Raw genomic sequence first — 72,089 nt, forward strand, 5'->3', positions numbered from 1 at the left:
TATGCTACCTCACCAATCCTCTGAATGATTTTGTACAGTCCGACATACCTCGGACTCAATTTCCCTTTCTTACCAAATCGCATTACACCCTTCATGGGGGAAACTTTCAAAAATACCCAATCATCTTCCTTGAATTCCAAATCTCTACGACGAACATCCGAATAGGATTACTGACGACTCTGAGCAGTCTTCAACCGCTCCTTAATGATTTTAAATTTTTCCATAGCCTGATGCACGAGGTCTGGCCCTATCAACTTTGCTTCCCCAATTTCGAACCACCCAATGGGAGATCTACATCTCCTACCATATAAAGCCTCGAACGGTGCCATTTGAATGCTAGCATGATAACTATTGTTATATGCAAATTCTAGGAGTGGTAAATGATCATCCCAGCTACCTTTGAAGTCTATAACACAAGCACACAACATATCCTCAAGTGTCTGAATAGTCCGCTCTGCCTGCCCGTCAGTCTGCGGGTGAAAGGTTATACTAAGATTCACTTGAGTACCCAAACCTTGCTGAAATTTCTTCCAAAAATTAGCAATGAATTGTGCCCCCCGATCAGAAATGATGGAAACTGGGATGCCATGCAACCTGACTATTTCTTTGATATACAACTGAGCATACTGCTCCACTGTGTCAGTAGACTTAACCGGCAAAAAGTGTGCTGATTTCGTGAGTTGATCCACAATCACCCAATTGAGTCAAACTTGCGCGGAGTGCGCGGTAATCCTACCACAAAGTCCATATTAATCATTTTTCATTTCCACATTGGAATTTCTATGTTCTGTGTCAACCCACCGAGCCTTTGGTGTTCGGCCTTCACTTGCTGACAGTTCGGACGTCTTGCTACAAAGTCCGCCATATTCCTCTTCATATCATTCCACCAATAGACTTCCTTACGATCATGATACATTTTTGTAGAACCTGGGTGCACAGAATACCTAGAAGTGTGAGCTTCAGTCAAAATTCTTTCACAGAGACCATCCACATTTGGAACACTGAGTCGCCCTTGGTACCTTAGTGCACCATCATCCATGCCAAGAGAAAAGGCCATGGTCTTATGTTTATGAATCCCCTCTTTCAACTGCACCAACAATGGATCATTGTATTGCTTCTCCTTGACTTCCACAACAAGCGATGATTCAGCCCTATTTTGCACAATTACTCCTCCTTCACTAGAGTTTGCAAGACGAACTCCCAAAATAGCCAATCGGTGAACTTTCTTGGCTAATGGCCTCTGATATGCCTCCAAGTGAGCCAAATTACCCATAGATTTCCGGCTAAGAGCATCCGCCACAACATTAGCCTTCCCCGGATGGTATAAAATATCAGTGTCATAATCCTTGAGTAATTCAAGCCATCTTCTCTGCCTCAGATTCAATTCCTTTTATTTGAAAATATATTGAAGGCTCTTATGGTCCGTGAATATATCCACATGGACCCCATATAAATAATGACGCTAAATTTTCAATGCAAATATCACCGTTGCAAGTTCTAAATCATGTGTTGGATAGTTCTTTTCATGATTCTTTAGTTGCCTAGAAGCAAAGCTATCACCTTCCTATGTTGCATTAATACACATCCAAGCCCGATTTTTGAAGCATCAAAATATACCACAAATCCATCTATACCCTCTGGTAGAGTCCACACCGGCGCCGTAGTCAATCTTGCTTTCAATTCCTGGAAACTCTTTTCATAAGCATCTGACCATTGGAACTTAATTGCCTTCTGCGTCAATTTAGTCAATGGAGAGGCAAGTCTCTCCATAAACTTTTTGTAATATCCAGCTAAGCCTAAGAAACTGTGAATATCTGATGGAGTTGTAGGCCTCGGCCAATTCTTCACCGCTAAAATTTTCTAAGGATCAACCTTAATTCTCTCACTAGAAACTACATGACCCAAGAATATGACCGATTCAAGCCAAAATTCACACTTTGAAAACTTTACATATAACTGGTGCTGATGCAGGATTTGCAAAACTACCCTGAGATGATCGGCATGGTCTTCTCGACTTCGTGAATATACAAAAATATCGTCAATAAACATTACCACAAAAGAGTCGAGGAACGGCTTAAAAACTCGATTCATAAGATCCATGAAGGCTGCTGGGGCATTTGTTAGCCCAAAAGACATCACCAAAAATTCAAAGTGCCCATACCGGGTTCTAAAAGCTATTTTTGGAACATCCCGCTCCCTGATCTTCAATTGGTGATACCCGGATCTTAAATCAATCTTGGAGAAATACCTGGCACTTTGCAATTGATCAAACAAATCATCTATCCTTGGCAGTGGGTACTTATTCTTGATTGTGACCTTATTAAGTTGCCGATAGTCAATACACATTCTCAGTGACCCATTTTTCTTTCTTACAAAAAGGACCGGTGCGCCCCAAGGCGACACACTTGGCCGAATAAAACCCTTTTCTAACAAATATCTCAATTGTTCCTTTAGCTCCTTCAATTCTGCCGGTGCCATTCTGTAGGGTGGAATAGATATAGGATGTGTGTCTGGCATCACATCAATCCCAAAATCAATCTCCATGTCTGGTGGGATCCCAGGGAGTTCATCCGGAAAGACTCCTGGAAATTCATTCACAATAGGCACGGACTCAAGTGTAGGTGCCTCAGCATCGGTGTCCGTAACCCGGACCAAATGGTAAATACATCACTTGTGTATCATCTTTGTGGCCTTAAGGTAAGAAATAAACCTACCCTTTGGCACTACATCATCACCCTTCCACTCAATAACTGGCTCATTTGGAAATTTGAACCTAACAGTCCTGATTCGGCAATCAATCTTGGCAAAACAAGAATAAAGCCAATCCATCCCCATTATCACATCAAAATCGACCATTCTGAATTCAATAAGATCGGCCACGGTGTCTCGACCACGCAATGTGACAACACAATCCCTATAAACCCGCACGGCCAAAATAGACTCACCAACCGGAGTAGATACAGAGAACGGCTCATAAAGTTGTTATGGTTCTATCCCAAATTCCATAGCAACATAAGGAGTGACATATGACAAAGTGGAACCGGGATCAATAAGAGCATATACATCATGAGATTGGACAGTCAATATACCTGTGACAACATCTGGAGAAGCCTCTGATTCCCGACGTCTCTGCATAGCATAAAATCTACTGGGTCCTCCCAAATTTTGTGCACCACCTCTAGCTGCACCACGCCTTGCGGGTGCTAGGGTGCCTCGAGCTGGAGGTGTTGTAGATGTAGTAGCTGCAAAATTAGCTGGTTGTGCCACGCCTCTGCCCATATTTCGGCGGGACGAGCGGCAATCTCTCTGAATGTGACCCCGCAAACCACACCCATAGCATACTGGTAGGTCCATGAAACAGGACCCAAAGTGCATCCTCCCACACTTAGGGCATGGAAGCCTCCGCTGCTGAAACCTTCTGTCGGGCCGACCCTGCTGGTGCAGTCCCATGTTGCCCTGACTGGGTCCAGATGATTATGCACCCATCGAAGACTAGGAGAATGATTGGGATGGTCCTGATGACGCTCCCCTGAATGCCGACCTACCACCACCACCACCGGAAGAACTACCAAAGTTGCCCGCGGACCGGGCCTTGCTGCTACTCTGACGCTCCATTTTGTTCTTCAATTTGTGGTTCACTGTGGCTTGAGCAAATGCCACTATCTTACCATAGTTCATATCGGAATTCAAGGCATACTTGTGAATAGCATACTTGGACAGGCGCGCAAACTCCATATGGTACTCCCACACATTCATACTACCCTGCTTCAGGCTTTCAAACTCAGCGGCACGAGCTGCCTTAGTTTCGGCAGGCAAGAAATGATCCATAAAGGCATCTGTGAACTCACCCCACCTTGCCGGAGGGCTTCCCTCCTCACGGGATTCCTCCCATAACTCAAATTAAGAATAGGACACCCCTTTCAGGCGGTAAGAGGCTAACTCTACTCCCTCTGTCTCTGTAGCATGCATAACCCGGAGAGTTTTATGCATCTCATCAATGAAGTCCTGTGGGTCCTCCTCGGGATCAGTACCCGTAAACACTGGAGGATCTAACTGAAGAAACATGTTCACCCTGGAACTAGCGGATTCTCCTGGATAACTGGAAGAAGTAGGCCCAACACTCGATCTCTAGGCCTGAGAAGCCACTAACTGTGTCAACATTTGTATGGCTCCCCTAATATCAATATCAGACACACCAGAATCGGAAATTGGAGCTGGAGGTGGAACTGGAATATCAGTTGGAGAAACCGTTGCACCTTCTGTAGGGGACAGGTGCGGCCTGATCAGTTATAGTAGAGCCAGGCAGTGTAGTAGCTGGAGGAATATTCTCACTCATCGGATGCTCACCCGCATCGTCAATTATAGGATTAATTGTCACTCCTGGGGTGACATTGGCTCTTTGGCTAGTTCTTGCCTTCTTTTTAGGTGCCATGTACTGAAAATTAGAGCAATGCAGGAGTTAAAGGAGGAACAGTCTTACAACTAGCTTTATCGCACGATAGAGAACATGAAAGAAGGGTATTATTCCTAAATGCCCATGTAGCATCCTAACTATAGATGTGGTTGACAACACACCGATAATAAGGACTCTACTAGACACGGCTCTGAGACATCCTAGGACACTTTAAAACCTTAGGCTCTGTACCAATAATGTCACGCCCCAAAACCGAGGAGCGCGACTGGCGCTCAACCTAGTGAACCCGACCGAGCAAGCCTATTAGATTTATTCTACCCAAACTCATTCATGAATAAAGAGAATATATGTTTTCCTTAATTAAACAATAAAGTGGTCATGTTTGCAATTACCAATTTCTTACCATAAGTTTCACCATTTTTAAAGTCTCAAATGGACAAGTAATACAACCACAACATAGCATAGTTTGTCTTTTCCAGCACCAATACACAACCCACACTATGTCTACGGAGCCTCTATAGATAAAGAAGAGTACAATGATAATGCTGGAAACAAGGCCCTCGCTATACCTCAACCATAATACATAAAGAACAAAAGATACATGACCCCGGGATGAAGTGGGGCTCACCAAGTCAGTTGGGAAGAAGGTGTACTGCTATCACTGATCAATGTCTCCTACTGTGGAACCACTTGCATCCATTTAAAGATGCAGTGCCCCACTAGTGAGTATGAAAGGGACGTTAGTACCGTCGAATAGTACTAGTATGAAAACTGAACACCAATTTAAGAATTTAGGAATACAAGATAATTATGATGAACTAGTGCGGCAATAGAATAATATAGATAATCGTCTCAACCATAGCAAGCTTATTAAAAGCTATCAATAACATTTATAGGATTTAAGATGAGATCCTATATAACCATCTTCACACAAAGCGGCCCCGCCGCCTCACCCGATGTATGCAGGCGGAGGTGTACGTATAATACCACAACTCTAATCAAGCGTCCCTTCCACCTCACCTCAATGTATACGGGTGGATGTATAACCACAGTACCAAGAACCTACACAAAGCGACTATGCCGCCTCACCCCAATGTATGCGGGTGGAAATGCATCAACGATACCAATATCAACACAAAGCGGCTATGCCGCCTTACCCCAATATATGCGGGTGGTGGTGCCATAACAATACCAAAACCATACACAAAGCGTTCGTACCGCCTCACCCCAATGTAAGCGGGTGGAGGTGCCGTCCCACAATATCATAATCCCTACACAAAGAGGTCATGCAGCCTCACCCCAATATATATGCGGGTGGAGGTGTATCACAATCACAATCTCTATGCCATAATCCCCACACAAAGTGGCCATGCCGCCTCACCCCAATGTATGCGGGTGGAGGTGTATCATAATCACAATCTTTACACAACTTGGCATAAGACCTTTCACACAAATCAGGAGTAGAAATTATAACATGAGGATACGTAATCCATAGTTTGGGACACATCCTCAATTTATAATGCAATATGATAAGAGCATTTGAAATACGAATTGAACATATATCTTCATCACAAAACTTATCGGAATACTCCATTTATAATCAACATCTCAGAACGTACAAGGATATTAGGACTTCCAATTCTTAAAGAAGAGTTTAGCCAACATACCTCAATTGAGCTTCCTTAAACTCTAAAACATTCCGGAATTCTTAGCAACTTCAATCTATTTTAGAAATATAACAAATTGAACCACAATTAGGAAGATGATCATGTTTCTAGCTCATTTGAGTATTTTATCAAACACAAGTTGTGCATAAGGTTTCAAGGTCCCTTTTTATGGAGGATTCCATCATCCCACAACCCAATATTTACCATGCTTAGTTCAACAATCTTCCTACACCCCTTGATATCACATGCATGTAAAATAATCAACTCTCATGCCCAAACATTATCTTGCTAATTACCCATGTTCAGATGATTTCGAAATTAGGGTTTAGGGTGTAGAATCTTACCTCTAGGATGAAGACCTAGTGAGCTTGCCTTCTTAATCTTCCAAAACTTGAGCAAGAATTGAAGAACAAATATTGGAGAACACCTTCTCACTCTAGGGCACCCTCTCTCACTCTAAAATGTCAGATAATAGCTCAAAAATGACCCAAAGAGTGTATTTAACGAAATCGGGTCGGGTTTTAAAAACCCAAAAATGGAGCTCCAGAACAAGGTATGCGATCGCATATGCGATTGCATAACCGATATGCGGACCGCATATCGGTCGCATAGTTGGTTATAAAATAGTCAAAAGAACTGTCTGTGTATGCGGTCACTATGCGGTCCGCATAACCGTTATGCGGTCGCATAGTCGACCGCATAATTGCTTCCAATTAGCCCAATTAACTGCCTCACTCCGCGGCCATTATGCGGTCCGCAGAGTAATTCTGTGGTCGCATAATGGACCGCAGAAATGCGCTTTTCCGCCAAAAAGTTTTCTTTACTTTCCGGTGCATTGTTCACCCCAAAAAGTCCGAGTCGCGGCTCGCAAGCTCACCGCAAAGAATTTCTACAATCCTCAAATACGTAAACCTAATCCGACACCATGAAACATTATTTTCTTTGCTAAATTTACCGGGCTTACCACTTAAGTACTTCGAAATTTTCCGATGTGTAACACAATGGATGGAGTAAGGGGAGCTAAAGGCAAAAGAATGTCTTGTTGATGTTTTCAGAATAAAGTAATAGACATAGATGTTAGCGAAAAACAAGAAGAGGGTCAATGAAGCATTAAGAGTAAGATATGATACATGGATGACAATGGTAAAAAAAATGATGACAGTATTACAGAGTCTATAATCAAGTGAAGGAAAAGACGAGAGGTGACAAGCCTTGAGACAACAAAAGAATATAGGCCATAAAGTCATGTCCTCATTTTGAAAAATAAGTTCGTGACTCTAACGTGATTACCAAAAGGAAAAGTTAGACCCCAGAGTAATAGAAATCAGTATGGATTGGTGAACAGGGTAAACTAAACATGAATTAGGGATTTAGTGATTTGATAATGGTCGACATCATGAGAATTTCAGATTTCGTTCCGGCGATAATAGAATGGACAACAGAAGAAGATTCATGAGAAATTCAGAGAATGGTCATTCAGGAAAACGCTTCCCTAAAAGCAAGCAATGTGAGCAAAGTTAAGCTTAAGGGACTATATGTGCCAGTTATACTATGTGTCACCCTCGCGAGTAAGGAAATTTGTTATCCTTGGTACAGAAGGATTACCGCGAGGCGAGTAAAGATCATCGATGATGTGAAAATACGCCAAAGATGAAGAGGTAAAACATCTATACGTAGATCATCGTAGTGCTAAATCTTAGTACTCCCCTAAAAGGGGGAATATGGGGTGATGTGGCATTAAGTCAGAATTAAGTGGTTCTAGTAACTATGGAATGGTAAAGGAAGAATGCGATTAAAAAAAATGTGAAAGGAATGAGATTGTACTTATCCTGCAGATATGCTACGATTCCAGAACATTATGCAAACACGATGTCAAGGAAATGAAGTAAGGGTTCCTACCTGAGATGTTATTGATAAATAAAGAGTCAGTGCAAGACGTAAGTTAAGACAAAGGGAATAACCCGAGAGGGATTGCACGGAATGCAGATATGAAAATGGACCAACGAGCAGTTAGTAGTTGATTCAGGAAGAGTCTAGTTATGGATAGATAAGAGGTTATAGACAAATCAACAGATCGTGCAAGATAAACATAGTGAACCCCAACATGGGAATTCAGTCTCGCAAATATGACATCGTGATCCTTGAGATATATTAAGATAGGAGTTGGGGTAGTTAAAGGTAAATAAAAGAGAATTCCACCGGGAAAACAGTCAAAACTTCAGTTCATGAGCAACCCTAGAAGCACAAGAGCGTGGAAATAAGTAACTACAGATAATTATAGGCAAGGAAGAACATCAAAAATTCCGTCAAGTATACGATGCAATAAGCTCGCAGCTTTACAAGAGTCGGAAGGTCCTCCCTAAGTACTAAAACAAAAGACTAGATGAGGGAATAAGGATGAAGGCTTCAGCCTAAGCACAATCACCTAAAGAGGAAATGGTCTTGTAACAACAGCCTTACCACAACATTGTATGCACTTCATAAGAAAGTGGAACCTACCATGGCTAATGAACGGGAAGTAAAATCAGATGTGATATTCAAGATCACATGAGTTGTATGGAATTCAATATGTGTTGGCACTAAGGTAAGCTAAGTATGCATGCAACAAGGGGGCAAAAAAACCAGAAAAAGTAATTTCTTACATTTAAAGAAAGCTGAGAAGGAATGGAAAGAATCATTCGATCAATGATCCAGAGTTAGTTACGTTATGAACACACTTAAGATTTCGGAGTATTATCCAAGCAGCATATATGTTGACAACCATACAACCATAAAAGACTCCGGTGTAAGTTAAAAGAAAGAATTGAGTCCAGGTCATAGACAAAGGATTGCATTGTTAAAAGATTGTATCATGAATATTCCATAGCGCCCATGAAAGGCTAAAGTAATAGCTAATACCAGAAGCCGCAGATCGGAAGATAGCTTAAGCCTACATAAAAGTTGATCAAAAGGAAGAGGAAACTACATCAACTAAGTAAATCGGGAATCTGATTCTTGGACCCAGAAAATTTTGGAGATCATGATTGAGAACATTGCAGAATCACTCTTAATATCAGAGGTACAAGAGATATAGTACAACAACCATATTCTATAACGACCCTACGTTAGACCCAGTTAGTAAAGTATCAGCCTCATAAGAAGTCAGTATGAAGCTCCCACCGGATTGTGTATGCACCTGAGGTGCAAGTGTTATAATAGAGCTTCAAGTTGTGGATGTGAATTACACCTATGTGGAATGAAGGTCATGAAAGAGATAGAAGATGTGATGCGAGATCTTAAGGTAAGTAAGGTAAATGTGAACAATGTACGAAATACTCAAATGCATAAGGTTGTGAATAGTCCATACTTCGGATAGAAGGCTAGAAGCGCGGGGATTCAATATCCAGAAATGATAACAACATCGTCAGTGGCATATCTTCCAGCCTATGGTTTCTAGGTATCGAAAATCCTGATTAAGAGAGTAACAAAGGGTTAGAGACGATATGATGTCTCACTTGATGTCCCAGAATGACACAAGGAAATCTATGATGCAAGCAAGTTGAAGGAAGGTTGCGAGTAGTATAAATAGATATGTGTAGGTCGTAAGCTAAAGTATGGTAAAGCGACAAGGTTTTAGGAAGACATGAGTAAGGAATAGAAAGGGCGAGTGAGAAGGTGACGAGAATGGATAAGTCCTCGGGATTAAACCTATTAAACAAGAGAGCTTATGGTTTCTCTAAGTTATAGAAAGCTCAGTATAGCCAGAATGAACTCAAAGGAGTCTAAGATCAGTAGCATTTAGAAGAGATGGAATGTTGCCCTAGCATACAATGAGGATATAATTGTGATAGATAAAGGATGACATTTGGGCCTTCGATTGAGTAATGATTTGAAGAGGATTTCATGAATTATACGGGATTAAAATACCCACGTAAATGAATCACATTGGGATGCTATAAAATACGCTTATTGAAGTACAGTATAGCCGCTAAATGGATCAGGATAATCACTTCAAATATTCCTCGATGCAACGTAAGCCCTAGTGGCAAAGTATTACGTAAGAAGTTTCAAGTTATCGGTGGTATATTGTAGATCAATATTGAGGTGAATCAACAATGGATAGACAAAAGTCACAAAGTATGAGATGAGAATAAAGTCGTCATTCTTAAGATGAACAGTAATGAGGAAGCATTAAAAGACCTAGATTTATACATATGGGATAAGAAACAAGAGTAAGCTGGAATTTGGTAGCAGACCTCAACAACGATAAATCGAAGTAAGAGTTATGGTATAGTATGACTACCTAGATTCAGTAAAGTCATACGGATGGATAACCGGGTCTATGAAATAAGATATAGAAATATTCGTAAATTCAACAAAGTACCGAGCGAAGAACTTCAGTATACCTATATATGCCCAAAGGGACATCTTATCAAGCTCTGTATATATTTACAAAGTGAGGGCTAGAGATTGGCTAAAAACTGGAGGAAAAAGGAGAGAAGAGTCGCATAGACGCACTTACAAAGTCAGAGTCGTACAGGCTGCATGATAAAAGGTAGCAACAGTCACAAAATTTGAAAGATTTCGACCACAAATCATGGTGTGAGAAAGAGGCCTAATGGGGGGAATGTCCTGGCCTTTGGATTTATTCACAAAACAGCTGCCTAGATGGCAAGGAGAGTACTAAAGTATTCAAAAGACATAAGTTACGAAAATGATAAGTGCATCAGTCAACATTCGAGGACGAATGCTCCAAAGGGGTGGAATGATGTTACACCCCATATTTTCGTACATGAGAGTACGCCATAAATAAATTAATGAAAGCTCGGAAATGAGATGTTACATCCCGCATTTTTGTACGTTAAAATTTCATCGTAAGTTAATCGACATAAGTTCAGGAATGAGATTATTTTGGGATTATAAATATTGTGCTACTTCAAACAAGTGATGAGTAAATTCGTGAAAGTGAGAGGGTAAGCAAATCGAAGGAAATGAATTTCGTCAAAATTTGACATTTTGGAATAAAAATACGGTCTGAGTTACAATACTCGGTATTTATGTATTAATGTCATACAAGGTACCACATGACTATGATAGTAGGGTACATAAAGTGTGTCAAGTGAATAGTATTTAAAGTAATTTGAGATAATTTTTAATTATACGGATAATTGGATAATTAGTGATTTTAGTGAAAGATTACCTAATTAATTAGTTTAGTGGGGATAAGGGTAATTGGTCTTTCACGTGGCAGCCCCTTTTATTTATTTATTTAGTGACTCTTATGTTATAATGGAAAGGTGGCACAATTGAGTAAGATTATAAGGCTTAGTAATTATTATGTGGGGTCTACCTAAAAGTAAGGATAACATTTATAATCTCTTAAGAAAGGATTTCAAGGAAAAGTAACGTTCTTTCCAAGAGTTTCAGCTAAGATTCCTTACACGGTAATGTTATTTCTTATCTCTTAAGAAAGAGTTCAACAAAGACGATTTTCCAAATAGCAACGTTATTGCTAAGTTCTTAAGGAAAAGCTTCGGCCAAGATTATCTTCGCATAGCAACATTATTGCTTCGGGTATTTCGTATGAATTGTTTTCTACTCCGATCCGCCGTTACGTGTTTCGTCGCAAAAGACAGTGTTAAAGGGATTGTCAAGAGAATCGGTTCAGGTATGTTAAGGCTATCCCTTCTTCTTTTTTTGGCATGATCCAAATAATACAAATGAAATGAGCAAAATACGCAACTTCCATAAATTACTCCATTCATAGGAATACTAGGGGTGTCTATATTCTTGATTCCCCATGTGAATTATTATTATATCTTTTGTTCATGGGTCTCAGAAAAATACGTATTTGATAAAATTTATCCGACAAGCATATTATTTTTATGACATTCTGAGAAAATCTTATTAACGTATTTCTTATGCATTTCATACATTTATACATGTACATTGACCCATGACCAGATGGCGTTATATACGCGTATATTATATGTATATGGGATATGAAAAAAGGTTATGGCGTTATATACGGACCACCACCTGATCAGCTAGTATACATTGATGATTTGCCCACAGTGGCCGAAATGATATGATGGGATGCCTTCAGAGGCTTGATGATATTATGAACACATATACCTATGCATGGTATGACATTTATACGCATATACATGACGTTATAAAAATGAAATAAATCACAGAGCTATGCAGACGTACATGTCGAGTGTTTTACTCTATGTTTCCCTCATGTCTATTATTTACTGATTTTCATTCCTTACATACTCGGTACATTATTTGTACTAACATCCCTTTTGTGTGGGGACGCTGCGTTTCATGCCCACAGGTCTCGATAGACCGGTCGAGAGTCCTTCAAGTAGGCGATCAGCTCATTGGGAGATGTTGGTGCACTCCATTTGCTCCGGAGTTGCTTGTTTGGTCAGTATGATTTAGATGTTATTGTTTAGTATGGCAGAGCTCTGTCTCGACCTTTATGACAATTATGTATTCTTAGAGGCTTGTAGACAGATATCATGTACGTAAAAGATTGTATGGCCTTGTCGGCCTATGTTTTGAGTTTATAAATGATCATGTTGGACGTATAGCCCATGACGGCCCGTTTGGCCCGTTTGCCAATGATAGTACAATAAGAATGATATGTAACGTTGGTACTCAGTTGAGTAAGTTACCGGGTGCCCATCGCGGCCCATCGGTTTGGGTCGTGATATTATAGACCCGAGATACTTGAAACTACCCCTCCCCGAGATGACTTGGGTATCAAGCTTCACATCCACGCCCACTTCATGAGTCTTGTCACTGAACTTACACTCCAAGTATTCCGTTTTGGTCCTGCTCAACTTGAAACTTTTAGACTCTAGGTTCTGTCTCCAGACCTCAAGCCTCGCATTAACCCCACCTCTCGTCTCATCAATCAGCACTATGTCATCGGCAAATAATATAAACCATGGTACCTCCCCTTGAATGTGCCGCGTCAGCACATCCATCGCCAAAAAAAATAGGAAATGGCTAAGAGCCGATCCCTGGTGCAACTCCATCACTATTGGGAAGTGATCCGAGTCACCTCCCATTGTCATCACCTAAGTCTTAGCACCATTATACATGTCCTTAATCACCCTAGTGTATGCTACCGGAACGTCGCTAACCTCCAAACATCTCCACAAAACCTCCCTCCCGACTTTTTCATACGTCTTTTCTAGGTCTATAAACACTATGTGTAATTCCTTCTTTCTCTCCCTATACTGCTCTACCAATCTCCTTACCAGATAAATGGCTTCTGTAGTTGATCGCCCCGGTATGAATCCAAACTGATTCTCGGAAATAGGCACACTCCTCCTCACCCTGACTTCCACCCTCCTTTCCCAAACTTTCATAGTATGACTCAGCAACTTGATACCCTTATAGTTATTGCAGCTTTGGATATCACCCTTGTTATGGTACAACGGAATCATCGCACTCCACTTCCATTCTTCGGGCATCTTCTTTGTCTTAAAGATAGCATTAAACAACCCAGTACGCCACTCCATGCCTGCACGACCAGCACTCTTCCAGAATTCTACCAGGATCTCGTCTGGCCCAGTCGCTCTACCCCTGCTCATAATACGCATCGCTCCCATAACCTATTCTACCTTAATACGCCTACAATAGCCAAAATCACGTTGACTCTCGGAGTGCTCCAATTCACCCAGCACAACGCTTCTATCCCCCCCCCCCATTGTTCAACAGTCTATGGAAGTATGTCTGCCATCTTCGTCTAATATGAGCATCTTCCATCAATATTATGCCATCCTTGTCTTTGATGCAGTTCACTTGGTCCAAGTCATGAGCCTTCATCTCCCTCACTTTGGCTAACCTGTACAACTTCTTGTCACTGCCTTTGCTCCCAAGTTCCGCATACATGCGTCCAAAGGCAGCAGTCTTAGTCGTCATAACTGCTAACTTCGCCTCCTTCTTTGCCTTCTTATAATATTCCCAATTCGTCCTCTTTTCCTCCTCGTTTATGCTCTCCACTAATTTCAAATAAGTCGTTTTCTTGACTTCAACTTTACCTTGGACCTCCGCATTCCACCACCAGTCCCCTATACGTCCCCTAGGGTATCCCTTAATAACCCCTAAAATCTCTCTCGCAGCTTCCCTAATATAGTTCGTTGTCATGGCCCACATCGCAGTCGCGTCCCCACTACTCTTTCAGTCCCCCATAGCTAGCAACCTCTCCCCCAACTCCTGGGATTTGTCCGTAGTCAAGTTTCCCCACTTGATTCTATGATGATTGCACACTGCTCTCATCTTTCTATTCATCTTGATCCCCAGATCCATTACCATGAGCTATAGGTGTTCATGGTTCGGTTTGGATAAGTTTTTCCCTAAAAAGAAACCAAACCAACTAAATCGGTTTTTCAAATATTGAAACCAAACCAAACCAATTAAGTCGATTTTTATCGATCCGATTTTTGTCGGTTTTTGATTTTTTCGATTATTTATCGAGTTTTTTCTTAAATATGAGACATACACTACCAAACACATATTTCGGAGACTATATTTTCAACGTAACACTATCAAACCAATTGCTCTTTGAGAAATCTATCATTTACCAAAATATATTGATGATAATTGAATCAAATAGTGATGAATAATTTAAGTACTCAATTAAAAATCGATTATTTTTAACATGAAATAAATTCTTGTACTTAGCAAAAGAAAACTACCAATCAAACTAGAATGTAAAGGCAAAGAATTAGATTATTATAATAGCAAAAAACTAGACTAAAAATATAAACGACTAATATGTACCATAAAATTTTAGAAACTTTATATAAAAATATACATATATATAGGTATAATAATAAATTTAAATAGCTACTTCTATAGTCGGTTTGGTGTGTGTGTGTGTATGTGTATATATATATATGTGTGTGTGTGTGTGTGTGTGTGTGTGTGTATGTGTGTGTATGTGTGTGTGTGTAATAATAAATTTAAATAGCTACTTCTATAGTCGGTTTGGTTCGGATTTTTTAGTTATTTTTTATTAACACCAAACCAAATTTGATCGGTTTTTAAAATTCAAAACCAAAACCAAACCAAACCTAAAAAGTATCGATTTTTTTGGTCGGTTTGGTTCGATTTTTCAGATTTTTATGAACATCCCTACCAGGAGCCTATGTTGGGTCGTGAGACACTCACTCGGGATAACCTTGCAATCCGTGCAAATACCTCTATCACATTTCATGCAGAGAAGATAATCTATTTGAGTCCTGGTCACTGTACTCCGAAAAGTTTCCAAGTGCTCCTCCCTCTCAGAAAAACTCGAGTTAACTACCACCAAATCAAAAGCTCTAGCGAGATCCAACAGCGAAGTACCTCTCTCATTCCTATCTCCAAATCTGAATCCTCCATGCACATCATCATAACCCCCAACATTAGCCCCGATATGGCCATTGAAATTCCCTCCAATAAAAAGCTTCTCGGTGCATGAAATACTACGCACCACCTTGTCCAAGTCCTCCCAGAATTACCTCTTGACCTCCTCACCCAAGCCTACTTGAGGAGCATATGCACTAATCACATTTAAAGTAAGCCCCCCAACTACAAGCTTAACAACAATCACCCTATCGCTTACCCTCCTAACCTCAACCACTAGTTTCTTAATATTCCTGTTAACTAAGATACACACCCCATTCTTACCCTCCCCCTCCCCCAGCACCTCCAGAGTACCACAGCTTATACCCGTCAATATCACGTGTCTTAGTACCCTTCTACCTGGTCTCTTGGACACACGCTATGTTGATCCTCCTTCTCTGAAGTATCCTACCCAATTCTATAGTCTTACCCATCAACGTCCCTATGTTCTAGGACCCAACTCTCAGCATAGAAGCTTCCTTGTACCCCCCCCACCTCCTGCCCTCCCCGAGATCATGACCTTACTCTCACATCGTTAACCACAACCACTATAGACTAAGGGGTACTACTTAATCACTACCACTCAACCAACAGAGAGCTAAAACAGAGGAAAATATGCTAAGAATATGAAAACTTAACAAGTTAAAGGTGTCAAGAACAAGTACAAAAACTCAAGCATGTATCAGCACAATTAATATAGCACAATTAATCTACCTATATATATATATATATATTATTGTTAAAATTATAATTACGCGAATGTTTACATTTTTTTGACGAAGGATGTCAGATGACACTCTTTATAATAAGATATCTTTGCCACTAATTATATATTATGTACACGTATGTTTAGATTTTTTTCGATGAAGAGGTGTGAGATGACACAACTTGTTGTAAGTTATCTCCGCCACTAATTATCTTTTGAGATTATGATTTAAATGTACTATATCTGTAAAAATATGAGTTGGTTTTCACACACGCACACAACAAAATATATATACTCTGAACTCATTGCCTAAAAGTTGCATCCATCGCTACAATTACTAGTTTATTTTCTATACTTTGAATTTTGTAAAAAATTATGAATTCCTTTCATGTTCTCTCTTTTCCACCTAAGCTCTTGAGTCTTGCCCTCTTCCTTTAAAAAAAACAAAAAAACAAATGTACATTATTTCACTTTATCCCATTCCTAGTAGGGGCCCGCCATCCCCGCCACTTCTCCTTTTTTGACCAAATTTTATCTTTTCTCTGTTCTGTAAATTTCTAATTTACACTGATAAATCTGGAAACTAAGATTTCAGAAGCCAAATTCTAAAATCATAGTTGTGGCAAAGGTAGATGTTCTTCATTGCAATATTGTAAGTCAATTTTGGAAGAAAATCAGCAAGAAAATAAAAATGGTACATGTAGATGACTAATTATTCGAAAATGATATCTCTTCAACTTTTGTAAATGTAGTTGTGGATATATATATCCTATATATACTAACGTCATGATTGCCCTCCATGCACGTTTCATCAATCTTGAAATAAATCAAAGTCACTATGTCCCTTACCCAAAGTCTAATGTATCTTTTAGTTTCTTATACATGTTTTATTTTCCACCTTTCAATTTTTACTTGCTACCCTCTTCATTTTTATTAAACTAAAAAATGGTAGAGATTCAACAATTAAGACTTCTTATTTATATTACAAATACACAAATAGACATCTCTTATCCAATTTGGTGTAAACACATAAGGCCATCAATTATTTCTCTTTGCATTTAAGCCCAACTAATTAGCCGCATGTGTCAGCAAGATCACTATTTTTAACTCAAACTCTCTCTCTCTATATATATATATATAGAAAGAGAACTTGAAGATATATATTTGTAAATTCACACCCATTTGATCACAAATAAGTAGTAGTTGCAACAATACTTTGCTAGATTTTAATTATATATATGGGAATGCATGGGTAGCTTAATTAGTCTAGGTCATGAAATAATGAGAGTAAATAAATGAGATAAAGACTAATTTGGTCAATAGTCAAACTGATATGAATATGGGCCATGAAAAGTTGCAGAATATCAGTTAAAGTTTTTCTCTGGTCTTATTACAATAAATAGGTCAAGTAGGTTTGAATCTTCTTCTTTTCTTTATTATTACCACAATAAAAACTGAAAAATAAATGGGGCCATATATGGAGTAGTATCTTTTTCTTTCTCTTCAACTCTCAATAAATACCTCTCATCATTTTCCCAACTGCCTCTCTTCTTCATGTTACAAAACTCTCCCTCTCTTCCAATAACACACAAATTAAAAGAAAATGAGTAGAAGAGTCAATTTTAGCCCTGATCATGTCTATGACCAAAACAATTTTTACTTTAAAAAGAAGCCATCTTCATCATCTAATTGGAATTCTAGGCTTCAAAAAACCTCTTCTTCTGATGAATTTTCTGTGGCTAGTTTTCTAAAGAATATTGGAACTAAAGTGGCTAATGCTCTAAATTTCCTTTCGAATTCCAATAGAAAAAGGTCTTCACGTAAAGTATCATCAGCAAGCTTAGCAAGATCACGTTCTTATGCAGAAACAATTCATGATTCTCAAAGAGCTGAAGCTATTGAAGATTGCATTGAGTTCTTGAATTCTTCTTCTTGTTTACACAGGTCCAGTTCTGTTTCCAGCAGTACTTGCCAATAGTTTTATTTTCATTTTTCTCCTAAACGACAACAACAATTATATTACGCCTCAGTTTCAAACAAGTTGGGATCGGTTATATAAATTGTTTCTAGCAGTACTTGCCAATAGTTTTACGCTCGCTGCTATTCTACCGTGCCATAACACTCCTCCTTCATCGAGACTTGGGACCGACAATGTGATCAAGCTTACACAGGAGTGAATATTTTTTTTTTGTTCTTATTAGTTTTCTTTTTCTTATCCAAAAGGAAAAGTTTTTATGTTACTGTAATTATGTAGATGAATTGAGGAGGAAAAAATATATGTAGACATTTTAGTTGTTTATTATGTAGGAATATTAAGTTTCACACAACAAAAGATTTCAGTACTTTTGGAATTAGTAAATTAGCTAGAGTAGCATAGATGCAGAAAATTACTTATCATATTGTAACGCCCGGCTTTAATTTGAAGATTTTGGATGTATTTACTTTTATATATCCTTTCTTTTTTCAAGTGATCCTTTTCTATGTAAATTCTTTCTTCCAGTTGTACTTGTTATTCTTGTTATTTATTTGAGTTTAATTCTATGCACTTATATTGTAAAGTACTCCCTCCCTTTACTTTTACTTGTGCCCAATAGATCACATATTCTTAAGAAATAATAAATTATATATATATATATATATATATATATATATATATATATATATATATATATATATATATTAATATTAATATTATGTGATCAAATTTCATACATTGTTTGGGTGCTTATTTTAGTCTATAAAGAGACTTAACACGTTTGATCACCTTTTTTTCTTTTCCAGGAACTACAAATTATTCCGTTGTTCCAGTAGATGTTTTCCCCTCCCACTCATAATAATGCTAGCATTTTAAAAGGTCTGGGAAGAGATTTAGGGAATGAATAATTAATGATAAGGGTACAAAAAAAAAATCTTTTGATTTGCTAAAATGGACAAGTAAAAGTAAAAATGTATTTTTAGTATAGTAGACAAGAAAAAGTGAATGAAGGGAGTATATTTACATTATTATATCATTTAATCGATAATAAAATGTAATTATATATAATAAATATTAATTAATAACCTAAATTAAATGGTAAATTTTCCCTATACTTGAATGCAGATTGATGGCAATCGCCAATAAATTTTCATTAGTTAGTGGCCGGCAGACAAGATTTATGAATTTTGATTTGTCTAACTCATGCAATCCCAAAAGAATATTCATTCTTCAAGTTTTTCCCCAAATGTTGCCTTATCCATCCAAGTTATGATCATCTTTAAAACTTTAAGTTGAGTGATATATTGTATAAATAATAATGAAAAAGCTGCTAGAAATAATATTTAAATAGTTAATTCGATAGAGAAAATTCATTAAAGTTAAACCTAATTAATCAGATTTTTGAAATATATACTAAAAGCTGTAAAAGTTGTTTTGGGCAGTGGCTAAATGAATGTCAACATAGTCCTGGCCTTGTGAATGTGACTATTCTTTCTTCGATCGTATTTTTTTACATCACCAATGTAATTTGACTGTTATAGTAAGTAATTACTTTATTTTTTAAATTACCATATTAAATTGGCTGTGAAAAATTACCTATTTTATTGTATAGATCAAATTAACGAAGTACAAAACTTAAATTCTCATTTAAAATGAGAGTGAGTTTAAGTTGTGTATACCGATAGTACCAAAAATATTATACTATCAATATAATTTAACCGATAACAACAGGTTATTACCCATATTAGGTTTTGCGGAGAGTTCCATGTTAACTAATAATATGAAAATTCTTTACACTGCATGTGCACAAAATATATTTCATTTAAATTATCTTATATCCAACCTAATAGTGTAAATATATTTACACCATCGGTGTAAATAAACATTTATATGGTGATATCCTGGAGCAGAAAGTATATCATGGGTTTTTAGGAGTGTCAAGGTTGAAAAAGAGAAGCAATTGAGGAGGAAATTGCTGCCATTTTCTGCTCGGTTTCAGCTGAATTATGGCAACTCCATTTGACCCGTTAGTTACATATTGATTTGACTGTTGACTAGCTTACTGTTACACACTCAAATTCACATGGAACACAACCAAGTCTTAAAGAAAGCAAACCAAGTTACGACAAAATTACGTTTCGTCATTTTAAAAAATAATCGTTTGGAATACAACACCTATTTTTCTCATTAATGATTGGTAAAAGGCCTATACTATAAGCATCATTAGCAGTAATCTAGAAAATCATTTCATACATCTAAAGAACTACTGTTGTCACAGGAAGTCTCACGCGATGTAATATAACCAGTGATCATTGTCTGTTAATTTTAGATTTAATCACCCAAGTACAAAATAAATTCGTTATTACGCAAAGTATATTACTACTATCATTCTTTTCTGATAACTGATAAATCAGTTGCTCTGAACTTGAAACTTGGTGGATAATGGACTAGCTCCCCTATCTTTCTCCAAACTTAGTTCACATGAAGCGCGCCTACCACACATCATGTGCTGTACTACCTTTGCCCTGGGACACAAGTAGATGACTCTCATCTGGTTTAAACTATCTAAAGTCTTAACAATACATATTAAATTCATCAATTAGCAATAAAGAGTACTTACATTTGGTGACATATAAGCGATTTTCAGATGTCACGGAATGGGATAATTCTGGATGGTAAGATCAGGAGCCAAGAGAAAGCTTGTCTAGGTTTTGGATTCCTTGACTTGACGCTTTCTTCATTTCAAGAGCTCGTTTATATGGCGGTGCAATTGGAGGTTGTACAGGATCTAAACACTGATAGGTTCCATCTGCAGCTTTAGGAAGTGGATATGAACGGTCTGAATCATACCCACTAAGGTCTCCACAAGCCAGAAATGGAATATACACCTTATTAGGACCTTCCAGCCATGCACTACTGCAATCTGTCATGCAAAAAAATGCTTGAAAGATGATGCAAAATACAAATATATAGTCGGAATTAATTATAATCTGAACTTAAAAAATGGAAGCCGCATTACTTCCAACATAAAAAACAGCAACTAAAAACTATATTCCACCACGAAGAAAAAGATATAGAGGCAGATTTAAGATCCATGTCACTTGCCTCAAAAATCATAAGGTGGCAAAAGTTAAAGTTGGCGTAAAGTAAAAGGCCATTTAGAGAAGAAGCATCTGCACATGGAAATTACCTAGGTCCACTATGCCAGATGGACTTCCAATCTTTTCAAGAAGGCGATGAAGATCTTTCTCATTAAATCCTTCAGGTGGAGAGTAATTCTCGCAAACTGCAAATGCCTCTGTACAAGGTAACGCTAGTATTAGATTTATGTGCATAGCAATTCTAGTGTTGCTTTAAGATATCTTCCACCCGGAAATATAAAAATACAAAGGTGTGCTTGGTAGGAAGGAAAATGTGTTCCACGGAAAATAGTAGTTTATTTACTTATTTTCTAGTGTTTGGTTAGTTAGCAAAAAATGTTATGAAAAATATATAATCTGGGCAAATACTATGAGAGACGAAACGGGTGAGGGCGGGGGCAGGAGCGAGGCGGTGGAGTTACGGGTACCCTGAATTCCGAACCTCAACCCCAGACCCAATCTCGGCCCCATAAACTAATCTCGAACCAGACTCTAATCCGGACCTCAATCTGGATCCCGACCCTATCACCAATTAGACTGCGAACCCCAACCCCGACCTTGCCCCCATCCGCAAACCCTGACACTGACCCCATCCCCTACCCTGATCCCGACCCCAAACCCAACCCCGGACCTCAAGCCCAACTCCATAAACCCAACCTCAACATCGACCTCAACACTGCCCAGCTCCTTCCCCCACCCTCACCCATTGTCTCGGAGTGGTTGGGGTGAGGTCGTGATGTAGGGTGGTAAGTCAGGGTTGAAAAGGAGTTTAGAGGCCGGGTCGGCAAAGGTGTGGATTGGGGGAGAGGCCAGGGGTGAGGAAGGTTGAAAAGGAGTTTTGAAAAATGATTTCCCTTCTCTTGGTAGGGAAGTCATTTTCCTTCATTTGGAGAAAAATGATTTAATAAGGAAAATATTTTCCAAAATATTTGAGCCAACCAAATATGGGAAAATTGGAAACACATTTTCCTTCATACCAACACACCCCAAGTTTCATTCCAATTCACATTTGATATACCTAATAGACGTTATTTATCCTAAAACACCTACCACTAATTCATAGAAATAACCAAAGTTGAAGCCGGATATACAAACTAACTCTGCAGAAATATCATAAGGCAATAGGAAGCAGTCAATATTATGTAATATTTCTGTGTGAAACAACAAACTTGGGGTCCTTTCTAGATGTAAGGGCATAAAGCAAATACAGAAATCCTTAAAATTTTACAATATTAAGTTCTCACGAAATATTACAACATATTTAATTAGCAAGAGCTCGCAAATGAATGGGTTCCATTAGCAGGAAAATTTGCCACATAAACAAGGTAGAAAACATTAGCTACTCACCTATGCTAGAATTCCGACTGCTTTTTGGCTTAGAAAAAGTCACTTCTGTGAAAAATAGTTTTAGCTGCATTATGAAGGCAAAAAAATAAGCAATCCACCATGATAACCCAAGAATGTAGAATATCCGACAGCAGAAAACAAGAAATAGAGGTCTCGTCTAAAGACTAAACGAGATCTTGAATGAGTGAAGTAACTAAATCAAAAAATAATGAGTACACGTGCAATGAACCTGACAGTAAAGGAGGCTTGTGTCTTTTCCTCGAAAAATTTTTGCTATGAACTTTCCGCCTCTTTTTAGTATGTGAGTGACTATGGTTAGGCCCTGCAAGTTCAACCACCCAGATGAAACAAAGACTGAGAACAACATGGCAGACTTACATGAGAAACATCTCTTAAAGCACATATAACTGATCTTTCAAGGAATAATTGCACATTATAAGCAGGATATCAAAAAACTAAAAATGCAGTAAGATGACATACAGAAACAATTATTTTCTTTTTCTGGTAATCTATATACGAAGCAAAGTGAAAATAGTGAAATAACATCACCAGATAGAAAAAGAATTAGTTATCTTCCTCAAAAACACAATTTATGATGGAGATTCACAAAAAGGCATTTCTTTCAGACATCCTACATAGAAAACAAGGAACTTCTAATTAGGCTTTCAAGTGTTCCTAGACAACAATGGCACCAATAATTTTATAGATGCAGGCATGTAGCAAAGCCATGAAAACTACACATCTATATGAGTGTGCCTTCTAGAGTTATTACAGTGTTGCAATATAGAGGTGAATATTATTCATTAAACCAATTCCACCTATTTTCTCTTAGAAACTAACCGCCAATATCAGCTGGGACTGAACAAATTCATCCATGTCATGAAGTCCCGTTACTGCAACATAAGATAAACATTAGCACAGATTAGTTTCGTCAAATACAGCAAAGACCAAAGTAATGTATCAGGGCAGTTGAAAGCAGTTTCTTACCATCAGGTGCACCATCACAGACAACAAGGTCAGCCTTCCATCCGTCAAAATGTCTAATAACCTGTTAGAAATTGATAATGATTCATATAAACTGTTAACCACAAAGCATGAGGGAAAATAACATAGTACTAATATCTCCTAATATACTCCTTGAAGAACGAGAAAAACAAAGAAGAGAAAATGTAAAAACGAAGATAATAGGAGAACAGACGAACACACCAAGATAAGAAGCCCAATGTATTACAACATTTTGAGTAGCATGGATGTGCAAGATTTATGATGAGCAAATTGCAGCACCATCCCTAATTTTTTGCTTAAAATGCAAACTCAATGTTTTCACAGCCTGAAATCATGGATCATGCCTCTTGTGTTATAAAAGTTATTTGTGTGTCTCTCTCCTCTCTCTTCTCCTCTTTCTCTCTCTCTCTCTCTCTTCTGAAATATGTTGTGTAAATCTTCACCGGTGATTTCAAATCATGGGGGAAAGAACTTTCTTCACATCTGGCTCTAAATCATTCGAATTGGCAGGGAATCATGAAGGACGAATTAGATGGTATACACTGATAGAATGGAACAGGAGATTTACGAGAAGAATCTACATTGATGAAGAGAATCTGCGATGGGTTTGTGAATCTCTTGCTCTAGCATCCAGGGGTACAGGGAACTTATGTAGACGTTGGGGAAGGAAGGTTCAAACATACATTTACAGAGTGTATCAGAACTTCAACAGTTATGGCCGTTTTGTCAGAATTGAAACTTGGGTGGGAGATAGAAGCAATGCAATCATTGTTCCGGAAGATGAACATAACAGGGGCTGGGGAGATTTTGCAGACATTTACTGATATTCACACAAAGCCTTTTGTTGAAGCTGCCAGAATATATCAATGGCCGGACAAGGTAGTGTCTCAAGCAGCAGGTTCTGAGTTAAAGGCAAGAGAAACTTTTTGCAGAGTTGTATGATTGGCTACTTCAATGACCCATTCAGCTACAACCCAAAATCAGAGGTGTTGCACAAATGGTTTACTAGCAGATGGCATGTATGCTCTGGTCTAAAAATTACACCAATCTCTCGTAACAGATTCTTGTTCCAGTTTCCCTCAAGGGAAGAAACTGAGAGAATCAATGTCGGTGAATGGCATTGGAACGGAAGACGATTGTCATTGGAGTGGTGGACACCGGTGGCCGGTACAGATCTAACAAGCAAGAGGTCGGAACTCAGATGGATCAAAGCATTCGGCATCCCGCTTCATGCTTGGTCACTGGATACTTTTAAAACTATTGGTGAATTTTGTGGTGGCTATGTTGGGGTTGATGATGATACAAAACACATCAATCATCTTCTCTGGGCTAGGATATGCATAAGGAACACTGAAGCCAAAACACCGGGTAAGATTAATCTTGATATAGGAGAATGGAAGTTCGAAATTTCTTTGGTAGATGAAGTTTCTGCTACTCCTAGATTCGCCAGAAAATCTGATCGGAGTTGTTCCGGTGGTGCTTTGCCGGTCGTTGCAAATATCGAGACCTCGTATCCTGCAGTTCCCCTTTCTGGTTACAAGCACGTGGGTGGGCATGTGGAGAAGCCTCACTTTAATTCAAAAATCTCGGAACCCTTTGTACCATCAGCTAATGAGAAGTCCAATGATTATTCTGTGGGTCCCTCAACTAGCAGATCTAGGGTTTCTATGGGCCTTCATTTAAAGGACCCAAACCTAGACACTTCCTTTGTACCACCAGTTAATGTAAAGCCCCAAAATTATTCTGGGGATCCCTCAACTAGCAAATCTAGGGTTTCAAAGAGCCTTCTTTTAAAGGGCCCAAACATAGATACTTCCTATTATTCTAAAGGCCCAAAACACAAAGCCCAAAAACATAAAAAAGCCCCACCACAAATTACCCAATGGAGAGCTAAAGGTTTTTTTTCTAATCACACGGGTAATAGATGAGAATCAACAACCCCAACAACCTGAACAATCTGAGTACTCAAACTCTCGTCTGGGAAAAGAATCTATTACAATCATCGATATGGCCTCCTCACAACCACATGCAGAGAATTCTTTGAAGGGTGGTGTAGAACCTGAGACAGCCACTAATCCCAAGAGATTGAGAGCAAAAAGTCCAATAACTAACAACTCCATCGATGTACATCATATTCAATATCAACAGAATAGTAACTCTTTACATTATCTGGAAGCTGATGATGAAGGTGAGGATATGAATTATCCCCTGTGCATGCCAAGATTGCTTCCCAGAATTGCTTTGTCTCCGGTTAGTGATTCTGATTCTCAATTCTCTTTACAATCAGCAAGTGATTGTCTCTCTCTCCCCTGGTACGATTCCGGTGAGCAATTACAGAATCCTACAGTAATTGAGACATCTAAATGGACCAAGTTAGTGATGGGGAAAGTTTGCAAGGCATTCGGAGTTAATGTGAAGGGGTTCGAACATGAAATTTTAGATATGATTATAAGGATGGAGGAGAAAAGACAAACCCAAGCAAAGAACCAGAAGTATACGAGGGAAAGAAAACCTAACAAAAAGGGGGAAACAGAAGCCAAAAGGTTGTTATGCTTGGTAAATTATTATTGGGGGGGGGGGGAATAAAAAGTGTAAGGGGAGGAAATATTCAGTCTTTTCCGGATGAAAATCAAAATCCTTAGCTGGAACGTTGGAGGGTTAAATGATACTGGAAAGAGGGATACAATTAAATCACTAATTAAAGTTTGAAAACCGGATATTCTTTGTCTGCAAGAAACTAAATTGGAAGATTGGAATGGGATTCTAGCAAGACACATATGGGGCACAAGATGGGCTGGCTGGGCAGAACTCAAGACCAGTGGTACTAGGGGTGGCATAATTACTATGTGGGACAAAAGGGAATTGTATTGAAATTCAACAGGGTACTTATTCCATCTCAAGCATGCTGGAAAACACTAATGAGAACTTCAGATTCTGCTTTACAGGGGTGTATGGGCCACACACAAACTGGGAAAGAGAAGAGTTATGGAATGAACTAGGGGCTGTTAGAGGAATCTGGGATGAGCAATGGGTAATAGGAGGCGATTTCAATGTTTGTAGGTTTGAAAGTGAAAGGCATAATTGTCTGAGAAGATCAAGGGCCATGAGGGGGTTCTCAGATATCATTCAAGATCTTTGCTTATTAGACTTACCATTGCAGGGAGCTCAATTCACCTGGTCCAGAGGAGAGGAGAGGAGAATATCCAAGTCAAGTAGCGCTTCCCAAAGTCATCTCAGATCATTATCATATCATGTTGGAAAGTGGGGACTGGGATTCAAATCCATCCTACTTTAAATTTGAAAATATGTGGTTAAACACATAAGGCTTTCAGGATAGGATCAAGTCATGGTGGCAGAGTTATGAAGTCAATGGCACTCCTGACTTTGTACTGGTGAATAAATTGAAGCTACTAAAAAAAGATCTCACAACTTGGAACAGAGAGGTATATGGCAGAATTGCAGCTAGGAGGGGAAGATCCCTAGAGGAGCTTTTCTTTTTGCAACAACAAACTGAAGGCAGAACTATTTCTCAAGAAGAAAAATCCAGCATGATGAGACTTCAAATGGAAATTCAACAGCTGGCCAAAGCAGAAGAAGTTTCCTGGAGGCAAAAATCAAGATGTTTGTGGCTCAAAGAAGGATAAAAACACCAAGTTCTTTCAGAAAGTTGCCAATTCCAATAGGAGAAATAATCGTATTGACAGACTCAAAATTGAAGATGATTTCATTGAAGACAAGGCTTTAATCAGAGGTGAGATTTTAGACTTCTATCAGAAGTTGTACACTGAAAATGAAAGATGGAGACCTTCAGCCAGGCTAGAAGATGTAGCAACTTTATCTAGAGAAGAGAAAGAGTTGCTGGAAAGACCATTTGAAGAGGCAGAAGTTCTGGACATTATCAAAGCTTGTGCACCTGATAAAGCTCCAGGTCCAGATGGTTACACTATGGCATTTTACCAGAAATCATGGGCGGTAGTAAAGTATGATATCATGGGTGCACTTCATTATTTTCACCAGTATGGCAACTTAGTCAGGTCTTGTAATGCCTCGTTTATAGCTCTAATCCCTAAGAAGAAAGGAGCCACTGAATTAAGGGACTACAGACCAATCAGCTTGATTGATAGTGTTTATAAAATAGCCTCCAAGATCATAGCAGAGAGGTTGAAAGGGGTGATAGGGAAACTAGTTTCATGACATCAAAATGCTTTCATCAAATCAAGGCAGATCACTAATGCAGCTCTAATAGCCAATGAAATATTAGATTGGAAGATAAAGTCTGGGCAACCTGGTCTACTTTTCAAACTTGACATTGAAAAGGCATTTGACCAACTCAATTGGGCGTACTTGATCAATATACTCAGGAAGATGGGATTTGGAGAACGTTGGATTAGATGGATTAAATTTTGTATTACCACAGTGAAGTACTCAATTTTAATCAATGGTGGACCTGTTGGGTTTTTCTCTCCCCAAAAAGGCCTCAGACAAGGAGATCCACTGTCACCTTTTTTGTTCATTCTTGCTATGGAAGGCCTAAGCAAAATGTTAGACAAAGCTAACCAGCTCCATTGGCTAGAGGGTTTTAAGGTGGGCAATGAAGAGGGCAATTCTGTGATGGTGTCGCATCTGCTATACGCAGACGACACTCTGATTTTTTGCGGAGCTGAAAAATCACAAGTTCTATATCTTCATCTCACGCTAATGATTTTTGAAGCTATTTCAGGCCTACACATGAACATGCTGAAAAGCACCATCTATCCGGTTAACACAATCCCAAATCTGGATGAGCTTGCAGAGGTTATGAATTGTAAAGTGGGATCTTTCCCTACATCATATCTGGGACTCCCATTGGGAGCTAGATACAAGTCTCAAGGCATCTGGAATGGAGTGATTGAAAAATTTGAAAGAAAACTGCTTCCTGGAAAATGTAATACCTATCCTTTGGAGGCAGACTTACACTCATCAATAGTGTGCTAGATAGCATACCAACATATTTCATGTCCTTATTCCCAATCCCAACTAAGGTACAAAGGAGACTTGATCAATTAAGAAGAGATTTTTTATGGGAAGGCAACAGCAACACTCACAAGTTCCATCTGGTTAAATGGCCAAGAGTTATTCTTCCTAAGAACCATGGAGGGCTAGGGATAAAGGACCTTGCCTTGCATAACAAGAGTTTATTGATGAAATGGCATCGGAGGTACAACATGGAAAGTTCAGGGCTATGGAAAACAGTAATTCAAGCAAAGTATGGGGTGGGCAGGGGAGAGCTCCACATGGTTCAGGCCCCTGGAAACACATTTCAAAGCTTTGGGGAGAATTCAAGCTCAAGTCATCACTCAAGCTAGGGAACGGGGCATATATCATTCTGGAAAGATAAATGGCTAGGTACAGAGACCCTGAAAGATGAATTTCCAGCTTTATTTTTACTTGCTAGTAATAAAGATGCAACTATCTCACATGTTTGGCAAAATAGTGCTTGGGCTTCACATTTCAGAAGGGACATGTTGGGTTTTGAATGATATGTTGGGTTTGCTCAATAAATTATCAGGTGCTAATGTCAATTCCCAGGTGCAGGATAGGTTGGAATGGGGTGAATCAAAAGAGATAACCTATACTGTCAAAAGAGGATATGACAATCTATGCTCCAACAAGGAATTGATCGACAAATGGCCACGGAAGCTTATATGGAAAACCAAACTACCTACAAAAGTAGTTGGCTTTATGTGGACAACATTGTATGAAGCTTGTCTTACTCAAGACAATCTTAGCAAGACAATCTTAGCAGAAGACTTATACCGACTGTGAATAGATGTTATATGTGCCAGATGGAATCAGAGAGTGTGAGGCATCTTTTTTGCACTGTTCAGTAGCAACTGATATTTGGAGTATGTTTTTATCAGTTTTTGGACTTGCCTGGGTTATGCCAAACAGTATCAAGGAAGCTTATGAGAGTTGGTGTTCTTGGAGAGTTGGGAAATCCATCAAAAAGACTTGGTCAATGGTACCTGGTGCTATTTTTTGGAGTATTTGGAATGAAAGGAACCGTAGATGTTTTGATGGGATTTCAACTCCCAACCACACTCTTAAAGCCACGTGTTTAATTAACTTATTTAGTTGGTTCAATCAGGCTCCTGTAACTAGTGTTGAACTATTTCTTGAGTTTGTCTGCTCCCTAGTTGTCCCGTAAGTTTTCTGCATATGAGCAGACAATACCTTTATATTGTAATTTTTGCTATGCATCTTCTTGATGCCTTTTAATGAAATTCCCTTACTTCATCAAAAAAAAAAATTATTTGTGTGTAGCAGTCCAGCCAATAGTGACACAGATCAAGGTATAAAAGGACACACACCGAGTTCAGTTTCGCCACATCTAATCCTAACTTACATGTGAACTCTCAAAGATGCAGTTGGACACCAAAATAGCCACCTTCGGTCCAAATTTAAACTTCGTTTTCTCTGAGCATTGTGTCTAATCGACATAAAATGGGGAAACCAACAATGTCCTCAAACTGCTAATATAAAATGCACGTTTCTTTCTTCCTTTCTATTGGTCATGCCCTCAACATCAACCAGAGTTACTAACTCAATCTCTCGTGTGCTGAACTTTAGATTCCGATAAACCCACTTTTCCTGATTCAACTTAAACTTAATGCCACTGTTTAATTTCTTGTATGAGTAATTGTAACACGGAAACTTATTATCTCCAAGTGTATTAATTGCTACAGTATAACATTTTAAGAGATATCTGAGAAAAGGAAAATTATGATATTTATATATTAGATGAAAATTGCATAGATTCTTACGGGAGATAATTTCTTTAAGATATTCCAAGAGAAATTAAACAAAATAAATAATAATGGCTAAAAGTAAGAAAGTAGAGTATATAACTGTTCCATCTACTAAATTTTCTCAGCCGTCGATTACTCCATCCATTCTAAATGCACTCTTTTTTTAATAATTAATTTTAAATTCTCTCAAATAGCTCTACTATGGAACAGGAAGTTACTTTCCTTTTAGGTAGTCAATTTTTTCAACATGTCTGCTTCATCCATTTCAACTTTAAATTTTCGTTCTCCAAATGGAAGACATTATGAAAAAACACAAACACTAGAATTTGCAAAATGGTTCTTTTCTACTTAAATTGCTTATCTTCCCAGAGAAATATCCACAATCAATTCTCACAGTTTATAAGTTTTTGTATTACATGTCATAGATAATAATTATCTCGATTCTATAAAGTGCACATGCATCAAATGTGCCAAAATGCTAGTTATTCTCGAAACCTAATTAGGAAGTAACAAACCAGCCTTCAAAAATCAAAATTTCATATATAATAAATGAAACAGCATAGGAATCCATACCACTTCAGCTGTTTTAGCATTTGTTATATCACCCTGTACTTGAATAACACCTTCAATGGGAGCCATAGGCTGTAAGTCAATAGCCACAATAAGTGGTAGATCGCCGTCCCTGGAAACCACATGAATAAGAAAGATAGTAGCACCTCATTACATACATGTTTGTGACATGGCCAGGAAAACAAAAAACAATATCAGTGGTAGCAACTTGACTTTTACAATTTTAAAGTTGGCCAAAGAGTGAATGCTAAAATCTCCTCTCTCACAGACGTATCATAGCTGCAGCGACAAGCCTCTAAGGTAGGAAACTTGTCAATAGCCTAACTCAATCACCGTTAGAAAAAAGTAATGGAGAGCAAACTTTTTCCCATTCCACGTGGTCATGTGGGGCAAGGTCAATGTGTTACTGGGATCTAGGAGAAGAGGATGCAGCAAGCTGAAGCTGTGGTTCATGACTAATTGTTCTTCCACATTATTACATGATGAATATGACAGCATGCTAATTAACTCTCTTTCCAAAAGATTGAATGATAAAATTAGGAACAAATGAGACAATGAGAAAACAATTCACAGAGACACTAACTACACAGGAGCACTCGATCATTAGATTTGAAAAGAAAACTTTAGAATATCATTATAACAGGCATCTTTATTCACTTTAACTAGCTAAGTGACTAAGATATTTGCTGGATTAAGAAACATTGACCTGGACAACCATCCCGAGCTCCTAATATGATTTATCCATCAAAAAGACAAAAAGAGGTAAGAGAAATTGTCATAGAACCAATTCTACAAAAAGGAAAGTACACATACTTGGTATCAGGTGACAACTTTGCTGGGAGATATAACTTCCGGCTTAAAACCTATAAAGAGAATAAAAACATTTAGGGACAAAGAAATGGAGCAAGCAATAAGGAGAAAGACATGTAGCATGTTAATTATATTTCTTTACTTTTTCATATCTTTCTTTGTGAAAAGTAATGGTTCTACCAGAAATAAGCCAAATAATGGTGGACTATAAAACATCATGCCAAATCCAATAGCATATAGATATTTGTCCAATGAGTACCTCTAAAAATCAGAAAAAGAAAATTCTTTCCCATTATTTCCCTAGTAAAGTTCAAGATTACAGTCTAAAACATAGTACTTTCTGGGCATAGACTAAACTCCCTCTTTTTAATTCTCAAGATATTTTCAGTTCTTATCCTCTATGTAGATCTGTTCCATCAGAGCTTAAAGAAAGCACAGAGGGAAAAACTTTCAAGTTTAGAAGCCAAATCATACAGCAAAAAACAAAAGTTGACCAAAATAGGACACCATAATAGAGATAACCTTGTGTAAAGAGAGATACACACACACAGAGAGAGGGGAGGGAGGGAGGGACAAACCTCTAGATATGACAACGTTTGTCCTATGGCATTAGTCACGCAAAGGGAAAATACATATATGTGCAAAAATAGGTTGAGAACTTGAGAATCTGTTCCACCTCCAAAATCTATATCACACTCTTAAAATGATTATAAAGTATAGTAATCCTTTCAAATAAGCATGAGTAAGCACAAGACTAAAGATATCAGTTGTGTTATTTGAAAAGAAAAAAAAAAAAAAAGGCAAATCTTTATAGCAGGTGATTATTGATAACAGAGCTATACACCGACACAGAAACAACAATAAGCAAGTTCAATTGAAAATACCTGACTCCAGCTGCCTGGTGCTGCACACAAATCCACAACTCGTTTCACACCTGCATATAGAAAGGGCAATTAGTGAAATTCTACAAACAACCAATTCTGACCAACAAAGCAATGTAAAATAATATTAGTGAACTCCTAATCTGCAGCATTTTGCTGAAAGAGGGTACTAGTATCCATCTACTCATTCAACATATAATTATTTCAAGCTCTAACCAAACATATTATGGGAAACATAGAAATTGATATCTTATTCTCCATAGTCCATATAAAATATTGCTTCAGAACCTGAAAATGTAGTTTGCCTACAACTTCTTTAAGTTTCATAAAAGGGGTTAAACCCTACATCAGGAGCTGCATTGCAATGAATTAACATAGAGCTGCCAGCTTTTCCAGATCCATCAAAGAGAAATCACCAGTTTTTACTCATCAATCAAGGAAAAAGAAACCTAATGAAAATTTATTGAGAAGAGAACCTTCAAAGATGTTAAATTCCTCATCAATCTGAAAGAGCTTGAAGGCGCTACGGGCACGCCATCCTTCTTCCTTTGCTTTCCGATAGTAAATATCCTACAAAATTGAAACCTGTTAAGGATGAAGCTTCTGGTTATAAGTAAAACATAACAACACCTGCAATAAATCCATACTCTTTTGTCCCTCGATGCTTTTCCCATCGGATAAGAAAGAGTACCTAAATTAGGTCGTAAGCAAAAGACCGATTTAAACTTGTCACTTTAAAAGCGACAATGTCAAGTTTCCTTTGCTTTATTTTTACAATATTGAAGCTTATAAAAAATAAATATAAATTACTTGTAAAAGTAAAAAAGAAATTTTGTAACTTTGAATTAAACTACTCAAATCTTCATATTGGTAAATGATATTTTTTGTAATAATATTCAAGGTAACACATTATAAATAAACGACTAACATTTTATTAATTTGAATTTTCTTATATTTTGTAAGATAACTACATTACAAGCAAAAAGAAAAAGAAAAAAAGGAGAAACCAACATAAATAATAATATTGTGTAAGATAACTACACTATAGACAAGAAGAAAGAAAAAAAAAAAAGTAGGCCTTAGGCCACGAGCTTTATTGAGACCTTATTGCCTAAGCTAAGCTTATTTTTTACGTTATTCCAATTAATCATAGGCAAATTCAGGGTTTAGAATTAGTGAATTTCGTCCATGTTATTTATACATACACAGTTCTTTTTTTAATTTACTATACATTTCAAATGCGGTCATTATCGCCCAACAATTAATTCACAAGCTATATATATGATGTCCATAATCTTTAAAATGAAATTATTTTTTTTAGCGTCCCAAATATGAGTTGTGTTAATACCTAAAGGTTGTGCTTTTTCTTTTAGGACAACGGCTTATAAGAAAATTCTAGTTCGTTTATCTACAAAGATAACATGTAAAAAAATAAGTTAACAAAGCATGAGCTGGAGAAATCCCCTGATTACACTTCAACTGAAGCAGAATGAAGGCGTATAACTATAGAGGTTCGCTAAGCTTTTCGCCGGTTATTTTGAGAAATATACATGGCTGAGCACTTTTTAAAAAATAATTAAGAAAATATTAGCAATCTTTATTTTTTACATAAACGGAAATTATTATTTTTTTACATTTAGAGCATATCTTAAAGATAAGCAAATAATTAATGACCATGAAAAAATACACAAATCATGAAATCTTTGGAATTTCACACTCTCTCTCATCGTCAAAAGAAATCAGATCTCATCTCTCTTCGTATTATCTCCTCCTCTCATCTTATTTTCTCCAATCACTCAGTCTATCACAATATGCAATCAATTAGGCATGTATATTTCTCTCAATCATTCCACAATATTAAAAAATATATATTTTATGTACAACGATATGATAAATTATACATGATTTATACTAAAAAGATACATGTTATACTACATGTAGAGTTGTTATACCATCGAGGTAGTCGGATTATTTAGGGTATAATTTATACATGTTATACATTACGTGTAATTATACATGAAATAATTTATATTTACAAGATATTTCATGGCACTAAGAAGTATACGAGATAGTTCATTTGTTTGCTTCCGATTAGTTGCTTCTCATCTTTTTATATAATAATAGATGGCATATGGAATATATGGAATACGATAGCTCCGAATATAAAATTGTCTGACACTAAGGACTAATTATCTTAATTAAGGAGAAGTAGGTAACTGGAACTATGAGTGATGGATGATTTAAGGTACAATGTTTAAATTTTTTTGGCTAGGAATATAAATATTTTCTTGCCTTATGTGTAAAAGACCTAATGCTGCTACATCAGCAATGTTTTTTATATAATTTCGCCTAGTTATGTTTTTTGCTCTAAAAGATTGGCGGATATCAAATATCAATTCGGCGTCGAAATCAGCCACCAAGACGTACTTCCTTGAGAAAATAACACTGCATGGCCGTCTAAAAAAAGTAGCTAGCGTTTGGCCATAGATTCCCAAATTTATTCTGAAAAATCTGATTTGGGTGAAGTTTGGTTTGAAGATGAAAATATATTTGGACATCTATTTTGGGTGAAATTTGGTTTGGAAAAACATGAAGACTTATACCCACAAGTTCTAAAAACTATCACAAATATCCAACAGTACCATTATCAATAACATTCATTATATTATCGCAAACCATAGTCCTGCATATAAATAAATTTGATACAAAATTATCATATTTATAATGAACTACATGATACACTATCAGATGACCGAGAAGACGAAGCAACATTGTGATAAAATAATAAAAGATGGACTCTTTTATAAAATACAAAAGTTTGGGTAATTTTTAAAAAATATAATAGTGATAGGAATTTGGCTAAAATGTAGGCAAAATCTATGGCCAAACATGTGTTTGCCAAATAAAATCCAAGTTTATTTTGGCAAAATCTATGGCCAAATGGATCCTTAATATCCCAAAATTTTGCACTTTACCCGAAATATCTAGTTAAATAAATTTAATATAAAATCATAGCCATTAGCACAACTATTACCGTCTGAACTACAATATTACATATCTCCATATACAGACAACATCATATACTCCTAAAAACTTTACATTATTTATTATACACGTTTTCCAACCTAACTTTATCTCTTTCATTCCATTCCTCAAGAATAATTTTTTATCTTCTAAAACTCACTGTTGAAATTACTCACATCTTTTTTTTTTGTCTTCTTCTCCTTCATTTTCTTTCTTTGTCTATTTCTCTCTCTTCTTTATTCATTCTCCTTTTTTTTATTTCTCATTTCAAATCTAGATTTCTTTCTTTTTATTTTGCAGTTTATATGAAAAAGTTTCTTTTGAGTAGATAGAAAAATTGCCAAAAACTCAATTTAAATCTTAAAAGAATTTATTTGATTAATACTACGGCAATGATATTAGAGTGGCAGTAGAAAATGTAAAAATTTCTAGTCAAGCTCTGTGTATTTCTGTTGGTGTTTTATTGGTGGTTATGATAATTTTTGTGAGAATATGAGATTTTATGGTAGATCGACAGGTTATTTTTTCATACAAGTGGTTATTGCTTCTTCTTCTTCTTCCTCCTCCTCCTCTTATTCTTCTTCTTCTTCTTCTTCTTCTTCTTCTTCTTCTTCTTGCCATAATGGTGTTTTGTGAGTGAAGATCCTTTACAATAAGTGTTGATTGTGGGTCTGGGTTTAATAAGGAAGTTGTGTGTGTGTGTGTGTGTGTGTGTGTATATATATATATATATATATATATATATATATATATATATATATATATATATATATATATATATATATATATATATATATATATATTGTTCAACGATGTATAAAAAGCGTATAGTACGTGTACAACCCATACATCACCTTGTTCTTCTTCTTCTTCTTATATCATGGGTATTTTTGCTTGTGTAATATTATATTTTTCTAAATTGGATCACTAAAATTTAAAATTCTTTGTCAAACTTAAAAAGGGGATTATAATTTATGTATAATAGGAAGAAGTTTGGTGGTTGTGGAGAAGACAGTTGGGTTTGATGGAATTTTGGGGCTGAGAGGATAGTAATTTTTACGGGGATTTCACTAGATATGAAGGATTTTGGGAGTGATTAGGCGAGATTTCAAAATTTTTAACTACTAACATTAATTTTAAAAGAATGTTAGGCTAGAGGTTGGGCTAGCAACTATTATGGTTGCATTGAGGAGCCAGAGTCTCTCGTTGGTTTTCTAGGTTTCACTTGCTAACCCTTATAATTATTTTTGGGCTATGAATTGTATACCTTATTTTGTGGCTATCAGTTGTCATTAGTTTTCCCGGAGTGGCTACAAATGAATTTCTCTCTACTTTCTTGAACTGACAATTGGTTCTGGGCCAAGCCCATTTTCACAGATGAACCGTAAAAAAAGAGAGCCCAAATTTCGTGCCACCTTTAAAAAGTATTGGTTTGTATAGTAGAAAGATAATACAACAATAAAATTACAAGTTGCTGATTTAATAATAGATGGATTATAATTGGTGTTTCTAAAAGAGTTATGCACTTAATACAGTAGTACCATGTTTGGCTTTTAAGTAGAATCATTTATATTTCCTGCTTTAGCATTAGATACAAATTTTATAATGTTGGCTATTTTTGTCAATGTTGAGCTTTTTGCAGTATAATAACAATTCGTACTATTAGTAATACATCGTAGTTTACCTGCCAAATGTCTAACCAAACTAGCCAAAACACTCAAATATCTTAGTAATAACGTCTGTGTTGACACAAATGACACCATTTGGAAATTTAGATCTTGTAAGCTTAAATCTTCTGCCCAAGCTATCATCAAGTATTTCCTCCAATATCCCTTTTAAAAAAGATTTCAACTTTTAGTATTTACTGTGTTAGCATAAAGCTTTACTTTTTCTTTCTACCTTTTTCCAAGCGGGGTGGACGTAAGAAAGGGAAAGGAAGAAAATTACATTGCAAAATTGTATGATATTATAAAAGAATAGAGAAGTTTACCACTAGCTACACAATTTAAAGTTTAAGGCATTCAGAATTCTGCTCCTGAAGTGTTTCAGGATAACTAGTGTTAAAGTTGGTCCTTGTACAAATCCTCTTATTGATTCCAATAAGATTACACCACAGTAGATTCAGAATGCATTAACTGACACCATCAAATAAGGTCTGTCAACCATATCACAGCAACTCCTAACTCCTGCTGCCTACAAGATTCACTTCCTGAAGCAGTATCACAGCTTAATATCAACACATAAACATGAGAGGGTTCAGACAAGAATATGGGCATTTAATTTCACAAATTTACATCTTCAAAATACAGCTCTGGCAATGGCTCAACCAAAAACACAAGAATCAAGAGGTTGCCACATCATACAGATCTCCTCCAAGCTTGTAGCTCAGCTGTTTTGCAAGCATGCAACCTGAGCATCAAGAATATTACTGGCTTAGTAACACTCAACTTCTATCACCAGGTAACTTCTTTTCCTTCTAGCTTGTAGAGTCTAACAAGACAACACTATGAGCCTTAGTGCTTGAACCTGCACATTAACAAATTCAATAGTTTGAAAGGGTTAGTTCAATATTCTACAGTAGAAATCCATGCCAGAAACCATGTTGGTTTTAAGTTGGGTATACCGTCATGAATGAGGTATGCAAGTTCCAAAGTACAGGTTGATGATATTCTGCTTTTCTTAAAGCAGTGCCACAGTTTAAGCTTGCCGTTCCTACATTATGCCAAGTATTGGTATAGACAATTGATTTTCTTGAACATCTATCAAATGTGAGGTGCTATGGTGCATGTTATTTACAGATGACAATGTATTATGTACTGATTGACGAGACGCGAGGCGGTGCCAATGCGAGGTTGGAGGTTTGGAGACAGACCCTGGAGTCTAAAGGTTTCAAGTTGAGCAGGACCAAAACAGAATATTTGGAGTACAAATTTGCTGACGTGACTGGTGAAGCAGATGTGGACGTGAGGCTCGATACACAAGAAAATTTCAAGAGAAAGTTTCAAGTATCTTGGGTCAGTAATCCAAGGAAATGGAGAGATTGACGAGTATGTCATACATCGTATTGGAGCGGGTGGATGAAATGGAGGCTCGCATCCAGTGTTCTGTGTGATAATAATGTGTCGCTGAAACTTAAAGGTAAGTTCTACAGAAAGGTGATTAGACTGACTATATTGTATGGGGCAGAGTGTTGGCCAGTCAAGAGCTCCCATGTCTAAAAGATGAAGGTGACAGAAATGAGGATGTTGAGATGAATGTGCGAGCATACCAGGATGGATAAGATTAGGAATGAAGATATTCAGGACAAGGTGGGCATGACCCCTATGGCGGACAAAATGCGGAAAGCGGAACGGGGCTTAGATGATTTGGGCATGTGAAGAGGAAAAATATTGATGCCCTAGTAAGAAAGATGTGAGAGGTTGGCCTTGGTGGGTCTGGGGAGAGGTAAAGATAGGCCAAAAAAGTATTGGAGAGAGTTGATTATGCAGGACATGACGCTATTTCAGCTTACCTAGGACATGACCCTTGATAGGAGGGTATGGAGGTCGAGAATTAGGTTAGAAGGTTAGTAAGTACTCGTGTGTTTACCTTGTCCATACCAATAGTATTAATGTTAGTCTTGTACTTTCTTATTTTTTGATTTCTATTAATACCTGTTGTTTCTTTCGGGGTGCCCTTAGCGTCGAGTAACATGCACTAGGGTGTATGTGCGACTCGTTTAGATCATGAGCTGGCACAAAAGCAAGAAAACGACGTTTACAGTATAAATGATCAGTACCGGTGAATATGATAGGATGGAAGAAGGAACTCCATTCATTATTTTTTTTTAAAAACTCTATCATATCCCTCTATTGTGTATGAAGTTTATGGTTTATCTTGCTGATATTACTGTTTGTTGTTACTATTTTTTTTTTTCATTCCTTGAGTAGAGGATTTATTCGAAACAACCTAGGGGTAAGGTTTGCGTAAACACTAACCTCCCCAGATGCCACTTGAGGGATTACACTGTTTGTTGCTGTTGAACAACTATTAAATGTGGCACACAATTATCACAAACACAATCAAGCTAATACTAAGTAAAAAGCTAGTGTGGTCTCCAACAATACTCGAAGTCGCTGTTCAGTCCACACTTATGTGCCCACCAATGTGATGGGATTGAAGACAAGATTGGAAATCATGGGAACACTTTGAAAAGGAACATCAAATGTGGAACTATGGAGTATAAATATATTACGAGTTGAGTGTGGCTGGACTAAGGATCTAAATAATTCACGAGATCTGAGAATCTCCTTCAGTTTTGGCATCACTTTTTGGAATTATTTTTACAAAGAAATGTCAAAAAATAAGACATGAAAGGAGCAATTGATGCAGAGGGGGCAGACTTATAGCTTCCGGTATAGCTTATAAATAATGGTCTGATAGTAATAGGACGTTAACAATTTATTAACATATTGATGCATAGGAAGAATTTTCAACTAGCTAACAGATGTCATATGTGCCTTTGCTATTCTGAAACAAACAATCACTTGTTTCTTCACGACCCAGTTGCAACAGACATTTGGAACATGTTTCTAACACTTTTTGGACTGGAATGGTGTATGCTATGCAGTGTTAGGGAGGCCTTTGTGAGCTGGAGTTCCGGGAAAGTTGAGAAGTCCATCAAAGGGTCTGGTCTACGGTTCCTGCTTGTATTTTGTGGTGCATATGGTCAGAAAGGAATCAAAGATGCTTTGATGCATTTCAACTGCCAACTAACACTCAAGGGAAAGGCCAGATGTTGGTTAATCTTACCCCGTATATAACCCTAACTCCTTTGTGGAATTTATCATCTCTTTAGTCTTATAATAGTTTTTTCCCCTCTATTCTTGGGCTGATATTTTCTTTTCTTTTGTAACCTAAGCATCTTCTTGATGTCTTCTGTTAATGATATTCTTACTTCATTGAAAAAAACAATTTATTAAGGCATCAGCAACTGAATCATATCACCTTTTTGTTCTATCTGAGAGGTTCTCGAAATAAACTTTCCTTTTCATTTCTTTCACTCTCTTTCTCAATTTTCACTATTTCACAAGCTATTCTTTCCCGTTTAGTGTGCATTGTCCAAACAAAAAGCCAAAGGTTTATATTTTATTTCAGTGAAGTCCTTGTTTCTACTCCTTCCTTACTCGAGCAGAAATGATTGAGCCAGCCACTACCTTTAAGAAAAAGAACTTTCACATAGTCTTTGTATTGTGCATCAAACAATTTATAATCGTCAAGTATGGTAACCTTTAGATAAAGGAAGGGCCTAAAGAGATTAGGAAGATCATTTGCAAATAAACAAAGAAAAGCATTTTGCCCTCCTGAGTCTTGAGTATTGATTGCACACAGTTAGAGAACCTACGCTTCCACTTACCCTTTTCAGGTATCATGGGATCCTTTACCTCTAACTCTGAGCTCATTTGTATGATTGTATCTCCTCTGACCTTATTCCTTCCACAACTATGAGAGGGAAATCATAACTTCTCCACAATTACTGCCATCAGTCCGGCGAGGAGCTTCTCCTACAGAAAGAAAGGTGTTCGAAAACACCAGCAATTTCCTCTTCAGTCATCTAGTTCTGTCTTTACTAGTATAACTATCTGTCCTTATTAAACTTGGACTTTGAAGGAGGGGTTTTTCCTTTCTTTTGTCTTTTTTCTCTATTGTTTGGGGACCCGGGGGGGGGGGAGGGGAGGGGGTCCTAGGTTTACCCCTCCCATAGTCTTGGGATTTCAATCTTTTGTGATTAATTAAGCTTAATATTTGATTTTCTTAATTATGGTAGCACTTATTTCTGTATTCAAATGAGCCTGGATTCAGTGTTTTCATTAAAATTTCACTGTTCGCTTATAGCTTTTTTAAACAGGAAATTATGATTTAACGCGAAGTGGTTTCTGACATGCTTAAGGCATCCCTTTGCTTGCCTAATAATCTCACAACTCCACCACATAACCCCAGGAAGTTGCCTCCAGCACTTAAATTACAACAAATGGCACTTATCAGTTTATTACTTGCCTAGAGAAAAAAAGAAAAAAAGAAAAAAAAACCCACCTACTAGAGAGTTTGACAAGTATAAATAAAAGGAATAGGGACCATTTACATGACACACTCACACATTCTAAAAGAGTTAATCTGTGTTGAAACGAACCATCATTAGCAACTGAAACAAAGAATACAATGCTTACAAATCTCCTTTGCACCTTGTTTTCCAACTAATAGAATATGAATCTTGTCGAAGTGGAATTTTGCATGAAACTAAGGAAAGAATTTACAGGTTTGTGTGTACATGTGGCAAACCAAATGATACAGAAATTTAGCAAGGAAGTTAAGTCGTGAAAACAAACAGCAAGTGCGAAAGTTAGATGCATACCTCTGATACAACTATTTTAACACCCTTGGATATCATTCTTTCTCGATAAACAGGATACACAAATCACCAATAATCCATATTGATTTCATTTTATGACAGCATAGCACCTCCCACATTGTTCTTGATGATCAACATAGTGTCCAAAAGGGATCACCATGAATCCAATCTCAGTTCATTAACATAATCATATTAACCTTTGCACATTGTCTCTTTATTGATCAACATGACATCCAAAAGCAATCACCAAATACGCAATTCATCTCATTAATGATAATTGCAAGCTGCAGTCGCACAGCTAAAAAAGATACAACAAGAACAACTATGCTCAATCTCAACTAGTTCAGGTTGTCTTCTAACTTTACCGTCAACCTACTGCAACCCATTGATGATCATTACAAACTGCAGTTCAGACAGCTCAAAAATATACAACAACAACAACTACTATACTCAATCTCAAACTAGCTCAGGTCGGCTTCTAACTTTACTATAATCGTCAAGCTATTGCAAGCCTCTCCTCTAGTCGGACATGAAACCAGCAATGTGAGCTCACACAGGATGCAAAGCTCACAGCTCTAGATGATCACAAATTTAAAACAGCACCAGAAAATTGAGAACTTTGCCACACCTCAATACCCTCAACATCTTCTCTAGTAACAAACAGCCTATCACCAGCTCCCTCAATCTTCTTTATGATCCCTCTTTCAGCATCCTCCACTTTATCCATATAATTCCTCCTATACAACCCTCCATGCAACACCCTTTCCCTCTCAACATCACTTTCTTTCTCCACCATTCTTGACCACACCTCCAACTCTCCCCCTCTTCCGACGAACACCTGCTTTCTATAACAGTGAAGTAAAATATTGCTTCCACCACTTGCAACATGCCTCATACATGGATTTTTCTCTTCCAAATATACCCATGGATCTTCACTCAATTTACGAAGATCTGCCACCGCCAAATCACCAGACTTTGAACATATCTTGAACATGGTCAACTCGTCCCGGTCAAAGTCAATGTCAGCAAATGAGTCACCAAACCGGCTGCTCCGACCCGACCCGGGTTCATTCGTCTCCCACACAACGTCCCCTGACCTGGGGTCCCACAACCGCACGTAACCCGAATACCCAAAAGCTCCGGCGGTTACTGAAACGCCAACTAATGCATTAATCTCCGGCAAAAAAGTCAACTTTCCGACGACCGTTGACTTTGCCGAATTCCCAGATTGCCTTCCCAACTCCGAAACCGCTTTCATTGTACACTTGTCGATACTCAAAACACAATTCTCTCTATGCTGACACTCGAAGGCCGCAAAGACAGAGTCCGGCGAGTCAACAACCGCGTTGACTTTTGCCTTGTAGATTCTCGGGTCAGACGGGTCGGTCCATTCGACAGATCCAACTCTACGCCCATTAGCCAAGTTATAAAAATGGAGCCCGGACTCGAATTCAGACCCGACAACTGCCAAATCGGGTCCAACCTTCCGAATCGAGCTGATGTAATCAAGATGGGTCCGAATAGTTTCGGTATGGGTCAAACTCCAATCGTAAACCGAAACCTGCCCTCCATGAGCTACCCAAACGGATCCGTCAGAATCAACGGCGTTAAAGTCCGTTACAACGCCGTCAGATGAGGGGCGGATAGTTGAAAGAAGTGAAGCGTCGATTCCGCTGAGTTGACTCGGAGCGAGTGCGGATCTGAGCTGTGATTCAATTCCGTAGTAAACAGCTTCGTCGATGAGTTCTTGATTGGAGAATCGTTTTGCGGTCGAAGGGAGACGATTAGACCGGAGAAGAGCTAAGAGAGCCGAGAAGATTTCTGGGTCCCGGTCGATGAAAACCGGTTCGTCGGAATTCCGGTTTGATAAGGCGGATAAGAGAGAATCGGGTCCACCAGAGCGAAGTGTGGATACTGTTGTTTCAAAGAGCTTGCCTCCGACGTTGAGCTTCACACGGTCGCTGACTTGGCTTTGAATTGTAGTACGTCGTGCTCCGTTGATTGTACCGTCCTCCATCGATCAGAAATTAGATATCGGATCGATTCAGTTGACCGAACGGGGAACGGCTTTGTATATTGTGCTGTTTTATCTTTTGATTATTTTAGATGAAAAGAATAAACAAATGACGGTTATTGTTGTTTTTAATTTTGTTTTATTAGGTGGAACCCTGTAGCGGGAAGTTTCTTCAAGGAGTATGAGAAATTTAGTAGACGTTTGGATATAAAAATTGTAACTTGTATTTGGAGTTAAATTAAAAAATAATATTTGAAATTTGAAATTATACTTGAACATGTATTTTATTTAAAAAAATATTATAATGAATGGAGAAATATTTTTTTGGAAATTTTTAAAAAAATTTTGTTTTAGAAAAATTTATTTTTGAAAAATTTTCAAAAACTTAAAAGTTTTATGAACACACACATTTTAAAAAAAATTGATTTAAATATACTTTTTTATGGATAAACGAGGCCTTAAATAAATAAAAAAACAAAATTTGTTCTTGGTATTTTTAGTTGATGGTTGACAAATATTCATGCAACTGCTCAATTCCTTGTTGTGACGATTTTTATACTTTGTGCAAATATTTTTGAGTCATAACTCATATCCACTTTGTTTTTAAAAGCAAAATGTTTCATTCTTTTGCTCAATTATTTATTTATTTATTTATTTTTAAACACAGTTTGTTCTGTTTTCTGAATAAAGGGAAAAAGATTTAATTTGTGTACTATTTGAAATTGAATATTTTTTTAAAATTGAACAATTTTGCTATTTGTATTTTGGGTCTACTCTTGCACTTGACGATTAGAAAAAATGTCTTGTTTGTCCTTGACTTCTACCAAAACTTCAACGTGAAGGTCGTACTCAAAAGTAGATGGGTAAATCGACATTTTCTGAAAAGTATCCTAATACAGTCTATCCGTTTGATATTGAAATTCTGTTAATAACAACAAGCAACACTAGGTAATTAGCTAACGACAAGGGTATAAAACTAGAGTATAACGGAAAGTATATTGAAAAACTTCGTATTGTACATGAGTAGTGTTTACCCTCAAAATCGGATAACAATTAAATTTGTAAGTGGTTTTAATGATACGCGAATTAATTTGATATAAAGCGATAAATTAAGTCAAATTGAACAAACAAAGATAAAATAGATTCAAATCATACGAGGAGGATAGTTCCAGACTTAGTGAAATATTCACCCTCGATCCGGGCTCGCTATGGCCATCATTGAACAAGAGAAAGAGCTAATAACAAGAAAATAATAATATATTGCTTTGGAATGCGTGTTACAATGTCCTTAATGAATCATTAGACCCCCCTTTATATAGTAGGGGAATTCTACTCTAAGTATAACTTTATAAAAGGTAAAAAATCTTCTTTTTTAACTGATTGCTGGTTCTTCATCAATACGTGCCGAGATCCACGCCGTGATTTTCGGCCGGTCACAGATATTACCGCCTCCTGTTGGCCGTGCTTGGTTGCCCGGCGACGCTCTCCGAAGTTCTTCAGATTTTAGGTCGATCTCGAATTATGACCCCGATATTATCGAGGATTGATTGTCGCCCCCGTACTCTGACTCGTTTCTTGCTTCGATTCCGATCTTTCATAATTATATCTCGAGCTCGTTTTACCATATTGAAGGTCAGAGTATATCATGAGCCAGTGTTTTACCCGTACACAGATAGTCCCCTCATTTCTCGGAAAGTAAGCTGATGAGAAACGACATGAGCATCTCGATTCCTTCTTCGATACACCGTGACATAAACGACAAAAAATCCGAAACGTCTCGTCAGTCATGTCATAATGGAATTAAATACATGTCAGCTGCCGGTCGGCTGTCCCTGGAGGCGAAGCGTCGCGACACCGCTATAAATAACCCCTCTTTTATTCATTTTTTACTTTACATTAAATCTTCTACCTTCATACCTTCAGGATTTCAGTACTCTCCAGCGTTTTTACCTCCGTTACTCAAGATTCTTCAGTACTTTGCAAATTTTTTTACTCATCTCCTACTCAAGCCAACAAGTGTGATCTTTCAACTTTCAATCTTTTCCGAGCTTTTTCTTCCATAACAATGGCAAAAACCTCAAAATCTATTCCTCAGAAGGATACTCCTTCTTTCTCGCGACCGACCACTGAGGTCGAGGAGACCGTCCCCGATACGGTTGTTGATAAACCGACGGAAGAGCCCCCCTTGAAGATGTTCATTCTCGGTGGTTGTTCGGTCACCGATGACTTCAAGGTTTAGAAGCCTTCTTCTGTACAGGGTCAGCGTGAGGAGGACTCGAGATACATCTGCTCAATTACCAAAGAGGTCCTCCCCACGGTCCGAAAAGACTGCAACTGGGATAAGAAAGACATAGTGGTCCCCGACTCCGAAGTGACCATTAACACCCATGTCGAGGGATATCTAAGTGTTTACACTTATCCCTTTAACATTGGGCCCGGTAGAACCGGTCATCTTAGACTTCTGTAGGAGGTATAACATATGCCTTGGCCAGATTCATCCATCACTGTGGAGGATCGTGATCCTCCTCCGATTCTTTGTGAACAAAATCGATGTGTGCTCGCTCACCATCGATCATCTACTCCGCTTATACAGTCCCCAAATCTTTCGGGGGGACTGATAAAATTAGTACGCAGGGCGAGCAAAGCCCCATTCTCGAGCATCAACGAGGATCGAGATTGGGGTTGGTAATGACGTTTTGTTCGGGTGAAGGCCACCGTCTTGGTATCTGCCGAGTGGAGGCCGTTCCTCGAAAGGTGGAACGCATCACGTAAGTATTCACTTTAAGTGTCGATTTTATGCCTTATCTTCCATTTTCTTTTCGGTGCTTATTATGTTGTAGCCCTTGCTCGAGTTCTGAATGCTATCCCTCGGCTCAAGGAGTGGGTTGGGGGCATTGTGTCATAGATTCCCTACTCCGAGCGCTCATAGCGCAAACTTTCAAAAGGTTGTTGGGAGGCTCGTTCCCATGGTAAGGTTCTTTTCCCAAACAAGTCGTATTGAACTTTTTCTTCTAACATCACGTCCTTATTTCCTTTACTTTCTTTTGCAGGTTTGCCTAAGAACATCGAGCTTAGGCCTCCGGTTGGGGACGAGGACTTGCCTGTTGAGTCTCTTGCTCCGAGGCAGGCCGAAGAGAGGAAAATGAGGAGGGCTCCGAGTTCCCCGAGCTCGGAGAAAAAGAAACCAAGGAGAAGGCTGGTGCACAAGCCAAAGGAAAACACCAGCTCCTGAGCACCAGCTTCGGACATGCTCTATCGGCTTAGGGACGAGTCTGAGGGGGAGGAGCTTTTTGTGGCCCGCGAGCCATCTCCCCTCGAAGAGCAGGGGGCCGTTGAATCATAGATCCGCGAGGCCGATCTTCCTCATGCTAGGGAGGTAGACGAGGAGGCCGGGGCTGGGGCTTCCCGGGATGCGGGTAGTTCCCCGAAGAAGGTACTTGGTGTAATAGACATCACCGAGTCACTCTCGTTTACCGAGTCTATGTACAACAAGGCACAAACGGTGAAAGAACGACCCAACGAGGGGGCCTACAGAGCGGATAATCCCTTCCGCTGCTTTTTTGACGTCGTGGATTCCACCGCCATGGAGGACGCCACCGGGTTAGGTGACCTAGAGGTACCAAAGAAAAGTTCATCCTCGGAGGTAGGTGGGCCTAACTCGAGCCCGAGATTGGCCAACTGGTTCCCTACCCCGAGTGTGGATCCTGGTCGGAAGTGGTCAATTATCATCACCGTTCCGGAAGATGCCCGGGTTCTTTCCGCCCCTATTGGGGTAGCTAGTTACCTCCGGTGCTTGGTAACCGACAAAGACCAGACAAAAATGAACACAGTGGATGCGCCATACCTATTCAATGAGGCACAACAGGAGCTGAACCGGGTACGGTGTTGCCAAACGTTTTCATAATTCATCTTTAGTTCTTGATGATCCTAATATTTCTTCTCATATTTGTAGGCCTCGGTGCTTTACCATGAAACCTTCCTCCGGTATCGGGATGAGCTGATCCAACTCGAGGCAAAGTCAAAGAGCTTGCTGAGAAGAGAGACATGCACAAACTTCTCAGCGAGCAACGTGAAAGAGAGGCTAAGAGCCTTCGAGCCGAGTTGGACGCGGCTTAGAAAGAACACGCCGACCTGGTGGAATAAGTAAAAATCTTTGAAGTTAGTAATGATGAGCTAGACATGATGACTAATGGTCAAAACCCATAGGTCTAACAGAAAATTGATCGGATCGACCAACTCCGAGCTGAGATGGATGTAATCAAGGTCAAGGCCGAAGAGTGAAAGGTCAATATGGATTGCTTGGCCTCGGAAAAGGAGACTTCCTGGGCACAATTAGACTCGGCGGGGGCTCAACTTCGAGCGATGAGGGAGAAAGCTAAGGCCCGATCCCAAAATATCGATGAGCTTCAGTCTCAACTGGGCTCGGCTGCTGCCGATCGGGATACCGTTGCCAAAGAGCTTAAAGCATCTAAGTTAGTGGCTAAAATAACCAAGGCCGATGCCGATGAGATGGTGGCCCAGTACAAAGCTGATGTTGAGGCAGCCCAGAACTGCCTAAAAGATATCGTTGAATATGTGAAAGTGGCAATCATGAAGGGAGGCCCTCGAGGATGTACATGCCCGGGGTTTTGATTTATCGGCCAAGATAAAAAATGCTAAGGGGCTCGAGGGTGAGGCCGAGGCCAAGAAGTTGGCATATCCCGAGGACAACGGAGACTCCGAGGGTTCTGACGGATCCGGGGAAGGAGAGGACCCCGATGGTCCTGGTGATGAGGCGGGCTCCGACGAGGACCAGACTGCTTAGGTGTTTTGTAGATGTTTTTGTACTTTTGTAGTTTTTGTTGAGGCCGTTGGGCCTTTGTCAAGATCTTTTAATATATATACAAGGCTTTTTTCCTTCGACAAATTTCAAGCTTTTTGCTTTTTTCTTTACGATTGCAAAGATTTTGAATGCCTTAACGCGTAATAATTAGGTCTTATTCAGAGGTTCAAACAAGGCTCGTTCTTGATATTATTTTGCTCAAGATACGTGGTGGCTCGGTATGATCGGAAGCTTTCCCTGAAGTATTTACTTATGATGTTTTATGTTATAATTTTGCCAAAGGTAGCCTTTGAACCGGTTTAGAAATTTTGAAGGCCTTATATTTTGGTTACGGGTCTCGGACGTCTCCGAGTCGTCCTAGGATGGTCGTAGCCTTTAAAGTTTGGGTGTTGACCAATGGGCTTATTACCTCGAGTCATCCAGGCTTGCCCAAGATAACAGTCCCTGAATGGGATGGCCGTAGTCTTTAAAGTTCAGGCACTACCTAATAGGTTTTGCGCCCCTGGTCTTCGATAGCCCAGGCCGTCTGAGTCTGTCTTTGGACGACAGTCCCTGAGTTAGAGTGATCCCTTGGACCCAGATAGAGGTGGCCCTTGGGATTGATGTCTTAAGGGAACAAAATGTAATAATGTTTTAGAGACAAAGTATTTTTCTGCAAGGTAGAAACTCATTTTTGTTCGCAATATACAAAGTTTCAAATGTGTTCAAGCTTTTTGTTATGGCTTGGGTGGCCTATGTGGGCACGGTTCATTTGACCGTTTGGCCCTTACAGTAAATCCTATCCACCGATCCTAGACTGTTCAAGCACAAAGTTTCTTTCCTTGCTAAAATCATTGTCCGAGGGTGATGCCCCCAGTATTCGAGGCCGAATTTTAGAGAAACCTCGGATACTGTTGACGTGATCTTTGACACCGGTTCATAGCTGGTCTTCAATTCTAAGTTAGCACGATCCGCTGTTGCCTAGTTAAAAACCTTGTCAAAAAACCCATTTGGAGAAAAAAACGGTTCAAGAGAAAAAGAGTATAACGCATGTTTTCAGGCCTAAAAGTTGTATCATTCCTTGACCATTACCTGCAAGTGCTAGTCCAATATGTAAAGAAAAGAAATGAATGGGTTCATACCTTAGCAGTAGTATCATTTCAAGTGAGTTACGTTCCAGTTGTTCTGTAGTCACTCACCGTTCATTGCTCCGAGTTTGTACGATCCTTTTCTGGTGATCTCAATAATACAGACCTTCCTAGTTTGGCCCCAGCTTCCCGTCGTTCGGGGTTCCGGGTGCTTAGTGTGACCTTTCTTAGCACCAAGTCCCCGACATTGAAGTGTTGAAGGTTGGCTCTACGATTGTAATACCTTTCGATCTGTTATTTTCGGGCGGCCAACCGGACGAGGGCAGCCTCGCGCCTTTCATCTAAAAGTTCCAGTCTCGTACTCATGGCCTCGTCGTTTATCTCTTTGGTGGCATATCAAAACCTAAGACTCGGTTCTCCCACTTCGATCGATATTATAGCTTCGGCACCGTAGACCAACGAGAATGGGGTGGCCCCGGTACTGGATTTTGAGGTCGTATGATATGACCATAGGTCTTCGGGCAAGATTTCTTTCCATTTTCCTTTGGCATCTGTCAACCTCTTTTTGAGGTTTTGGAGTATGATTTTGTTCGTGGACTCTGCTTGCCCGTTCCCACTAGGGTGATAGGGTGTCGATAGGGTTCTTTTGATCTTACGGTTCTCGAAAAACTTGCTCACTTTGTTGCCGATGAACTGCTTCCCGTTGTCACACACGATCTCAGCCGACATTCTGAACTGACATATTTTGTGGTCCCAGATGAAATCAATAATTTACTTCTCCCTGACTTCTCAAATGCCTGGGCTTCCACCCATTTAGAAAATGAGTTAGTCATAAATAATATAAATTGAGCCTTATCGGGTGCCCATGGCAGGGGGCCGACGATGTCTATCCCCAATTTCATGAACGACTAGAGTGACAAGACCGAATGCAGCATCTCCCCGGGCTGATGAATCATCAGAGCATGCCTATGACATCCGTCGTATTTTCGTACGAACTCCTTCGCGTCCCTTTCCATGTCGATCCAGTAGTAGCCGACTGTGATTATTTTTTGAACTAATAATTCGGTTCCTGAATGATGTCCGCAGGTGCCTTCGTGGACTTCCCTCATGACATACTCGGTATCTCCTGGTCCTAGACATATTGCGATTGGTCTATCGAACGTTCTCCTGAATAAGGTACCGTCTTCAGACAAGCTGAACCGGGCCACCTTTGTTGTCACGACCCAAATCGAAGGGCCACGACTGGCACCCGGTGCCTACTCAACTGAGCACCACGTACCTTATCTTTCTTTACTATAAGACTCATCACAGGCCATGATAGGCCACATCTATATATATAAGTAACAATATTAGAACTTAACTCACGTAACTAATTCAAAAAGATTCATATAGGGGACGACAAGGCCGTTGACATGTCATACCTAAAACTATACATAGGACACCGTCTGCAAAACCTCTAAGAAAATATGACCATAATATATAAGTCGGGATAGGGTTCCCGACATTCTCATAAAACGAAATAACATATATAGAACTTGACTCCGCAATACTCCAGGAAGAAGTGGAGCTCACCAACCAAAAGTTGATATCTGGAGGTAGCCTATAATGGAGGGTCCTCACCTCTCTGATCTACACCTACGTGGCATGAATCACAGCGCCCCAGAAAAAGGGGCGTCAGTACAAAGAATGTACCGAGTATGTAAGGCAAAAATGAAATGTAATAATAAGTTACTATCTCGTTGAGCAATAAGAGTCAACTTATAACCTCTGACTTACACCTGAGGGCCATAACATAAAGAATAAGACCCATCTCGTATATATAAATAAAATTACAATATAATAATTGTGATTGCATCATTTTCGTGATGTTAACTGCCCAACTGATCAGTGGTAATTGCCCGACTGGTCGTAGCGCGGTAGTAAATGCATGACTGGCCGACCGTCCGTAGCTCGGTGGTAAATATGTAACTGCCCAACCGGTCGTAGCTCGGTGGTAAATGCATGACTGCCCGACCGGCCGTAGCTCGGTAGTAAATGTATAATTGTCCAACCGGCCGTAGCTCGATGGTAAATGATGATGCATATAATATCATTATGAACATTAACATCTTTATCAAATACCTCAATAGGGAACTAGACACATACTTAGACATGCGTGATTATCATTTTACAGGAATGAATAACGTAGACCTTCTTAGTTACTAAGAGTAGAACCATTTATGAAATAATATTACGTTTACATATCGTTACTTGGATCATGCCAAAAGGAAAGAAGGGATAGCCTTTACATACCTGAGTCGATTCTCTGGACAATCCCTCTAACACCCGTCTTTTGCGAAAAAACACGTGATGGCAAGATCGGATTAGGAAAAAATTCATATGATATTCTTAAGAAAGATTACACCGTACTACCTTAAAATTGCAAAATCTCACGTTGCTTAAGATGCTATGAAATCTTTGTTTGAATTATTGAATATCCGTACCTTAGAGTCTTTGCTTTGAGTTGTTGAAAGATATGTATCTCCCTTTGAATTAGAAAAGCCTTATATTTGAATGGGTGTGGGCCCCATTCCATGTGGTGGCTTAACCGCACACTCTTAATCCTTAATCTTGCCACATAATCCATAATGACTTAAGAGTCATATATCTTGGGGTGGCTTGCTGCCACCGGGGGGGTATCTTAACCAAATTCTTTAATTAATCACCCACAACTCCTTAATTAACTAGGTAATCTCCCATTACCCAATAATTAACCAATTATCCATACAATTAAGAATTATCTCAACTTACTTAAAATACTACTCACTTTTAACATGCCTTATACACCTTACTATCATGGTCATGTAGTACCTTGTATGGCACTAGTCCATAAATACCGGGTATTATAGCTCGGACCGTATTTTATCCCAAATTGACAATCTTCAACGAAACTCATTTTCTTTGATTTGTTTACCTTTAATCTTCATGACACTTTACTTATTGCCTGTTATAAGTAGTATAAATGCTTATAACCTCAAAAATAATCTCATCCTCGAGTCTACGTCGATTAACTTACGACGAAAATTTAACGTACGAAAACGCAAAATGTAACATTTGTACGCAGAGCCCTCGATTCTTTAGGATCTGAGGGCAGTTTTCCGATCTTCAGATACTCTATATATTTGTTTCTCCAGTCCCAGGTTAGGCTTGTTGAGTTTATCTCGGTATGACATTATTCCACTACCGCCCCGAGTTGAACTTATCCCAAGTTAGTAAGAGCATCAGCCTCACTGTTTTGATCCCGATGTACATGTTGTAGAATCTACTCTTTGAACCGATGTAGCATTACCTGCAGTTTATTCGGGTATCTTTGCATCCGCTCCTCTCTGACTTCGAACGTCCCGTTAACTTGGTTTACTACAAGGAGGAAGTCGCACTTAGCTTCGATTACCTATTCCCTCAAGCTTTTAACTAGTTCGAGACCTGCAATTATGGCCTCATACTCGGCTTCTTTGTTAGTAAATTTTACAGTCCTAATAGATTGTCTAACTATATTACTTGTCGGTGGCTTCAATACGATGCCAAGTCTGGACCCCTTTACGTTCGAGGCACTGTCCATAAAGAGGGTCCAGATTCCCGAAGAAGTCCATGAGTTCAACAACAACTCTCTTTTGACCTCGGGTATTAGGGCCGGCATAAAGTCGGCCACGAAGTCTGCTAAAATTTGAGATTTGATGGCAGTCCGGGGTAAAATATTCGATATCGTACTCGCTGATTTCCACGACCCATTTGGCCAGTCGTCCCGAGAGCTCGGGTTTATACATTATGTTCCTCATGGGTAAGTAGTTGCAACACATATGGGGTGGCATTGAAAGTATGGTTTTAGCTTCCTAGAGGCTCTTAGCAAAGCGAGCGCCAATTTTTCTAGGTGAGGATACCTGGTTTCGGCCTTGCTTAGAGTTCTGCTAACATAATAGATAGGAAATTGCGTACCTTCTTCTTCCCGGACCAGTACTCCACTTACCGCCACCTTGGATACTGCTAAGTATATGTACAGTTGTTCATCTGCCTTCGGAGTGTGAAGCAAAGGTGGGCTCGAGAGGTACTGTTTGAGTTCTTCCAAGGTTGTTGGCACTTCGGAGTCCATGAGAAGTTATTTTTCTTCTTCACCAGTGAGAAGAACCGATGGCTCTTGTCGGAGGGCCTCGAGATAAATTGACCCAAAGAGGCTATGCGTCCAGTTAACCATTGTACGGCCTTGACATTGTCCACTACGGTAATGTCCTCTATGGTCTTGATTTTATTAGGATTGATTTCGATCCCCCGGTTGGACACCATGAACCCGAGAAATTTTTCGGATCCGACTCCGAATGCACATTTTTCTGGGTTCAGCTTCGTATTGTATTTTTTCAATATGTCGAAGGTTTCCTGCAAATGCTTTAAATGGTCCTTTGCTCGCAGGGACTTAACTAATATATCGTCAATATAAACGTCCATTGATTTTCCTATCTTTTCTTCGAACATCCGATTTACTAGGCGTTGGTAAGCGGCACCAGTAATTTTTAGTCTGGATGGCGTTACGTTATAGCAGTAGGTACCGTACTTAGTGATGAAGGACATTTTTTCCTGATCGTCGGGTCCATCCAAATTTGGTTATACCCGGAATAGGCGTCGAGAAAACTGAGGATCTCGCTGCCGGCTATCGCATTGATCATGCAATCGATGTTGGGCACAAGGAAAGAGTCCTTGGGACATACCTTATTCAAATCTTTATAGTCTACACACATTCTTAATTTATTCCCCTATTTAGGGACTACCACTACGTTTGCTAACCAATCCGGGTACTTAACCTCCCGAATGGATCCTATTTTAAGTAGTTTAGATACCTCATCCTTGATGAATGCATGCTTGACTTCGGACTGAGGTCTCCTTTTCTGTCTGACTGGATGGAACTTCGGGTCCAGGCTCAGCTTGTGAGTGATTATTTCTGGGGGGATCCCTGTCAAATCAAGGTGGGACCAAGCAAAACAATCCATGTTAGCTATAAGGAATTTAACGAGTTTTTTTCCTAAGCTCGGGACTTAACCCTGTGCCCAGGTATACCTTTCGATCGGGCAAATTCTCGATCAATATAACATGCTCCAGTTCTTCGACCATCGATTTGGTGGCGTAGGAGTCATCAGGGGTTATAAAAGACCTGGGAACCCCATAGTCGTCATCTTCATTGGTCCCCTGCTTCTCCGGTTGGGTCGGGGCCGGTGTTGGTAATTGCTATTTGGTTTTTTTCTTGGAGACCGAACCTAGACCTTTTATCATTGTAAGTGCGTATATCGGGATCACCTCTTCGACCGCGAATATTTCCTTTGCGGCCAATTTTTCTCCGTAGATTGTTTTAATCCCTCATGGCATTGGAAATTTCAACACTTGGTGTAGAGTCGAGGGTACTGCCCTCATGTTGTGGATCTATAGCCTCCCGAACAGAGCATTGTACCTCATATTTTCTTCGATTACATAGAACTTGGCTTCCCGAATGGCCCCGACGGCGTTCATCGGTAATGTTATCTCCCCTTTAGTGGTCTTACATGCCATGTTGAATCTGTTTAGAACTCGAACTGCAAGCATGATTTGATCTTATAGACCGAGCTGTTCCACAACCCTCGATATGATGATGTTGGACGAGCTACCTGGATCAATTAACACACGCTCAACTTGATATTTATTTATAAGTACAGATATTGCCAGTGCATTGTTATGGGGCTGCATGGTCCCTTCAACGTCCTCGTCATTGAAAGACAAGGTTCCCTCTAGCACCTAATCCCGAGTCCATTTTCCCCTTGTAATGGATACTTTGGTGTGCTTCAGCATCGGCCCCTGGGGAACGTCGACCCCATCGATGATCATGTTAATGACGTGCTGAGGTTCCTTCTCCTCGATATGTTTAGTAGAATCTCTATTCCTAAAATTATTCTTGGCTCGATCGCTCAGGAACTCTCGGAGATGTCCGTTGTTGAATAGCCGGGCTACTTCCTCTCTTAATTGTCGGCAATCCTCTATTCTGTGGCTGTGAGTGCCATGATATTTGCACATTAGGTTAGGATCCCTTTGGGCTGGATCAGACTGTAGAAGTCGAGGCCATTTGGTGTCTTTGATGCATCCGATGGCAGATACGATGGCGGCGGCGACGATGTTAAAGTTGTACTCTGATAACCTTGGCGCTTCCTTAGGCCCAATGGGCCTGTCGAACCTGTTTTTGCTCATGAGTCCCCGATTGTTTTGACCTCTATCACTCCTCCTTTCACTTCTCACAGGGTTTCGCCCAGACCCACTACTTCTTCGGTCTTCATTGTATGGCTGATACCGATCCCCGTCTGATTATCTTCGACCCTGATTTTTGATTGAAACCAGTTATGCACATCGGCCCAAGTAACAGTCGGATATTCTACCAGATTTTGTTTCAATTGCTGCGAAGCCAATGAGCTTAGAACATTGAGTCTTTAGGTGAAGGCCTGAACGGCCCATTTATCTGCGCGGAGGCAGGTCCATCTGTTCCATTTGAAACCAGGACACGAATTCTCTGAGCATCTCATTATCCCTCTGTTTCACTTTGAAAAAGTTTGACTTCCTGGTCTCGACCTTGATAGCCCCGACGTGTGCTTTTATGAAGCAATCTGTAAGCATAGCAAATGAGTCAATAGAATTAGGAGGTAGGTTATAATACCATATCATATCTCCCGTTGACAGAGTTTCCCCAAACCTTTTTAGCAGGACAGACTCGATCTCATCATTCTCCAAGTCATTCCCCTTGATGACGCACGTGTGGTAGGTAACATGCTCATTTGGGTTGGTTTTTCCGTTGTACTTAGGAATCTCGGGCATGCAAAACTTCTTAGGGATCGGCTTTGGAGTTGCGCTCGGAGGAAAAGTTTTGTGAACAAACTTCTTGGAATCCAAGCATTTTAATATCGGCGGTGCTCCTGGGCTTTGGTTGACCCTGGAATTGTAGGTTTCCACCTTTTTGTCATTGGCTTCGATTTTCTTCTCTCCCGATTTGTTAGCTCCTCGAGCATCATTTTGATCTCGGGGTTGGTCCCCGATTCATTTTCATTCGGCCTCTCCATGACTGGTTCATTTCTGCGGGTGACTTCTCGGGATGGCTCGTGCTCAATTCTGCTCGGCGCACGATTTTGGTTCTGCAACTGGGCTATCACTGCCTGTTGAGCCTGCAATATTTCGAAGATCACCCGCAAATTGATCCCATCACTTTTACCACTGTGCATATTTTGGGCAATCAATCGGACTTTCCTACGGGCGCTGCTCTCAGGATCGGTAGGAAAATTTGCATTGATGGCCACATGTGAGCTAGAGTCGATCGGGTCCACGATTGGAACTCCGCCGAGATCGACGGGGGGCACCGTGTTACTGGGTTCTATATTGTTGTTCTCTCCATGGTGTCCGGATTCGGCATCCACGTTTAGAGGGGCAGACTGGGAGTTCGACATTTCAAACTTTTACTTGGAATCAAAGATACTTCAAAGAACAAGTGTAAAATAGGGTGTGTTACCGGAATTCGTATCAAATTGCCCTATTATCCTTAGCCCCACGGTGGGCGCCAAACTGTTTACCCTAAAAATCGGATAACAATTAAATTTATAAGTGGCTTTAAGGATACGCATATTAATTTAATACAAAGCGATAAATTAAGTCAAATTTAATAAAACAAAGATAAAATAGATTCAAACCACATAAGGAGGATAGTTCTAGACTTAGTGAAATATTCACCCTCGATCCGGGCTCGCTATGGCCAACACTGATGAATAGGAGAAAGAGCTAATGACAGAGAAAATAATAATATATTATTTTGGATTGCGTGTTACAATGTCCTTAATGAATAATCAGACTCCCTTTATATAGTAGGGGAATTCTACTCTAAGTATAACTCTACAAAAAGTAAACCATCTTCTGTTTAACTGATTGCCGATTCTTCATTGATACATACCGTGATATCCTACCGGTTACGGATATTACGGCCTCCTATTGGCCGTGCTCGATTGCCCGGTAAAGCTCTCAGAAGTCCTTCAGAATTTAGGTCAATCTCGAATCATGACCCCGATATTATCGAGGGTCGATGGTCGGCCCCCATACTCTGACTCGATGATATCCTTACTTCGATATCGATCTTTCATAATCATATCTCGAGCTCATTTTACCCTGTTGGAGGTCTAAGTGTATCGGATACACATGACATTTCTTTTGAAGTAAACTAGAACAAGTTTTAGGTTAATATATTGGAAAAATAGCAAAAAATATATTTTAATTATATGGAGAGGGAAAACTTTGTCCCGTGTTTGTTTTTTGGCCCAAAAGTGATTTCTTTATTAGCCAAGTACTTTTATAGCTTGTTTGGCCAAACTTTTAAAATTAACATATTTTGAAAACAAAAAATATATTTGGCCACACTAATAATGGCCCAAATGTCCCATATGGGGGCATTATGGTAACTTCGCACGTGTTTTGAGGGAATTTACGGTTTCCATCCCTACACTTTGGCAAACTTTTATTTCAAATTCAGATTTTTGGTCAACTCTCTCGCATTATTTTAATTGTATTTACCTTTCCAAGGCACATATCACATATACACATGCATGACTACATCCTTTTTCATAAAGAACTCAACGCACATATACACATACGATACTAGACAAAATGCGTAGATATGTACAATAATATATGATAAGTGGGGATTTTGACTACTTATTAGCACCTTTTTGCTTAAATTTTAGTCCAAAAGTATTGATTTATGTTCACGAAATTAAAGAAAGTGTACAAATTGCAGGAATGTTGGAAGTTTGGTCTCCCATGATGAAATCCGACTCAAAAAAGAGTATTCCGAATCAATCACAAGGTAAGAAAGGGCACAGAACTACAGAAGTGCGGTCCGCCGAGGGATTTCTCCGACCGCAGAAGAAAGTGCGGATCGCAAAATTCCATCTGCGGCCGCAGATCAAGTGAAAGAGCCCAGCAGCAATTTGGCCAATGTGCGGACCACACATGAATTATGCGGCCACAGAACAAGGTCTGCACTGACAAATGATTCAAAGTTTAGTGTGTGTGCAAAAGACCAAGACACGAAGCCTTGCTGAAGTGCGGACTACACAAGAATTGTAAGGCCGTAGAAGATGCTTCACAGCCGCAATCCAAAATTGTGCGGCTACATAATCCTAGATCTTGCCAACTGAAGAAATATGCGGACCGCACATGGAATTGTGCGGCCGCAGAACCTCCCGAGGGGCATTTTTGTCAGCAAATTTTGGGCCACTATAAATAGACGAGTTTCACATTTTTAGGTCAAGTTTCGAAGTTTGAGCTGTTGTAGCCGTTGCATTTTGCCATTTTAGGAAGTTTGTGACTAATTTAATGTTTAAACATTATATTTTATTATTTTAATCTTAGATTAAGAGTTTAGTTAGCATTTCTTCTTTATTTTCTTTAATTCTCACTTTGAGTAGCTAGATTCTTACTAGGGTTGTGACCCAACCCTAGTGTGTAAGCCTTATGAGTATTTAATTAAATGCTTATTTATGATTGGGTGTTAATTATTTAGCTTAGTTTATGCTTTAATATTAGAATTAGTGGGTGCAAACATTAATTCATGCCTTTTTGACTTAGTCTCTACTTGAGAAAGAGGGACCTAGTATGGGATAACTTGGATAACAAGGAATTAGGCTAATTAAGGGTTTGATTAGCCTAATTAAAGGGTTCAAACTAGAGATAGTGAGAATGCGACTTGAGCTCATATCAACTATTTTGTTTGATACCCATTTGGACTTGAGAAAGCCAAATGGGCAAAATCACTCTTTGACCGAGAGGTATTGAGTAGGTAACATAGAGTTGAGAGCTATAATATACCCCAATCAACAAAACAAATATTAATGTATTTAACCCATTAGGCGAACACCTAGGTTATGGTCACATCCCTAGACTTTTTAATTAATTGGAAATACACCAAAAACAAGCATTCACTTCTTGTTTCTTTTCTTAGCTTATAATTGCTAGAGTAAAATTAGAATTATAAATCAAAACCTTTTATGGAAGTGAAATTTAGTTATTCCATTCGCTTTCGTCAAGTGTATACTCCTAACACCCATTGTAACTCCCTGTGAAAATCGACCCCGGCTCTTGTTGGGTACTATTCTTCCAACGACCATTTCCACTCACTATTGAGTGCGGATTGGACATGGATCAATTGTTTGTGCCATTGTCGGGGAGTTAAAACCGTATTAGCTATATATTTGGATTTGTTTTTGGAATATTTTCTTTTCCTTCCGTGTTATTAACTTGTGTGAGAAATTTTAGGTACAACCATGGCGGCGAACAATGATCTCGAAAATGTGCCATTGGGGGATATGGACGGCGAGGATGAGCAAGTTGAGGAGGTACCTCTTGAACTTGAAGCCAATCGAAGAGGCCGGGTTCCTCATGAAAATATGCCCGCTCCACCTCCACATCTACCACGAGTGGCTCCACACCGGATATTTTCCAACGAAGGTTATGCTAGTGCAATAGTCTCTCCCCGTATTAGGGCGGGCAACTTCCAAATAATCAATGTGATGCTCACTTTGCTTGAGCAACGGGGATTCTTTACCGGTGCTCCAACACAAAATGCTTATAAATATTTGAAGGGGTTTGTAGATACTTGTTGGGGGAGAAAGAAAACGAATGTCTCCGAGGATGCATTGAGGCTAAGACTTTTTCCCTTCTCTCTACGAGGGAAAGCTTTAGATTGGTTGGAAGATCGCCGAACCATTCAATTCACACTTGGAATGAGTTCGCGAAAAAGTTCATTGCTAAGTTTTTCTCTCTCGGACACATGGCTACACTTCGAGATGAGATCTTGGCATTCAAGCAAGAGCCGATTGAACCACTACACGAGATATGGTAAAGGAATTCCCAATAACGATATGACGGAAAACATGATTCAACAAACCTTCTATCGTGGGATTAACACGACCAACCAATGTATAGTGAATCAACTAGTCGGTGGGAACTTTATGATTAAGCCGTATGTGGAGGCATGTGAGATTTTGGATGAGATGACGGACACATCGTCGGCTTGGCTATCCCAGGCTAATGTTCCACAAGGTGACCCCAATATGATCCACCTTCACAAAGAATTGCAAGACCATGGGTAAGTCATTGCTGAATTGACAACTACCCTGATTCAACTAGCAAAAGCCCAACTAAATCAAGTGCAAATTCCTAAGCAAGTCAATGCTATGAAAGGAGCGAATATGATGGTGAACAAGATGATTCCTACAATGAACAAGAAGAGGAAGTGCAATATGTGAATAATATTCAAGGGCAAAGAAACAACTTCCAAGGCCCAAGCCAACAACAATGGCGACCAAAAAATAATCAATGCTATTGGAATTATAACAATCAAGGAAATTGTGAGGCAACAATCAAGAAAATTGGCATAACAATAACAATCAAGGAAATTGGGGAGGTAACAATCAAGACGGATAAAACAACAATCAAGGCAACTGAGGGTCGAATTTTCAAAGGCCCCAAATGTACTAACAACCAAGCAACCCACCTTATTATCCTTCCCATGGTTCAAGTTATTCAAATAATGAGATGGGGTGTATTGAAAATATGTTCAAGAAAATGATGGAAAAGAATGTCGATTCGGATGCCCAAATTGCCTCACACAACATATCAATCTGCAATCTCGAAGTTCAAATGGGGCAAATCTCTCAAGATTTAAATTCTCGTCCTAAGGGGGCACTACCAAGTGATACAGTGGTGAACCCAGAGGGTGGTAACAACACGGGGCATGCCATGGCGGTTATCATAAGAAGTGGAAAAGGCGGGAATGCACCCACCTCAAGTGAAAGGCAATTTGTTGATGATGATAAAGTGATGCAAGAAGAAGGATCCCGAAAAATGTGGTCCAACCTCATGATGAAGTTCGGATTGATATTGATGATAATGTGGAAGAGACTCAAGAGGAGGTGAACCCGTCTAGGGAACACATTATTAACATACCGGATCCGGTAATGTAAAAGGCTAAGGCACCATTTACTAAGACTCCATCTCCACACACTGAATCCGGAGAACTTAATTTCTAGATTAGTGATGAAAAAGTGGTGTCCCATGTGTGTAAGTCCATGCGGCAACCAAATACCAATGAGGTGTGTTCGTTTGTGGACTCGGTGACCAATGTTATTGTTGATGAAACAATTTCTACAATCAATGTTGGTGATATGTTGGAGGCCGTCTTGCTCTACTTTGATGATGACGAGATGGATGGCTTCATGGAATGTGTGAACTCTTTGCAAGGAATGGGGTCGTACAACTATGCACCCTGGAAATTATTCTTGGATCTTGAAAATAGGACAACTCCTCCTACAAAGGCTTCTATTGAAGAGCCTTCTACCTTGGAGTTGAAGCCATTGCCTCCATATCTTTGGTATGAATTTCTTGGTTTTTGTTCTGCTTTACCGGTTATTCTTTCCTCTTGTTTGACTAACGTGCAGGTAGATTCCACATTGGCGGTGCAACAAAAGAGGAAGAAGGCTATTGGGTGGACCTTGGCGAATATTTGGGGGATAAGCCTTGCCTTTTGCAAGAATAAGATCAAGTTGGAGGATGGCGCCAAACCATCTATTCAACATCAAAGGAGACTCAATAAGGCTATTTAAGAAGTTTCCAAGAAAGAGATTATCAAGTGGTTGGATGCCGGAGTTGTCTACCCCATCTCTGATAATTCATGGACTTCTCGGGTTCAATGTGTCCCAAAGAAGGGGAGTATGACGGTGGTCACCAGTGATAAGAATGAGTTGATTCCTACTAGAATGGTGACCGATTGGAGGGTGTTTATGGACTATCGCAAGCTCAACAAAGTCACAAGGAAGGATCACTTTCCACTTCCTTTCTTAGATCAAATGCTTGATAGATTGGCTGGCCGTGCTTTCTATTATTTTATTGATGGGTACTCGGGCTACAACCAAATTCTCATTGCTTCAGAAGATCAAGAGAAAACAACCTTTACATGTCGTTATGGTACTTTTGCTTTTAAGAGGATGCCATTTGGTTTGTGCAATGCACCGACAACTTTTCAAAGGTGTATGATGGCTATTTTCACGGACATGGTGGAGGACTACCTTGAAGTTTTTATGGATGACTTCTCGGTGGTTGGATATTCTTTTGGTGATTGTCTTGCAAATTTGGACAAAGTGTTGGCTAGATGTGAAGAAACAAATTTGGTGCTCAATTTGGAGAAATGCCATTTCATAGTCGAGGAAGGTATTGTCCTTGGCCACAAAATCTCAAGGAATGGAATTGAAGTTGACAAGGCAAAGATTGAGGTGATTTATAAGCTTCCACCCCCAACTTCAGTGAAGGGTGTGCGGAGTTTCTTAGGCCACACGGGTTTTTACCGACGCTTCATCAAAGACTTCTCTAAGATGGTGAACCCGTTGTGCAAGCTTCTTGAGAAGGATGCTAAATTTCTTTTCAATGATGATTGCATGAGAGCTTTGAATTGTTTAAGCTCAAGTTGATAACTACTCTCATCATCACAACTCCAAATTGGAGTGTGCCTTTTGAACTCATGTGTGATATAAGTGACGTAGCGGTTGGGGCTGTTTTGGGGTAACACATCAACAAAAACTTTCATCCAGTCTACTATGCTAGTAAGACCATGAATAGTACCCAAGTCAACTATACCGTTACGGAGAAAGAGCTCTTTGCTATTGTGTTCGCAATTGAGAAGTTTTGTCCGTACTTGATGGGTGCAAAAGTCATTGTCCACACAAATCATGCGGCGCTTCATTATCTTATGAGCAAAAAGGACTCCAAAGATTGGTTGATGAGAAAGGTGCTCTTGTTATAATTTGATATTGACATCCAAGATAGAAAAGGTAGTGAAAACCAAGTGGCGGACCACTTGTCTCATTTGGAGGAGGAGGGGAGGCCGCATGATGGCCGTGAAATCAATGACTCCTTCCCCGATGAGTAACTCTTGGCAATTTCAAAGAAAGAGGTGCCATGGTTCACAGATTTAGAAAATTTTCTTGTGTGTTCATTCCAGATGAGTTCTTTTCAAGCCAAAGGAAGAAGCTCAAATGGGATTATCAAGATTATTATTGGGATGAACAATACCTTTTACGGATTTGTATGGATGGGGTGATTAGAATATGTGTACCGAAAGAAGAGCAAGGTGAAATTATTAGGGCTTGTTATTATTCGCCATACGGTGGTTATCATGGTGTAGCAAGAACGGTGGCCAAAGTGCTAAGTTGCGGTTTCTATTGGCCTAATCTTTACAAATATGCTAGTGAGTTAGTGAAAATATGTGATGAATGTCAACGGGCCGGTAGAATCTCAAAGAAAATAAAATGCCTCTCACAACCATTTTGGAGATTGATATTTTCGATGTGTGGGGTATTGACTTCATGGGTCCTTTTGTGAGTTCTTGTGGAAACACCTATATTTTGGTCGCGGTGGATTATGTATCCAAATGGGTTGAGGCTGTTGCTTTACCCAACAATGAGGCGAGTAGTGGCTTTCTTGAAGAAGAATATTTTCACAAGGTTTGGTACTCCACGTGCAATTATAAGCGATGGGGGGTCACACTTTTGCAACAAAGCTTTTGACGCTTTACTTAGAAAGTATGGTGTTACTCACAAAATCATGACTCTCTATCACCCACAAGCTAGTGGGCAAGTGGAAGTCTCCAACCGGGAGATAAAGAGTATCTTGTCTAAAACGGTAAATGCTAATCGGACGGATTGGTCCAAGAAGCTTGATGATGCATTATGGGCTTATTGGACGGCTTACAAAACACCTATCACAATGTCGCCATACCATTTGGTGTTCAAAAAAGCTTGTCATCTTCCGGTGGAACTAGAGCACAAGACCATGTGGGCTCTAAAGAAGTTGAATCTTGATTGGGATGTAGCTGCTAACTTGAGGGTTGCACATTTGAATGAATTGGATGAGTTCCGATACCATGCTTATGCGAGTCCGTCCTTGTATAAAGAAAAGATGAAATATCTTCATGACAAATACACTTGGAACAAAGAGTTCAAGGTGAGAGATCTTGTATTGTTGTTTAACTCAAGGTTGAGGATGTTTCCCGGGAAGCTAAAATCCAAATGGAGTGGTCCTTTTAAATTTGTGGGTGTGACACCTTTTGGTGCATTAGACTTGAAGAACAAAAATAATGAAGTATTCCGAGTCAATAGTCACCGGTGAAGCACTACTTGGGAAAGGTTGGAGATAGCCACGTTGTGGCAGTCATTCATTTCACTTGAGGGTATTCTGCGTTGTGTCGCGACATTAAATCAGGCGCTTCTTGGGAGACAACCAATGTTTATTTTCCTTTTTCTTTTGTAGTTAGGTGTTATTTTTTTTCTAACTTGATTTGAAGTGTGATATAGGGGTGAGTGTGACTTACAAGAATTGTGGACAAAAATATAGTTAAGGGTTCAAAATATTGTGGACCGCACTTTATTTGGGCGGACCGCACATTTTTAGGTGCCATAGCAGATGAGCATTGTGGCCGCACATTTATCTTGCGGACCGCACAATTTAAACATCAAAAATAGCAAGTCTCTGAAGTTTAAGCTTGTCAGTGTGGAGGCCGATCTGTGACCGCACGTGAAATCTGCGGCCGCACCTGAAAATGTACGGACTGCATATCTGGTTCTGAGAATTTTCACCCAGGTGATAGGGTGCGGACCACACATGAAAATGTGAGGCCGCACTCGTCTCTTCTCCCTTCTCAAAATTTTGGGTATATATAGAACAATGGTCCTCATTTTATACTTTTCCCTCTTTGAACAAAATATTGTTACTCTGCAAATGTTTCTTGGAGATTTTCACTGTCCACACACACGGCCACCTAGATTGCTCACTCAGTGCATTCACTCAATCTGATATGCTTCAATTTCGTGTTAATTTTTTAAGTTAGTTTAATTCGTAGATAGTTTATTTCTTTTTAGGCCATATATTATTAGAGTTCCATTGTGTGTCCATGTGGTGTAGATCTGAACTAGGTTAACTTGATACATGCTCTAAGGGGACTGAGTTAGTGAAATTTTATGCTTTTACAATGTTGACATGCCTATTTGTGCAAGAAATTGAAAAATCTTAGACTAAAAAAGTTATCTGTTCGTAATGGTTTGAATTGTGCGGCCGCACTTGAATTGTGCAGTCCGTAGATATGCATTTTTTAGACACTTATGTGAGGTAGGAATCTGCGGCCGCAGGTCAAATTGTGCGGACCGCAGGTTTCCTCTTACGGCCATAGATTAGGCTTTTCTATGTCACCAGAGGGTCTTCACTTTTGAGACTCCAAGTTGCAGCCGGAAGTAAAAATGTGCGGACCGCAGAAATCCTTTTACGGCTGCAGTTTGACCATTTATCTGTCATCAAAGAGTGCACAAACTGGGCCTCAGAAGTGCAGCCGAAATCCCAAATGTGCGGACCGTATTTCCCTTTTGCGGCCACACAACAGAAATGTGCGGTCCGCGAGTTCCCATCTGCAGCCGCAGGTCAAATTGTGCGGACCGCGTGTTCCCATCTGCGGCCGCAGGTCAAATTATGCGGACCACAGATCCTTTATCCTGTAGGCATGACTCAACTGTAAAACCCCACTGTGTCCTATGGTTTCTCCCTTACCTACATGTCTCATATATGTGTTTGAACAATGAATTATAACTATCAATATCCTCTACTTGATACAGATAATGGTTCGATCAAGAGTATGAGGCGACACTTCAAAAGGGAGAGGTGAATCTTTTCGGGGTTGAGGCAAAAGTGCCTTGCCCCTTGGCCAGCCTAAGACAATAAGAAAGAAAATAACAACTGACAGGGGGAGAGTTGCAGACCTCTCCGAGTCTAGCCTCTATGTCCCATCCAGGGAGATGTCAGAGGGCAACTCATCCTCTGTTCAGGAGGAGCAGACTACCACCCAGTCGAGGCCGCAGAGGGGATACCATCTCAGGGACGAGCCGTCTTCATCTCACAGCACCTCCGATAGATCGGAGAGTGCTAGTCAGGCTTCTGAGCCATCAACTGCACCAGTCCCTGAGGAACCGGTTATACATGACATCCCTGATGATGGCAGAGGGGGAGATGCTACGGCTATAGGCCTTGAGCGATCAAAGAAGAAAGAGGTTTGGGAGGATCGTTTTGTTAGCTTGGCCGTTTTCACTAGTTTTCGTATGTGGTGGCCAGTGAGGTCGCTAACTCTTGAGCGACAATTTCTATTGAAGGACTTGGAGAAAAACAACCCAGCTATATTGAGACAGTTCAGGTCATGAAAAGGGTGGATGTGGTTCAGCGAGAGGGTAGAGGATGCCAAAGAATATCTTGTCTGTGAATTCTATGCCAATGCATTTCATATAAGAAAGGGACGAAGGTGACCAAAGTACGTAACCTCAAGGTGAGGTTTGATCAGCATACGCTAAATGTGTATTTGGGCTTTGAGGATATTGAGCCGAAGGAATATCTGGAGAAATGCGCACTGAAGGATGAAGTCCAACCTTGGTTGGCTGAGATTATAGCACCACTAGGGCCACCACCACCATGGATCACTGCTGGGGTTCCCATCCACCAGAACACACTCAGTTTTGAGGCGAAAGGGTGGCAAACCTTTGTCTGTAGCTGACTGGATCTGAGCTAGAATGAGAATCACTTTCCTATCCCTCGGCCAGTGCTTGTGTCTTCTATTATGACCAGTTACCCATCAATATGGGTGCCGTGATGTCGGCCAATATTTCAGTAATTGCACGGCAGGACAACTCGGCCTATCCTTATCCCAACACTATCACAAAGTACCTTACTGATGCAAAGGTAGAGCCGAGAGATTTTGACACCAAGGTAAAGCCTAAGAAGCCATTCGAATGGTATTCTCTAATGGATGCGAGCAACCCAAAGAAGAAAGTCCAACCTTCTACCACCACAGGCCAGTCTAATGAGCCAACAGTCATAGCTTCCGAGGCAGCTGATTTTCCATCTACCTCTACTGAGCCTTCTACCAGTGCCACTGCTATGCCTCTACCATCATCTTCAGCTCCTACCACAGCCCCTTGAGTTTCTCTAAAGCCAGTGCCCATGTCCACAGTTCCACTATCTGCGCTGCGATTCTCCCAGATATTGGCGAGTCTCAACAAGTGGATGCGGACAGATACTGCAAAGCCGTTTGACTTGTCTAATACTGTTACAACGCAATCCACTTCACAGACACCACATGCTTCTTCTGATATTGATAAGACACTGAAGAAGATTCTGGACAACCAAAAGACTATTATGGACACATTGGTGCATCACAGGTCTGTTATCGAGGAGCTAGAAACAGAAATAAAGAATATGAGGAAGTTCAGGTAAGAAATAAATCAGTGGACAAGCTCCGGAGGGAGGTGACTAGACTTGCTACAGCTGACGACCTTCCTTTTGACATGCTGCTTGACCCGCACTAGTCTGCCTCAGATCCTTCAGCACCATCTACACCGGTAGCACCAGTTGGCAAGTCTGACGAGCCAGACCTTGCTGCCGACACTGCTAAGGCAGTGCGTGAGATGTTCGCCAACCCAGCCACACCTAGATTTGATGATGATGGGATTCAATTGGTTGATCCTGAGGGAGATGACATTGCTGGGGATACTGAGATGTCTGGGGACAATGCTTACTTTTATTTGTGAGAGGGGGAGGGTGGAATTCGCTTGACATATTGGTACACTTTGATACATTTGGTCTGTAATAATTTGATGATACTCTTTCTTTTCTTATTTGTATTTATCTAGCTTCTCTCTTTTCTCTTATGTATATTTATCTTTCTTTAGTAGTTTTTTCTTATTAGCTGTTTTTTATTTTTTTTCATATTAGTCCTTATTTTGTTAAGTAGCTTCTTTTTATGCTTTAGTAGAAAATAAGCGTTTGGTTTTCTTAACTCCACGGTTCTTTCCAAAGGTAGTTGTTGTGTGAACTGGGTGACTCGTCCCATCGATTTATGGCGTGACAACCTTCTTAAGGGAATGAGTCCATTTTTATGTTTAGGTAATAATAGTAGTAGTAATGAATAAAAAGACCTAATCAAGTCATGCTCGAAGAGTCAATCATGCTTCAATTGGTACCAATACACTTAATTACGTGCTTATGGTTAGAGACAAAGTTTTTGAAAGAAATTTCTCTAGTTAGTGAGTTTGTGACTCTTGAGTTGACTTTGGTAGTTATTGAGTGGTTTAATTGGACCATAATGATCTTTAAACTTGAATGTGGTCGTTTGAGCTTTTTATTGCCAACCAATGTCGTTATCTCTAGTCAACCCCTTTGAGCCTCTATCCTTTCTCATTTGATAACCATGTTATAAGCCTATACCCGTTTTGTTGTGACCCTCTCTTAGCACCTGGAATTTCTTTAACACTCTTGTGAAACAAGTGGCTTAAAATAGAAGTTTGGGGGAGAGATGGGGAATTTGAAAAAGGTATCAAGGCACAAAAAGAGAAAAGAAATGATCTATATGAAAAGAGAAGGCAAGAAAAGAAAAGAACAAAAAGAAAAATGCAAAACGTGAATAAGTGGAAGGGTGAATGGATTCAAAAAGAGGTAATGATCCCTAACATGAGCAATAAAAAGGGAGAAAAAGAAATGAAATGAACAATAAAGAGTGATGTTAAGTCTCTCTAGTCCTCAATGAAAAGAAAATGCCTCTAAGACTTGGCAATTGCGAGCCGAAAAACGAAAGTGTGGAGTGCTTAAGGAAAGGTATAACCACTTATCCATATGGTATCCTACCCTAATCTAAAAGACTTCATTACAACCCGAAAGAAGTCCTACTTGATTTCAAACCGAGCGAGCTTATATTTGTGGCGATCTACATAAGGGGCAAGCCTATGGTACTTGAAGTCGTACTTGTGACATTCTCTTGTGAAAGACGAGTGAACATTTCATGAATCTTAAGATTGAGTGCTAATTTCTTAAGTGAGCTTGGCAAATGAAAAGTAGAGGAGGAAGAGTTTGGAGTCCACCATGACCTACATGATATAACGAGAGTTTTTGATGAGTAAAGTCAATTCTTGAAGCTCAAATGTCGCATTAGAACTATATGTGCATAAATATATGACTTGTCACCTTATTGATAATGCATGATTAGTGTGGGTAATTGTTGGTCCCAACTGATGTGTGACTGGCTCACCTTTGACTCGCTAAAATGACCCTTAATTCTAGGAGGTGGGAACTAATTTATTTGCTTGAGGACAAGCAAAGACTTAAGTTTGGGGGAGTTGATAAGTGGGGATTTTGACTACTTATTAGCACCTTTTTGCCTTTGTTTTAGTCCGAGAGTATTGATTTATGTTTTCGAAACTTAAGAAAGTATGCAAATTACAGGAATATTGGAAGTTTGGTCTCCCATGATGAAATCGGACTCAAAAAGGAGTGTTCCGAATCACAAGGCAAGAAAGGGCGTATAACTAAAGAAGTGCGATCCGCAGAAGAAAGTACGAACCACAGAACATCTGCGATCGCAGATCAAGTGAAAGAGCCCAGCAGGAGTTTGTCCAATGTGAAGACCGCACATGAATTATGCGGCCGCAGAACAAGGTCTGCACTGACAAATGATTCAAAGTTTAGAGAGTGTGCAAAAGACCAAGACCTGAAGCCTTGCTGAAGTGCGGACCACACAGGAATTGTGCGGCCGCAAAAGATGCTTCGCAACCGCAATCTAGAATTGTGTGGCTGCAGAATCCAAGATCTTGCCAATTGAAGAAATCCACAGACCGCACATAAAATTTTTTGGCCGTAGAACCTCCTCGGGGGTATCTTTGTCAGTAAACTTTTGGCCACTATAAATAGACGAGTTTTACATTTTTAGGTCAAGTTTCGAAATTTGAGCTGCTGTAGTCATTATATTTTGCCATTTTAGGAAGTTTCTGACTATTTTAGTGTTTAAATATTATATTTTATTATTTTAATATTAGATTATGAGTTTGGTTAGCATTTCTTCTTTATTTTCTTCAATTCTCACTATGAGTGGTTAGATTCTTACTAGATTGTGACCCAACCCTCATGTGTAAACCTTATGGCTATTTAATTTAATGATTGTTTGTGATTAGGTATTGATTATTTAGCTTAGTTTATGCTTCAATTTTTGAATTAATGGTTTCACACATTGATTCATGCCTTTTTGACTTAGTCTCTACTTGAGAAAGATAGACTTAGTCTAGGATAACTTGGTTAATAAGGAATTGGGCTAATTGAGGGGTTGATTAGCCTAATTAAAGAATTCAAACTAGAGATAGTGAGAACGCGACTTGAGCTCATATCAACTATTTTGTTGGTATCCATTTGGACTTGAGAAAGCCAAATTGGGCAAAATTACTCTTTGACCGAGAGGTATTGAGTGGGTAACATAGAGTTGAGAGCTATAATACACCCCAATCAATAAAACAAGTGATAACTTTTTAACTCATTAGGCGAACACCTAGGTTATGGTCACATCCCTAGGCTTTTTAATTATTTGAAAATACACCAAAAACAATCATTCGCTTCTAGTTTTTTTTTCTTGGCTTATAATTGCCAGAGTAAAACTAGAATTATAAATCAAAACCTTTTGTGGAAGTGGAATTTAGTTATTCCATTCTCTTTCATCAAGTGTATACTCCTAACACCCATTGTAACTCCCTGTAGAAATCGACCCCGAATCTTGTTGGGTACTATTCTTTGAACAATCGTTTTCACTCACTATTGAGTGAGGATTGGGTGCTCATCTTGTATTGGCCACTTTTTAACCCCACACCTTTAAATATATAGTGCCACACCTAACATGCTTGTTCCATTCCCCCATTTCTTTTCCATCTTTATTTTCTCCTTTCTTCATCTCTTATCTTTTGTTTTTTGGCGTGAAGGGTCAGATTTGAGGAATGGTTAACGGGAAGAAGAATAATGCTTCAAAAAGTTATGTTTTATTTCGTGGTAAGATGCCTAGGTCATAGAACTCTTGGCGTCAGTGTACTTCTATGGTTATTAGTGTCAAGGGTAGCATCTTCCAGTCTTTCAAATCGTATGATGAAGCCATAGCAACGTTCAATGACTTTAG

General features: G+C 39.4%; 4 protein-coding genes across 5 annotated transcripts; 1 reads left to right on the plus strand and 3 right to left on the minus strand.

Annotated features, from left to right (window-relative positions):
- Positions 1-13,770: 13,770 nt before the first annotated feature.
- On the minus strand, positions 13,771-14,235 carry LOC142166344 (uncharacterized). The gene has a single exon (XM_075225418.1). It carries the CDS (start codon positions 14,233-14,235, stop codon positions 13,771-13,773), a length of 465 nt encoding a protein of 154 aa, XP_075081519.1.
- A 3,542-nt stretch (positions 14,236-17,777) lies between these two features.
- On the plus strand, positions 17,778-18,152 carry LOC107784457 (uncharacterized). The gene has a single exon (XM_016605590.1). The coding sequence runs from the start codon at positions 17,778-17,780 to the stop codon at positions 18,150-18,152; it is 375 nt and encodes a 124-aa protein (XP_016461076.1).
- Positions 18,153-20,269: 2,117 nt separating this feature from the next.
- Positions 20,270-33,468, minus strand: LOC107784458 (tRNA (cytidine(32)/guanosine(34)-2'-O)-methyltransferase). 2 transcript variants are annotated; one of them, XR_001647681.2, is made up of 12 exons: positions 33,338-33,468; positions 33,167-33,260; positions 32,694-32,743; positions 31,813-31,862; positions 31,003-31,111; positions 23,624-23,684; positions 23,477-23,529; positions 22,866-22,958; positions 22,637-22,700; positions 21,340-21,447; positions 20,770-21,072; positions 20,270-20,674 (listed from the first exon to the last, which is right to left on the minus strand). XR_001647681.2 is itself a non-coding variant. In XM_016605592.2 (11 exons), exons 1-11 carry the CDS (start codon positions 33,362-33,364, stop codon positions 20,831-20,833), a joined length of 951 nt encoding a protein of 316 aa, XP_016461078.1. In that variant the 5' UTR covers positions 33,365-33,468; the 3' UTR covers positions 20,270-20,830. The 2 variants fall into 2 exon arrangements, 1 of the variants encoding a protein (XP_016461078.1); XM_016605592.2 differs by having other exon boundaries at positions 20,270-21,072.
- A 4,194-nt stretch (positions 33,469-37,662) lies between these two features.
- On the minus strand, positions 37,663-44,228 carry LOC107784459 (protein ENDOPLASMIC RETICULUM-ARRESTED PEN3). Its single transcript, XM_016605593.2, has 2 exons — positions 42,106-44,228; positions 37,663-38,240 (listed from the first exon to the last, which is right to left on the minus strand). Exon 1 carries the CDS (start codon positions 44,117-44,119, stop codon positions 42,686-42,688), a length of 1,434 nt encoding a protein of 477 aa, XP_016461079.1. The 5' UTR covers positions 44,120-44,228; the 3' UTR covers positions 37,663-38,240; positions 42,106-42,685.
- Between the last annotated feature and the right edge of the window lie 27,861 nt (positions 44,229-72,089).

This window comes from Nicotiana tabacum, chromosome 2, assembly GCF_000715075.1.
Source record: "Nicotiana tabacum cultivar K326 chromosome 2, ASM71507v2, whole genome shotgun sequence".
Lineage (NCBI taxonomy): Eukaryota > Viridiplantae > Streptophyta > Magnoliopsida > Solanales > Solanaceae > Nicotiana > Nicotiana tabacum.

What these genes read in the sequence shown, in the direction of transcription:
- LOC142166344 (XM_075225418.1), bottom strand. Translation starts at nt 14,235, where the DNA reads ATGTGGGCCATGACAACGAACTATATTAGGGAAGCTGCGAGAGAGATT.
- LOC107784457 (XM_016605590.1), top strand. Translation starts at nt 17,778, where the DNA reads ATGAGTAGAAGAGTCAATTTTAGCCCTGATCATGTCTATGACCAAAAC.
- LOC107784458 (XM_016605592.2), bottom strand. Translation starts at nt 33,364, where the DNA reads ATGGGAAAAGCATCGAGGGACAAAAGA. An exon ending in AAGCATCGAGGGACAAAAGA is followed by an intron (nt 33,261 to 33,337) that starts GTATGGATTTAT and finishes TCAATTTTGTAG; the next exon opens with GATATTTACTATCGGAAAGC. An exon ending in ATGCTAAAACAGCTGAAGTG is followed by an intron (nt 23,685 to 31,002) that starts GTATGGATTCCT and finishes AATTTCTAACAG; the next exon opens with GTTATTAGACATTTTGACGG.
- LOC107784459 (XM_016605593.2), bottom strand. Translation starts at nt 44,119, where the DNA reads ATGGAGGACGGTACAATCAACGGAGCACGACGTACTACAATTCAAAGC.